The following is a 72089-nucleotide window of genomic DNA, read 5'->3' on the forward strand; positions in this document are numbered from 1 at the left end:
AGCCTGCCGGGTTAAACAAAAAAATAAATAAACTTCTAGTGTGTGCCAGACTTAAAAGTAGCCATTATATATGCATTGCCAACATAGTCGTTTTTGTGCCGGTGCATTGCCATGAAATGCGATTTGCCATGAAATGTGATGGTCCGCCTCCATCACATCCTATTGGCTTACTCCTGTCACGTGACATATTTAAACGTCATCAGTCTCAGCTAGGCTATCATAGGGAGAGGATCTCCTCTCCCTGTGATAGCTGAAGCTGCACGGAGCTGTTAGCGTAGACCTGTATGCGCAGTAGTAAATTTAGCTTACTCGCGCACCCAGGGAGGTCAGTCCCCGTGCTCTTCAAAGGGCCAAGAGAGAGGAGAGGGGGGCAGGCAGATGGGAGGCTGCTCCATTATACAGGCTGCCCATGGTGTGTGTGTGTGTGTGTGTGTGTGTGTGTGTGTGTGTGCTGCTGGCCACACAGCCTGAGAGCAGGAGGAGGGGAGAGGCAGCCTATAGATGTGTGTGAGATCATTGTTTCTATACATTGTTACACCAGCAATGCACTCACTGCACACAGGCTGCTCCTCACAGAGCTGTGCATATCACACTGGCTTCTCCTTCCTAACAGTATATGTAATATGTTACACCACAAGCCCAACACTACTGCACTGCCTGCTCCCAGTTACAGGCTGTGCATGATGTATATACCTCGACACACAGCCTGAGGGGCTTTCTCCTGCCTCATATAGCACCAGCTCCGTGCAGCTTCAGCTATCACAGGGAGAGGAGATCCTCTCCCTATGATAGCCTAGCTGAGACTGATGACGTTTAAATATGTCACGTGACAGGAGTGAGCCAATAGGATGTGATGGAGGCGGACCATCACATTTCATGGCAAATCGCAATTCATGGCAATGCACCGGGGCTTAAATGGCACAAGCAAACTCTGCAAGTGCTCCTTATCTTGAGGACGAACAATAGCGACTGTGACAGATTTTCTAAAGCTGCCTATTAGAGCTGCACCATTAATCGTCAAGAATTGTTATCGCAATTTATTTTTATTTTTTTTTCTTGACAAAGTATTTCCCGATCTTTCTATGCAGAGAATTCTCTCTGCTGAAGCCACATCCAAAAAAAACAGGCAGTCTGTCAAGTATCGCAACATTCTTTTAAGGCCCCTTTCACACTGAGGAGTTTTTCTGGCGGTTTAGCGCTAAAAATAGTGCCTAAATACCGCCTGAAAAACTCCTGCCCAGCATTCTCAATGTGAAAGCCTGAGGGAATGGTTTTCTCAATGAAATACACGTCTCACATCCGCCCCTTGCGTGTACTATAGAGCGCCGTGTATTACCAAGCGTGTATAATCGGGCATCAGGAGCGAGCTCGTCTACAGCTGACAATCAGCTGTTGAGGCTCGGAGATTTCCGTGGCCTCCTACTGCGCCGCGCCTGCGCAGTCGAGGCAAGAGCCTATCCGATGGAAGAACCAGCTCGACAAGACACTGGCAGCACTCATGCAGCCCCAGACCATGACACCCCCACTACCATGCTTGACTGTAGGCAAGACACACTTGTCTTTGTACACCTGGTTGCTGCCACACACACTTGACACCATCTGAACCAAATAAGTTTATTTTGGTCTCATCAGGCCACAGGACATGGTTCCAGTAATCCATGTCCTTGGTTTGCTTGTCTTGAGAAAACTGCAGACTTTCCTGTGCTTCATCTTTAAAAGCGGCTTCCTTCTGGGATGACAGCCATGCAGACAAATTTGATGCAGTGTGCAGCGTATGGTCTAAGCACTGACAGGCTGACCCCCCACCCCTTCAACCTCTGCAGCAATGCTGGCAGCACTCATACGTCTAATTCCCAAAAACAGCCTCTGGATATGATGCTGAGCATGTGCACTCAACTGCTTTGGTCAACCATGACGAGGCTTGTTCTGAGTGGAACCTGTGCTGTTAAACCGCTGTATGTTCTTGGTCACCATGCTGCAGCTCAGTTTCAGGGTCTTGGCAATCTTCTTATAGCCTAGAGTCTAGACCATCTTTATGTAGAGCAACAATTCTTTTTTTTTTCAGACCCTCAGACGGTTCTTTGCCATGATGTGCCATGTTGAACTTCCAGTGACCAGTATGAGAGAGTTGGAGCGATGCCAAATTTAACACACCTGCTCCCCATTCACACCTGAGACCTTGTAACACTCATACCACGTACACACGATCACTTTTTGTGATGAAAAAAAGTAATTTTTTATCATGGAAAAAAAAATAAAAAGTCCAACTTCATCATTAAAAATGATGTTGCCCCATTTTGAAAAATGATGAACAAAGCGACGGCACTCTAAAGGGGAAGTTCTATTTGCCTTGAGGCTGCTTTTAGCTGGGTACTTTTCATGCTTTTTTGTTTGTTACAGCGTGATGAATGTGCTTACTCCATTATGAATGGTAGTTTTACCTCCCGTCTCAAAACTTGCTTCTGGGCATGTGCAGGTTTAAAACGTTGTTTTTGCCCACACACGATCATTTTTTATGACACAAAAAATGACATTTTAAAAAATGACATAAAAAATCGAAGCATGTTCAAAAAAATGTTTTGCTCGTTTTTCAGAAGACAAAAAATTATGTTTAGCCCACACACGATCATTTTGAATGACGTTTTTAAAAATTTAATTTTTTTTCAATCACAGAAAGTGATCGTGTGTACGGGGCATAACAAGTCACATTAAACCGGGAAGGGAAAATGGGTGATTGTCCCAATTTGGACATTTTCACTTAGGGGTCTACTCACGTTTGCCAGCGGTTTAGACATTAATGACTGTGTGTTGAGTTATTTTGAGGGGACAGTAAATGTACACTGTTATACAAGCTTTTCACGCACTACTTTACATTGTAGCAAAGTGTCATTTCTTCAGTGTTGTCACATGAAAAGATATAATAAAATATTTACAAAAATGTGAGGGATGTACTTACTTTTTAGAGATACTGTAGGTAAGTGTACGTGTTTATATGCATTGTATTCTGTATTATTGCTGTTTTAGTTGCAGGAAGTTTGATATGGCACTTGGCCATGGATACAGAAGTCAATCAGTAGATCAACCTCTGTACCACCACTGTCCCCATACAGAGATTTGGCCGGTCCCTCCGGATCCAGTCACATTTCAATCCATGTATGGCTGACTTTAGAGGCTTTTGTGGTTATTTTTGTGGTGAGTGCATAGACTTGTGATAAAGACTTGCCGTTATCTGTATACATTGAATGTAAATGTCTTCTCTCTTCTGCAGGCACAAAGCCACATCCTTCCTCATTGTGGGGGCGTTGATGTCCACTTTAATGGAGTAGTTGATTGTTTTAGACAAATTGTGAAGATAAAAGGTATTCTGAGCCTTTGGAATGGATTGACTGCGAATTTACTGAAGGTGACTTTGTTTATGTTTGCTTTTAGTTTTTTAAGTGTATGTTTGCTTTTAGTTTTTTTAGTTTTTTAAGTGTATGTAAACGCTGCGGTGAACATCTTATTTGCTCTCATTTGGTCTGGTAAATATCCCATTTAATGCATTTTGTTATATCTGTCCAACAAATGTAAAAACAAAAAAAACCTGTTGATCTTGTCAGAAATTCAGAGCTGTCCTGTTCCTGTGTTATCTCAAGTAATCTAATAAGTCAAAATAAACTTGCTTCTTTTGGGTGCATTCACTCTTGGGAACCCACCCGCTCAGCAATTGGATGCGAAAACTCCAGCGGGGGTTCCCGTGAATAGCTGCACAACGCAGCCCTATTGAAAGCAATGGAATTCTGCCGGCTCCTGCAGCTAAGCGCTCCACTGCTCATGCAGTAATTGCATGCAAGTGATCGGTCCTAGCCCCAGACTGCCTGTGTATAGAACAGATTTACATGTGGGCGCAATTGTCTGTGTGAGCCAACAGCCTTCCAGTGCTTTCAGTGGAGCTTCCTCTCGCAGCTAATCATGGGAACCCCCACTGGGGTTCTTGCATGTGAATGCACTCGCTCGGCAATCAGAAGTGTGAATGCACCCTAAAATTACAACCTCCTTGTCTGCTGTGGAGAGGTGGAGCATACCTATACTTCAGAAAAAGGAAACTGGTCAGGGCTGATTTGCGATTTGGCAAAAAAAAAAAAAAAAAGGCAATGGGGTTGATTTAATAAAACTAAAAAGTGCAAAATCTGGTGCAGCTCTGCATAGAAATAAATCCGCTTTCAGTTTTTCTTGTTTTTTGCCAAAGCTTAAAGCGGAGGTCCGCCTAAAAAAAAAAAAAAAAATTAATATTAAAAGCCAGAAGCTACAAATACTGCAGCTGCTGACTTTTAATAAATGGACACTTACCTCAATCTCTCGGCTGCCCCCACCGCCATCCTCGGCGAGGGAATCGGGAAGTGAAGCATTGTGGCTTCACTTCCCAGTTCCCTACTGCGCATGTGCGAGTCGCGCTGCGCATCCTCACTGGTCCCTGCTGTCTTCTGGGACCTGTGTGTTTCCCAGAAGACAGCGGAGGGACAGGGACAGGAAGTGGCGTAACTCCCGCGGGGGTCTATGCCCAGGAGTGGGTGCAAATACCTGTATTATACAGGTATCTGCACCCCCCTCCCCCTGAAAGGTGCCAAATGTGACACCGGAGGGGGGGAGGGTTCCGAAAAGCAGAGGTTCCATTTTGGTGTGGACCTCTGCTTTAAAGCAGAGGTTTTCCCTCAATTTGAACATTCTATTAATAAGAACCGCAACTTTAATAAATGTAAAATTCACAGGTTTTTTTTTTCTTGGTGTCTACGATTACCTTGATTCAGATGCATTTAGCTTTGCTTCCGGGTCTTGTTCCCGCGGGAGTGGGCGTGTCACTCCCTTTCCCTGACGCCTCAGTGCGTTATGGGAGCTGTCTGCAATGTCTACTGGGAGTGACGTGTAAAGACTCACAGGAGACCATCTGAAATAGCGTGAGAATACACTTATGGCTATGTCGCGAGTCACGTGACTCGCATCACCGATTCCAGGAAGTCTTTGCTTGTGGGCTTCACAATGCCCACAAGCAAGATGGAAAACCCCTGGATTAATTTTTTAAACTTCTTATTTATGACGGAAACCGAACCGATGCTCTTACAAGCGGCTAGCAAGTGAGTGCTACATTGCCATCTCTATTACTAAGCATTGCACATACTTATCTCTATTACTAAGCATTGCACATACTAACAAAAATTCGAGAAACCACGGAACCTCCGCTTTAAGTGAGCAAGCTGAAGTTGTTATCTGGCTACCATGGACAGCTACACCAGATTTTGCACGCGCCAGTTTTAGTAAATCAAACCCAATATATTGTTGGTTCACAATAGGGAATTAGGAGCTGAGTGTATTTCTACAAGGCTTTTTAAGGCCTGGGCTCACAGGACGTAGGCTAAATGACACTGGGTGTCATTCAGCTCAGAAGAGGAATGACACTGAATTAGAAACGGAGTATGTTTTGTGAGGGACAGTGTCAAAAATCAAGTGCATATAGCAGCCGAAACTGCTTTTTCTTTTTAAAGAGCTGCACAGGTAACCATGTTGTGTTTTGGGCCAAGTCGGACCTTGGATTTATATGCCCAGTAAATAATGGTGATGTTTGAGAGTGATCGGAATGTGTGTTGTGTCTGACCGCCCACTGAAATCTATAAGCAAATTAAAGGAGTTGTAAATTCGAGACGTTTTCACCTTAATGCATAGAATGCATTAAGGTGAAAAACCTGAGCTGTAGCAGCCCCCAGATCCCCTCTTTTTCTTACCTGAACCCGATCATTCCATTGACGAGAACGAACCCAGCAGCTCCAGCCTCTGTCTCTGTCCTCATTGGACAGATTGATAGCAGCAGGAGCCATTGGCTCCCACTGCTGTCAATCAAATCCAGTGACACGGGAGCCAGTCCTGAGTTCTGCATAAAAGGGGGGGAGGTTTTGGGACTTTAAATGAGATGCGTTTTTAGCAGTATGCGATTATATATATATATATATATATATATATATATATATATATATATATATATATATATATATATATATATATATATAAAAATATAATATAAAAATTTTTTCCATAATGGCCAGGCTCAAAGTTACCAACAAAAAAGCACTAAACCAAATTGATCTGTCTAGCTGTATGCATTTAAAAACAGAGGTTTAGTTGCAAGCATTTGCAAATACCTGTAGTAAGCTGCAGCGCCATCGTCAAGGCACCCTGTGTGCTGCAGTCCTAACTATGAATTTAAAGTCTCCTAAAAAGGAGCACAGGTGTGCTAATCAATAGATAGGGGGCAGGTGATCTCCTAAGCCCGCCCCTACCTATAGTTTGGCAAAAAAGAGCACTGGAAAAACAAAAGAAATGCAGGAGAGGAACCAAACATGCCTACCAAACCAAAACACCACCAAACTAAAGGCGGACCACATCAAACTGGGTCAGCTAGTCAAAAATGACAATGCAAATTTAACTGCCGGTGGTAGATCTGTGGAGGCACTTTATTCCACTCCTGAAATGCATCTCCATCCCTGCATAGTGTCAAAAAAGGGGGGGGGGGGGGGAGTCCCAAAACCTCCCCCCCTTTTATCCATTTACAGGGATGGAGGCCTGTGGTAGTTCCTATCACTTGCCTCATCTAAAGTCCCACCCTATGCCCCCCCCCTTTTTGAGTTCTGCTGTCTGTGACAATGGACGCAGCAGCAGGACTCGGGAGGGCGCCCACGCGAGTGCCCCCATGGAAAAAAAAAACCTTTACAATCACTTTTAAGTAAGGCCTCATTTCAACAACAATAAAAGTACTCATGATTATGATCTAAAAGATATCAGGTTGAGCTGTGGGTGCACGCACATCTTATGTCTGACCTTGCATATGGGACACTAGCTGTCCGACTGATTTATACAAACCCTTTCCCATTCACTATTGTTGTTTTTTTTTTTTTGTTTTTTTTTTAAGTGTAAGTAAACTGCCATCTTTGCCTCTGTTTAATCTACAACTGCCATGATGCTGCACATCTGATCAGTTATGACACCAGCCATTGGATGGTTCGACAGTTTGGTTGAGAGCACAACCAATGGGAGTGTTAAGCCTCGTACACACGATCAGATTTTCCGACAACAAATGTGTGATACAAAAACATACAATATCCAGGCTCAAACTTACCGACCAATCAGCAACCAACCAAATTCAGCTGTCTAACAGTGTGCGTTAAAAACAGAGGTTTAGTTGCACACATTTGCAAATGCATGTGTAAGCTGCAGGCCCCGTCAAGGCACTCTGTATACTGCAGTCCTAACTATAACATTGCTTTTTAAGTCTCCTCAGTAGGAGCACATGACTGCTGATGGATAGATAAGGGGCAGGTGACTGGGGGTAGCCCAGGCCTCATTAAAGGGGCAGGAGCACACTGCACACTCGGCACATGGAAGCAAAGGTCCCAGTGCGCTGCCTACCAACAATGACATAAATACAACAAACAAAAGTCACTGCCCCTACCTATGACTGGTCTATACAATAAGGAGCGCTGGAAAGGGCGCATATACATACAAAAACATAGAATATCCAGGCTCAAACTTACCGACTTAAAATGCAATGTTATAGTTAGGAGTGCAGTATACAGAGAGCCTTGATGGGGCCTGCAGCTTACACATGCATTTGCAAATGCGTGCAACTAAACCTCTGTTTTTAACGCACGCTGTTAGACAGGTGAATTTGGTTGGTTGCTGATTGGTCGGTAAGTTTGAGCCTGGATATTCTATGTTTTTGTATGTATATGCACCCTTTCCAGCACTCCTTATTGTATAGACCAGTCATAGGTAGGGGCAGTGACTTTTGTTTGTTGTAACAAATGTGTGATGGCAGGGTTTTGTCGCAAAATCTGATCGTTTACGATCCATCGGACAATTGTTGCCGGAATGTCCGACAAATGTTTTATAGCATGCTTTCAAAATTTCCGACAACAAATGTGTCTTGTCGGATTATGTACACAAGCCCGTTGGAAAAAAAATCTAAAGTACAAACACGCGTGCTCAGAACCAATGGCAACCATTAGACAACATTAGCTAAAGAGCTGAAAAACCACGTTGTTTCGTGCATGTCGGCTGAAAAAGTTCTGCCGTCTGTATGCATACCAAGTTCAACGCCCTTCGCACAAAATTCCACCAATTTGTCCGATAGAAATCCAATCATGTGTACGAGGCTTTACATTTCCAGGACGTGCCGTAAATGAAACTGTTTTATGGATGGGTTTACTTCCGCTTTAAGCCATGATAAGCTTGTGCCAGCCTCCCTGCCCTTCCACTCCTCATTCAGTTGAACTTGTAAGACCGGCACTCTGCCTTCATGAATATTCACACTCTCAAGACTGTGAAAGCCTTAAAGTGGTAGTTAAGGCTGGAGGTTTTTTACCTTTTATGCACTCTATGCATGAAGGTAAAAAAAACTTCAGTGTGCAGCTGCCCCTCAGCCCCCCTAAAGCCTCGTACACACGATCAGTCCATCCGATGAGAACGGTCTGATGGACCGTTGTCATAGGTTAACCGATAAAGCTGACTGATGGTCCATCGTGCCTGCACACCATCAAAACCGATTGTGTCCGAACGCGGTGACGTAAAACACAACAACGTGCTGAAAAAAAATAAGTTCAAAGCTTCCAAGCATGCGTCGACTTGATTCTGAGCATGTGTCGATTTTTAACTGATGGTTGTGCCTACTAACGATCATTTTTTTCCCATCGGTTAGGAATTCATAGGTTAAATTTAAAGCAAGTTGGCTTTTTTTTTAACCTATGGTTAAATATCTATGGGGCCTACACACGATCGGTTTGGACCGATGAAAACGGTCAATCAGACCGTGGTCCTCTGGTTAACCTATCGTGTGTACGAGGCCTAAGACTTAAGCCCGATCTCAATCCACCGATGCACAGGAGACCCGAGGCTCTCCCGGGTCTCTCCCTTCTGATTGGCTGAGATGCAGAAGCCATTGGCTTTGGCAGGGGCAGGGCTGAGCCTCGCTCTGTGTCTCATGGACGTGGAGAGCCAGCTCGGGAGCAAGAACCCACGAGTGCCCCCACAGTAAGCGGCTTGCTATGGGGGCACTTGGCAAGGGGGAGGGGCCCAGAGCATCAGCAGGGAACCTGAGAAGAAGAGGGTCAGGGCTGCTCAGTGCAAAACCACTGCACAGAGGAGGTCAGTAAAACCTTTTATAAACATTTTCCTTTTATGATCACTTTAAGCTGGTCAAACATTATACAATGTTCTTATTCAACCTCCTTTAGATTTACCTTCAACTATGTAGTGCAAGGTCCTGTCTGATTGAATACAAATTGAACGTGTGTAGGTTTGACCTCTTATTGTATAGTTTTGATAAATCTAAGGGAAAATGATGGAAGAAAATTGTATAAATAACCATTTTCTCTCTTCCTCAGCATGTTTCTGCCATGGAAAGGTTCTCCTAGAACCATTCTGTATAGTTTTCCTGGATCTTTACCTTTCACATGTTGTAATTGCAATCACAGATATTGATAATAACAGACCACATTTTTTACCCACTAATGTTTCTTTTTTCTTTTTTATTTGTTTTTAGATTTTTCCGTGTTATGGTTTAATGTTCAGCACTTTTGAATGCTGCAAACGGTACTTTCTGTATCAAAATGGTTACCTTGTATCTCCGCTCAGCAACCAGCTGATGCCGGGAGTGGATCAGAGTCTGGGGCCCTGGGAACTGCAAGAACTGCGCAAGTTTCTCTGGCAAAAGAACATCGAAAACAGAAAAACGTCTTTAAAAAGCTAAACCCGGAGGACAGGAGAATACTGTAATGCTACATTTGTACTTGTATACCTTACATGTAGGTGTACTGGGAGATCATAGTATTTATTTTTTGGAAGACTGATCTATGACTGACTAATTGTGATTTTATTCACAGATTTTTAAAGAGGACCTCCCTTTTTGCTTTGCCATGTGTTTAAAGAACACCTCCACCAATAAGAAAACCTCATTCTAAGTATCAGATCGATGTCATCTGATTCTAGGAGACCCTTGTACAGCATTTAATCCTACTTCATGCTTTACTAGTTTCTTACGACAGTTTTGTATTCATATGCTGCAGTTTTGCCATGGGGGGGGGGGGGGGGGGGGCATTGAGTGAATGGCTGATCCAGTCAGAGGAACTAAAGATTTATAAAAAATACTAGTAACACTGCAATATTATATACAGCTATATTCAGAGTAGGGGTGCAGCCTAAAAGCCCTTAAAGTGATACTAAAGTCCAGTTGGTTTTTTTTTGGTAAAAATAACAAACATGTTATACTTACCTGTTCTGTGTAGTGGTTTTGCACAGAGCAGCCCCAATCCTCCTTTTCTGGAGTCCCTCTTTGGCTCTCGTGCCCCCACAGCAAGCGGCTTACTATGGGGCACTAGAACCGAGCCATAGCCCCCCTCTTCCCATTGGCCCACTTACTTTGACAGCAGAAGGAGCCAATGGCGTTCTCAGCCAATGAGGCGAGGAGAGTACCGGGCAGCCGAGTCTCTCCTGCAACATCACTGGATCTAGGGCTCAGGTAAAGTATTGGGGGGGGGGGGGGGGGCTGCTGCACAACAAAGATGGTTTTTCTTACTGCACCTTCTGTCTTTACGACCACTTTAAGGTCACCACACACACGTTACAATCTGCTTTTATATCTATCAAAACTGTAGTTCAAGGGCCTGCCTGAGTGGATACATATTGGTTAGATTAGGTAGGTGCTCCTATTAAATCATTTGGTAACTCCAAAGTTGATTGTATGGTCAGATTGTACTGTGTATGGTAACCTTTAGCTCAAGTGTCACATATCTGTATTGTAGTGAACCTCATGTCAGTACTTTGAACTGCCATTATCTTCAGTGATCGATCAATTCCAAACTTGAATTTGGTGACCTCAAACATTACGGTTTTATTTGAGAGGTAGCAGTAGTGCAGTAGTGCATCGGTTAAAGACATACCAGTAATGGTAATGCATGAGCAATAAAGTGTTCTTTGTTGCTGAAAATTATATTTATTATAGCAAAAAGTAAAAAAATATAGATTTTTTTTTCAAAATTTTAGCTTTTTTTTTTTTTTTTGGCGTAAAAAAAGAAATCGCAGAGGTGATCAAATACCACCAAAAGAAATCTCTGTTTGGCGGAAAAACATGACATCCATTTTGTTTGGGAGCCACGTTGCAAGACTGTGCAATTGTCAGTTAAAGCGACACAGTGCTGAATCGCAAAAAGTAGCCTGGTCTTTGACCACCAAAATGGTCCGTGATTGAAGTGGCATTAGACTCAAAATTTTACTATATTGCAGTTTACCAATTCTTAGATGTGATGGCTGCATTAATGTTCTCTTTTAGGCTATCTTCCCTTTATTTTCATCTGGGGATCTGGCCAGTAAGTCTGTTATTTAACAGAACAAGCTCTTTGGCTGATGTAGCAGTTACAAGATTGAGACAAACCATTTAACACCGACAGGGATACTTACAATTTTCAATCAGCTTTTTTTTATTTATGTAAAACCTTTATTCCAAAGGGGGGGGAAAAACTGTTTGGTGTAACTTCTTATACAGTAGCTGAAGTTTGGCTTCAATTTCTTAGTGTATTTAAATCTGCTAGTACATCAAACACTCCCCTCCCAGAATAACATCACTGCTGTCCAAAGGTGCCCCCTGTGCTCCTTCATCCTGAGTGGGGGCACTCTAATACAGGGGGTGCATTACTGGCCAGATCAGGTGAAAATAGAAAACAAATGCAGTCACCGCATCTAATGATTGGTAAGCTGTAATATATAGCATTTTTGGTTTGGGGTTTATTACTACTTTAATATGTGTGGCCAATGATAAATCATTTCAGGGAGCATATTAAACCACATGTAGTTATAAAAATGAGCGCTCAGGTGCAACAGCTCTTAGGATCACGGAAATATTTCCACATGTTTGAAAATCTCATATTGTTGCAGAACGTTCTGCTATGTTGGCTACATGATGAAATACACCCGTGTTTAAAAATGATCCGTTAGAGGTGGAACAGGTCTCTTCTTATAGATGCGATTGAGACCAGCCAGTGTAGAACCGTCATTTGCTGTTCATGCCCATGCCAGAGGGTAGAACTGTGCTGCCTCTTTGGAACTGTTTAACGTACAAATGGATATTGTGAGGGATTAGCTCGTGGGGGATCACCTTTTCTGAAATCACAGTCTGTAAGCAGGCACTTTCTTTTAAGTCTGGCGGATGCCAGATTTTATTTATAAACGGTTTGCAGATTAAAATAAACAAAACAGTAAATTAAATCCTTGCCGTCCGGCGTTAAACTAAACAAACAGGATCTCCTCTCTATACAGTGTGGGGCTAGTCCCTGACACCCACAAAACATGCAGTAAAGCAAACCTTTTCAATCCAGCACTCAGCGCTCCCCTCACTCAGGTCCCTTCCTGAGTTTCAAGCCAGAGCCCTGTTGTGCTCTCTTCCTGGACATTTAAAGTCCAGCTGATTGTGGACTCCAGTGGACCCAAACATCCGGACCGGAATCCTAGCCAGGCCCAGAGGCTGTAAAACCCGGAATGGATTCCGGTTCAGTCTCTCATAATGGAACGTATGCGAGGTGAAATGTACCTATGATCATGTATCGCACCTCGCATACTGTCACATATCCTCCCCCTCTGCTCAAGCCCCTGCGGCTGAGCACTTGACCCAACCATACAGTGCACACGGGAGAGGGCATCTGCATTATTTTGGAGCTTCCCTGGCCTGTGCTCCACCGCAAATTTAAAAGGCTGTAGAGCCAGGAACCACCTTGTCACACGAGCATTTTTCTCCCTGTTGTCACACATCCACTTCAGGGGAGCATGGTCTGTGACCAGCTTAAATGACCTTCCCAGTAGGTAATACCTCAGGGAGTCTAAGGCCCACTTAATGGCGAGACACTCCTTTTCTACGATGGCATAATTTTTCTCGTGCTTGTTCAGCTTCCTGCTCAGGTATACCACTGGGTGCTCCTCACCATCCCTGATCTGTGACAGTACGGCCCCTAGTCCTACCTCAGAGGCATCCGTCTGTATAACAAACTCCTGGCTAAAATCCGGGGTTACTAGTACGGGTACCATACAAAGAGCCTGTTTTAACTTCTGAAATGCCCCCTCGGCTTCGGGGTTCCATTTGACCATGACCGACCCCTTACCCTTCGTTAGATCGGTCAAGGGGGCGGCAATGGTGGCAAAATTGGGTATAAAACGCCTGTAATGCCCAGGAAGGCCCTCACTTGTTTTTTATTGACTGGTTGGGGCCATTTTTGAATTGCCTCAATCTTATTGGTCTGCGGCTTGACCATCCCCCGGCCAATAATGTACCCAAGGTATTTGGCCTCCTCCAGGCCTATGGCACATTTCTTTGGATTGGCCGTGAGACGTGCTTCCCTAAGGGAATCTACGACCGCTTGTACACGGAGCAGGTGCGATTCCCAATCTGGGCTGTGGATGACCACATCGTCCAAGTACGCCGCTGCATACGAGCGATGTGGTCTCAAAATGTTGTCCATCATTCGCTGGAATGATGCAGGGGCTCCGTGCAGACCAAACGGCATCCGCTTATACTGAAACGAGCCCTCAGGAGTGGAAAAGGCAGTCTTCTCCTTGGCCAATTCAGTAAGCGGTATCTGCCAATAACCTTTCGTTAGGTCTAGGGTCGTTATGTAGCGAGCCTGTCCCAACCTGTCCACAAGTTCGTCGACCCGGGGCATCGGGTAGGCGTCAAATTTGGACACACTGTTAAGTTTTCTAAAATCATTACAAAACCTAATACTGCCATCAGGTTTTGGGACCAGCACTATGGGACTTGACTACTCACTGTGAGACTCCTCGATCACATCCAACTCTAACATATTTTTTATTTCTTCCGCAACTGCCTCTCGCCGGGCCTCTGGAATTCTATATGGTTTTACATTTACCCGAACCCCTGGTTCCGTCACTATGTCATGTTGGATTGTGTTGGTCAGTCCGGGTAAGGGGGAGAAAAAGTCTCTTTTTCTGCACGAATGCCCTAACGTCACTTTGTTGTGCTACGGACAGGGAATCCGTGATGGGAACGTCAGGTATCACGGGTATCCGGTCTGTTGGAAGTGGGGACGTGGCCAGTAAAGTCTCTCGGTCCTTCCAGGGCTTTAAGAGATTTACATGGTAAATTTGGTGTGGTTTCCTTTTCCCTGGCTGGTAGACTTTGTAGTTTACCTCCCCCACCCTTTGGACAACCTCAAAGGGACCCTGCCACTTGGCTAAAAACTTGCTTTCTACCGTGGGAACCAGTACCAACACTCTGTCCCCCGGGTTGAAAGTACGGACCTTGGCACCCCGGTTATAGACCCTCCTTTGGGCCTCCTGGGCTCGCTCCATATGTTCCCGTACTAGGGGCAGAACGGCTGCGATTCGGTCCTGCATCAAGGAGACATGCTCTATGATGCTCCTATATGGACTGACCTCTCCTTCCCACGTTTCTTTAGCAATATCTAGCAGGCCCCTGGGATGCCTACCATACAAGAGCTCAAAGGGGGAATAGCCTGTGGAGGCCTGTGGAACCTCTCGTATGGCAAACATGAGATATGGTAGCAAAAAATCCCAGTCTCTCCCATCCTTGTCGACCACCTTTTTCAACATACTCTTCAATGTTTTATTAAACCTTTCGACCAGACCATCTGTCTGGGGGTGGTAGACAGAAGTACGGAGATGGGAGATTTTGTACAATCTACACAATTCCTTGGTAACCCTTGACATAAAAGGGGTGCCTTGATCGGTCAAGATCTCTTTTGGGATCCCCACCCGACTAAACACCTGGACTAATTCCTTGGCAATAACCTTGGCGGAGGTGTTACGCAAGGGTATGGCCTCAGGATAGCGAGTCGCATAGTCCAGGATCACCAGAATATGCTGGTGACCTCGGGCAGATTTCACGACCGGCCCCACCAGGTCCATGCCAATCCTTTCAAAGGGGACCTCAATTATTGGTAGAGGAACAAGGGGGCTGCGAAAATGGGGCGATGGTGCTGACATTTGGCACTCGGGGCACGATTCACAGTACTCCTTGACCTCTGCATGCAAACCGGGCCAGAAGAATCTTTGGGTGATTCTCTCCCTGTTTTTTTCGACCCCGAGATGTCTCCCCATTACGTGACCATGAGCCAGGTCTAGCACCACCCTGCGAAAGGGTTTGGGAACCAGTAGCTGTTCTACCTCTTCCTCTCTATGTTTTATCACCCGATATAACAAATTGTTTTTAATTGCCATGTAGGGAAAGGACACCACCCAATTAGGATCCACCGGTTCCCCATCCAACACCTTAACATTTTCCCTGGCATTCATGAGGGTGGGCTCTCGCAGCTGCTCGGTACAGAAATCCTCCCTCCTGACCTCCAAGTCGGGTACCACATTTTGGCTACTCTCCATGTCAGGGTCAGGCGAGGTTTCCTGTTCGTTACCCTCAGGCTGGGTGCTAGCTTCTAAGTCCTCCGGTTCCCCAGCCATGGCAAGGAATGGTGGAGGATCTCCGGCCTCCTCGATCCCACCAACAGCCTGCCCTTCCCTTTGGCAAAACGGGTCTGGTGAGAGTTCCCGTGTTTCCCCAGTAGGGGGAGCGCTATCTACGGGCCTCCCTTCACTCTCCCATAACTTCCAAAAATGAGGAAAGTCTCTCCCCACTAAGGCTTCATGGAGCAGTGAAGGTACCACCCCCACTGAATGTGTTACACAGCCCCAGGGGGTATCAACCTCAACCACCGCTGTCTGGTAGTCCCGAGTGTCCCCATGGATGCATATTACCCCAATACAACTGGGGTGTAGTTTTGCGGGGTCTACACACGCACTCCTGACTAAGGTCACCACACTACCAGAGTCTAGCAGGGCTGTAAGAGGCTTGCCATCTATTGAAATAACGCACATTTGTTTTTCAAGGCGACTCTGACTTGTCGCAACACATGCGACCTGTGCAAACAGAGAAATGCGTCTTACCCTATCAACATAATCACACTGCATAGGTTCATCATTTAGAGGGCAATCTGCAGCAATATGGCCTAATGCATGGCAACGAAAACACCGTATTTGCCCTACCCCCAGTCCTTTTAACGGTCCCAAAAACCTTCCTGGCTTCTTTGGCCAGTCTCCAGGTCTAGGACCTACAGTCTCATCTGCTGTAACAACAGTCTTATCCACTCTCCCCAAACTCTTGAACCCCGGAACAGTCTTACCCGAACCGTTGGGAGATCTTGCACCCCGAGACACACCGAAGTGGGGCGTAGGTGGGTTTATCAAGTCCTCAGTAGCACTGTACCTCTCCACTAGGTCCACCATTTGGGCTGCAGTGTTGGGGTCCCCCTGTCCGACCCACTTTCTCAGGGTAGCAGGGAGCGCACGCAGGTACCGGTCCATTACCACACGCTCCACAATCTGGGGGCTGGTCAGAGTCTCTGGCTGCAACCACTTCCTGGTGAGGTGGACCAGGTCAAACATTTGTGACCGATGTGGCTTGTTGCTGGAATAGGACCACTGATGCACGCGCCGGGCCCGGACTGCCATGGTGACACCCAAGCGTGCGAGTATTTCTGTCTTTAGAGTCTCATAGTCCTGGGCCTTATCTGGTTCTAGGTCAAAATAGGCCTTTTGGGGTTCTCCTGTTAGGAATGGGGCCAATAGTCCCGCCCACTGCTCTTTTGGCCATCCTTCGCGGTCAGCGACTCTCTCGAAAGTCGCCATGTACGCCTCAACATCATCCGCCGGTGTCATCTTTTGCAGGTGGTAGGAAGCACGTACAATCTTTGGTTCCGCTAACACCGGAGGTGCGGACCCCTTTTTCAGTTCCACCAGAGCTTCGGCGAACTGTCGGTTCATCTCCTGCTGGGCAGCGTGTTGTGCTGCAACGGCCTCTGCGACTTGGCGATGTTGTGCTGCAGCGGCCTCTGCGACTTGGCGGTTTATCTCCTGCTGGGCAGCCTGTTGTGCTGCAGCGGCCTCTGCGACTTGGCGGTTGGTTTCCCGCTGGGCTGCATTGGCCTGTAGCAGGGCCTTTAATATTTCTTCCATTTTCAGAAAAGTGCCCGCTGAATCCACCACGTGTGAGGGATTAGCTCGTGGGGGATCACCTTTTCTGAAATCACAGTCTGTAAGCAGGCACTTTCTTTTAAGTCTGGCGGATGCCAGATTTTATTTATAAACGGTTTGCAGATTAAAATAAACAAAACAGTAAATTAAATCCTTGCCGTCCGGCGTTAAACTAAACAAACAGGATCTCCTCTCTATACAGTGTGGGGCTAGTCCCTGACACCCACAAAACATGCAGTAAAGCAAACCTTTTCAATCCAGCACTCAGCGCTCCCCTCACTCAGGTCCCTTCCTGAGTTTCAAGCCAGAGCCCTGTTGTGCTCTCTTCCTGGACATTTAAAGTCCAGCTGATTGTGGACTCCAGTGGACCCAAACATCCGGACCGGAATCCTAGCCAGGCCCAGAGGCTGTAAAACCCGGAATGGATTCCGGTTCAGTCTCTCATAATGGAACGTATGCGAGGTGAAATGTACCTATGATCATGTATCGCACCTCGCATACTGTCACAATATGCACAGTGTGTGTACCTTTGAAACGGTTGCTGTGTATTTGTTACAGCATCTGTTGTCATATTAAAGTCCTGATCATGTTTGGTAAATTTTTTGCAGTGAAACAAAATTCAAATGGGGAAAAAAAAAAAAAAATATATATATATATATATATATATATATATATATATATATATATATATATATATATATATATATATATATATATATATATATATAGCGGAACTTCACCCCCTCCTCCTTGTACATTTGGCAGTGTTTGGACTGGGAGAGAGGGTACCTGATTTTGACAGGTACCCGCTCCCCTCTGGCTGGATCGCCATGACGATCATCTGAAACATCCTCTGGTTCCTTCACATACCTTGCAGGGTCTTCTTGAGCTCCCCAAAATGCAGTTGTTACTATCTTTGGCTAAAAGTGTGCCAGTTTCTGTGGGTGCTGAAAAGGTGTCCCCTAAACATGTGGCAGGGGGATGAGACAGTTTCTGACTCTGCATCCCAAAGTCAGTATTTACATATCGGAGAGCCCCAGATTTTTAATACAGTTTTTTTATCAGTGAAAATGATCACTTTAGATTCAAAATAACTAGAGATAGTTTTACTACTGTATATTAAAGTACTGACTGAGGCTGAGTAGGTTAATGGGGCTAAGATCAAGGGTGGTCACTAGGGTTGTCCTGATGCCGCTTCTTTAAGATCGAGGATTTGACGATACCATTTTTTTTTTTTTTTTTTTTGTAATGCCATGTGACAGTTTTTAAAGCACAATACAGACCAATGATATCTTTTGTATTATGTATTTAGGTTTTGTGCTGCCCTAGGCCTGACGAAACTTTTTGCACGCCCTGAAATTTTCAAGTGGGAACACTAGTTCTGAGAGGCGGGGGGGGGGGGGGGGCGCTGCAATGAATTCCCTTAGTTTGCATAGATTTCCTCTCACTTCCTGTTTGGCTATGGGGCAGGAAGTGAAGGGAAATCTCTACAATGGGACAGGGATGGTAAAAAATAAACTGTGGAGCCATAACCCTCCCTTACTCTATCCAAAATGGGAAAAAAAAAAAGTCTGTAGGCACTCTTTCCGTGCTGCCCCCCTGCAAAGTGCTGCTCTAGGCCTGGGCTTTGTTGGCCTAGGCCAGGATACAGCATTGCACACGCCTCTAAAGACTATGGTTAAGCACAATTATTTATTTTAAAAATTCCTCTGTATGGTACATAACCTATTAAATAGGTGAAAGGCTGCTATAACAATTGCACAAATGAGTTAACCAATATTCTATTTTAAATGTTCTTTTTATTTTTCAAAATGTGGTAATGTTTTTTGTAAAAATGGAATATGGTAAAATATACTGTAGAAGTTGTTGTTGTTGTTGTTGTTGTTGTTCAGCCCATTTGACATAAATATTGTAATTCTTGTTTCTTTTGGTATATAAACCCTAAAAAAAAAAAACACCATGTAAAAAAGTAAGGCTAGGACTACAAAGTAGGGCTAAAAAGTAGGGTTGGGTCAACACTAAGCATTTTCCAATGCTCCAATACCTGAAACTGATACCTTTTGTGGTGCGTTCTAAGACCATACAAAATCGCTCAAATCGCACTGCAAAGAATCACATGTGATTTGAACAGAAATGCGGTGCAATTCTTGTACTAATCACATTCCCTACCCCCACCGCTCCTGTGTGAACCCAGGCTTGTCATAGTGATTTCACCCTGGGTTCAAACAGGAACAGTGTGGCAAACCACATGTGATTCAGACAGGAACCGCACCACATTTCTGTTCAAATTGCATGCGATTCTTTGCAGTGTGATTTGAGCCCATTCATCTTGTATGGGCTCAAACCGCACCGCAAAGGTACCAGTGCTCAGTATCGGCGAATGCTTGGTTAAAAAACAACGTATCAGTGCAATCCTATTAAAAAGTAAGGCTAGGGTGGTTACAAACAGACTTTTTATTGCAGAAGAGACATGCAAAGTCCCTTCTGCAATAAAATACCCCTACCTGCCTACTTGCTGTCTTCTCCAGTGCTGCAAACTGAGCTGTGTATGCTTAGCTCAGCTTACAGCGTCGGGCCAGTTTTGAGTGCTAGGATGATGGGCTGGCATGTACATGAGGAGGCCCTAAGGCCAGCCATACACAGAGCAAATTTATTTTCCTGCAGCCACAAGTTGCAGGAAAGAAATTTGCTTGGTTGCCCTATCAACACAGACGGATGCTGATGCAGCAATTCCTCTTGCCAGGCAATTGTCTTCTTCCAGCGGGGTGGGTGGGGAAAGCCATTCCCACTGGGAGAAGACTATGATTATCGCTAGCAGTTATAGCAGCCACTACTGATAATCAAAAGAGAATCAGTCAGGCTGGTTGTACCCAAGTTGATTGATCAACTTGGTACATTCAACCTGCCCAACAACAGTTTGAATCTCAGCTGAACTGGTTGGGATTTGAACCCTGTATGGCTGGCTTAAGACCAGAACCCAGAGGAAGATGCCAGCGCTGGCGAGGGACTGCTGGACAGGTGAGTATTTAACCCTTCATTTTAGCTTGCTCAAGCCACAATTTTGTAAAACTGAACTCTGCATCAATTTACTTCTTATTCTATACATTTTTTTTTAACAAGAAACTTATTGTATTCATTTACTTCTTATTGTGAACTTAGCGCTCAGAGGCGATTCAGTTTGCATGTGCCGCGCGATATAAGTTTTTCATTCATTCATTCAGTACACATGCAGCCACCCCAGGGCCGTCTTTAAGGCAGGGCAAAAGGGGAAGCTGCCCTGGGCCCTGTCATTGCTGCCTCATACTTGCCAACAATACCAGTTTAAATTACTTGTCCCTTGACGTTTTAGTTCTGTGTTGTGTCCTGATATCTCAGTGTGAAGTGCTGGTACTACTGCTGCCCAGCTCTGTCCTATTCTGTACAGAAGACTCACCTGCAGACTCTGTATTTACATGTAAATAACCGTCATTCATATGTAAATAACGTGAGCATTCATATGTAAATTGCAGCGGCATAGCTGAGGCCAGAAGCATTCATATGTATATCGTGCTCCTGCTCGTGAGCAGTATTACTGTACAGTAATCTCTAGCAACCAATTAACCAAGCAGAAATCATGTGCTGTAACCTCTAGCAACTAATCAGTGAGCCATAATGTGTGCCGTAACCTCTAGCAGCCAGTCAGTTAGCAGTAATTATATGCTGGAACCACTGACAACCAATCGCAATTTCTGCCTGATCTGATACAGTAAACTGATTTACTGTAGCTGCTATTTATTGTATGTCTCAGAGCAGGTGGAGAGTGAAATTGCATGGGGGGGCCCAAGAAAATGTTTGCCTAGGGTCCAATCAATATTAAAGTTGGCTCTGAGTTACCCATTCAAGCAGTTGGTTTCCAACAATCCCATAATTTTGGGGTATATGTATTGGGTGGTAAATGACATTCACAAAACCACTGCAGGTGAATCAATGACTATAATTCAAACACATGCACTAGGCAAATGTTCCTACAGTGAACATCCGGTGAATGCCACATTCACTGCTTTATAAATATATGCAGCAGCAAGGATTAATCTCCTCTGCTCACTAGATGTGAATGGGAGAAACAGATCATCAAAATTGGCCATAAGTTGTTGGTTTTTTTTCATGCAGCCAGTGGGTTGAATGAAAAGAAACTAACAGATTCCTCCAGCTACAAATTGGGTGGATGGAGAAATCCCTACTGCCAAGACATTGTACCCTGACAGTGCCAGTTGCAGCCATTGATAGCTTAACTCAGTCTTTTAGCAGATTTTCTCATGAACCTACACTATACTCCCACAAGACTCCTCTCATAATGCTGATCTCTAAACAATCGCCCAATAATTTCCTGCAGTGGCACTTACTGCACATTTGCTGCTCAAAGAGACTTCTTATGACTCAGGAAAATACCAATAAATGCCAACTGTATAAAAGAGGAGAGTAAACTTAGTTTGTGACCCAATTAATATCTTTTTCCATGAAGTCTATGGGCCAGATGCAGCAAAAACTGTGGCGGCGTAACGTATCGTCTTTACGTTACACCGCCGCAAGTTTTCAGCGCAAGTGCCTGATTCACCAAGCACTTGCGTGTAAACTTAGGCGGGGTATCGTAAAGACGTCCGGCGCAAGCCCGCCTAATTCAAATGGGGCGTGTACCATTTAAATTGGGCGCACTCCCGCGCTGAACGTTCTGCGCATGCTCCGTTTGGAAATTTCCCGCCGTGCTTTGCGCGAAATTACGGCGCCCCGACGTGTTTGCGAATGGCGACGTGCGTAACGTACTTACGCCAAAAAAAAAATTTAAAATTCGACGCGGGAACGACGGCCATACTTTAACATGGCTGGTCTAAAGTTAAGGCATGAAAAAGCAGCCTTAACTTTGCGGCGGGAAAAAACGACTTGCGACAACGTAACGCACGCGAGTACCTTCGTGGATCACCGCAAAAGCTAATTTGCATACCCGACGCTGGAAAACGACGCGAACTCCACCCAGCGGCGGCCGAAGTATTGCAGCCTAAGATCCGAAGGCGTACGAAGCCGTAAGCCTGTCGGATCTTAGCCAAATGCTGTCGTATCTTGTTTGTGAATCACAAATTAAGATACAACGCAGCAAATTTGAAAATACGCCGGAGTATCAGTAGATACTCCGGCGTATTTCTTCTGTGAATCTGGCCCTATCTGTTTACTAATGACCTCACTACAGACTTTTATTTTTTCTTGCAATGCTAGTGTGGGAGTTGAAATGGGTAGTGCTGCTAAAGCTTTGAAAGATGATGACCTTCTAATCCAGAATTGGTAGAATGCAATATTGTGCACCTTGTAAACCCATTGCCAAAAATAGGAAGTATTCTACTTTTCTAACAATTAATATGTAAACCCAACAATTCATATTGCCGATCTATGCCCGCTGTACTATGTACTTGTATGAAAAACTATCCTGTTCTCTTTGTATTGCTTCATTTGTGTGAAATCCCTGGAGTTCCTGCCAGTCCCTGTTTTCACAGCGTGGTCAGTTCTCTAGCTATGCTGGGAACTCGGCCTGCTCTGCTCCAATGATCGGACTTGTGCTGACATCCGAGATGTAGAGCTAAAAATAATAAACAGTAACAGTGTGTGACAAAAAAAAACTCAAATATAAGACAATCTGAATCCCATCTGTATATAAATAGAAGAACACAACAAGCCCAAGGGGTGTCTTAATCCTTGAAAAGGACAGAGTCCATCACATAATTGATCTCATGTGGAATCGGATGATAAGAAAGGTGCATAAAATATCCAAGGAAATTAGTTTGTTTACTCTTACCAAAACTGGTGGATCCGAAGGTCAGCGACAACAGGTCAGTAAGGCATAGACATCCAGGTCGGCAGGTCAGCCCCAACAATTCAAAGGATCTGGGGGAACTCCAGAATCCACTCAATGGAATCTCAGTGATGGCGACAGCAACTGGAGAGCAGATGACCAGATTGGGTAGCCACAAAAAACTCACATGCAGGGAGGTATGTAAAGAAGAAAGGAGGTTTCCAATGGTGCAGGTCAAAAAGGCAGGTTTTTGTTGATATAAACCCACAAACATAAAATAAAATGTGATCACAAGCAAAAGCAATATGGAGAGCGGTGTACCAAGCCAACGCGTTTCCTCCTAGGACTTCTTCTGCCGCACGAAATGACGTAGGATGAAACGCGTTGGCCCACTCCCCATATTGCTTTTACTCGTGATCACAGGAAGAAATTTCTGTTTTTGTATTTTTATTGTCCTCCTATTGATTGATTGCTTGAAACATACTCAGTTTTGTGAACTATTACTTTGCTCTATTTAGTCACTAAATGAGAATGCATGTGTTTTTATTGGCCAATGAGTTGGCTCTGTCGGCTGTATCAGAGTGCCATATTATGACTGCCATCATTCAGTGCAAGCAATGCATATAGTTTGGAGTTTAAGTGATAGGTTAACTTAAAGTGGATGTAAACCCCATTTCTGAAATTTGACCTGGACACATATACAGTATGCAGTGTTTTGCTTATCTCTCTCCAAAACCCTAAATCCCATGTCTTTCTGCTGCTCCGTTCCTCTGTTAGGCCCCTTCCACACTGGGGCGGGAGGTGCGCTGACGGTATAGCGTCGATATTTTTAGCACTGCTATACCGTCGGAATTCGGCTGCTAGCGGTGCGGTATTAAACCCCGCTAATGGCCGAAAAAGGGTTAATACCGCCGGCAATGCGCCTCTGCAGAGGCGTATTACCGCGGTTTCCCATTGCTTTCAATGGGAAGGCGCGGTAAACACACCGCTCCTCTCACCGCTCCAAAGATGCTGCTGGCAGGACTTTTGCAACGGTCCTGCCAGCGCATCGCCTCAGTGTGAAAGCCCTCAGGCTTTCACATTGAGACTGCGGGCAGAAGTTTTTCAGGCGGTATTTAGGCACTATTTTTATCGCTAAACCGCCTGAAAAACTCTGCAGTGTGAAAGGGGCCTTATCGGCACAAGCTCTCCAACACACGAGATAAAAGCAGCTAATAATTTGTGTGGGGGGTAACTTGGAGACATATAAGCAGAGAGCTGGTCTATTCACAGCACAGCTCTGCAAGTTTCTTTATTCCTCTGGCTATGTGGAGGGGGGGGGGGTGTGCTTTCCCTCCAATCAGCTGTCGCACACTGTATGCCCAGACTCTCCTCCCACTGCTGAAACAGGAAGAAAAATTTCTAACAATGTGAACTTTCTAAAGAATATAGCAAGCTGAAGACCGCATATAAATATGTAAAACTTATGTAGGGAGATTTGTATCACATCTGTGTATCATCTGAGGCTGTTCACTTCACTGGATATATGTGAGGGTTTACATCTTCTTTTTAAAAAGCATCTCTAGTTATTCTCTTATTTAGCCTTTTTAACTATTCAACCTTCTTCACGTGAGCCCAGGCGCACAAAACAATACTGGATTGAGCTGCACTGACCAGTGTATGGGGGGGGGGGGGGGTGCCAAACAAGGATGGAAGGAGAATGGCAATTAAGGATGCGGATGTAATTTCAGTTTAAGTTTTAAAAGATGCTCGCTTTCATAACAAGATCTGTTAGACCTTTTTCTCTTGAATATGAATAACACCTTTTTATTATCCCAATCCAATGTTCACAATTTTTTTCTCATTGTGTCAGTGATTGGAGGGGATGCATAGCATTTGAGATCTCACTGTGTCCTAATGGCAGAGTGTCTTGCTGAGCTGGGATTATGTTTGTTACTTTGCGGTTCAGAAATAAAGCAATAGCATCTGTTTCAAAACTGTGTGCAATGTCTGTACAGGATTATCGTAATTCAATGTTATTCTACCACTTTGTTCATTCAAATTTTTATATATTTTTAAATTATATATGTAAAACTGCATACACCATGCATTAAAGTCAATGACACTGAGCCAACTGTTTGGTGTGTGTGTTTGTTTTTTTTATACACACAGCCATTTTAATACAGCTATTAAAGTTTGTCAATATATAGTAAACATTTTATCTGCCCTAAAGAATGAAACTGTACAGACAAATTGCAATACATGTTTTCACAAAATAAGGCGCCCCTTTTATAAGGGGATACAAAACATCTGCAGGGGGTCCCAGAGTTACGAACGACGCCTACTTAAGAACGGGTGTTAGTGAGGAGCTCCAAGAATGCTGCACTCCATCCTTAGCCATCCGTGCACATCAATGCTGAAAAACAACCTAATTATCTGCCTGTTCCTCTACATAACCTGTAGAAATTTTTAAACGTCGCCTACGGAAATTCTTAATGGTCGAAGTTTGGTGCCATTCCACGAGCGGGCACAATTTTGAAGCATGACATGTTGGTTATCAATTTACTTGGCATAACATTATCTTTATAGAAAAAGGGGCATAAATAAAGGCCTGCAATGCACTTCCCGGCGCCAAGGAACAATGTATCAACTATTCCTAAAATAGAATAAAGGATGTATATCTCAAAACCAGAGAAAAAAAAAATCACAAGGGAAATACCTACAGATTAAGTTGGTATTAGCCTAACAGCAGCTATTTAAAATTAAGTGGAAAAAAACATTTAAAAGCAGATATAAAACAAAGTATCAAAATCAAAGAACTGGGGTTCAGATGATAAAACAGCGCTATATGGCTGGATGCAGTCCAGCTCCAGAATTAAACCCAAAAGTAAGATGAAATGTTGTGACAGGTGATCCTAGGAAAGATGTTAGTGCACCCTACACCAGTCCATTGATTTCACCAAAAAGTGGGTCCCACTTCCCCTTCGGGGTTCAGACTTACCTCAAATAAGGTAAAATAAAGCTTTAAATAGCTTCTCCTATGTCACATCATCATCTTTCTTCCAAATGGTCGTGGGGGTTAATCTCAATGGAGGCACATATAAAAAAACAAAAGGTACTGCAATAGTATAATTCTGTTTTGACAAAGTGCCCCCCAAACAGTAAAAAGCCCCACTTAGAGTGCCCATACAGGGAAATCACTTGTAAATGAACATAGTACGGAAAGGGTTTACCGCTGTCACCGCCGTCCTCCAAGCGTAGGGGCCGCATGCGTGCTGAGAAGCGTTGTGTTGATACGTCCTGGCTGGTCAGCAGTCTCCTTCCTTGTTGCGCCGTTGCAGCCATGCCCTGATGCGTTTCGTCACTTCCTCTGTCGAAGTCGGAAGTGACGAAACGCGTCAGAGCGTGGCTACAACGGCGCAACAAGGAAGGAGACTGCGTTCCACCGCTGACCAGCCAGGACGTATCAACACAACGCTTCTCAGCACGCGCGCGGCCCCTACGCTTGGAGGACGGCGGTGACAGCAGTGAACCCTTTCCGTACTATGTTCATTTACAAGTGATTTCCCTGTACGGGCACTCTAAGTGGGGCTTTTTACTGTTTGGGGGGCACTTTGTCAAAACAGAATTATACTATTGCAGTACCTTTTTGTTTTTTTATATGTGCCTCCATTGAGATTAACCCCCCACGACCATTTGGAAGAAAGATGATGATGTGACATAGGAGAAGCTATTTAAAGCTTTATCTTACCTTATTTGTGGTAAGTCTGAACCCCGGAGGGGAAGTGGGACCCACTTTTTGGTGAAATCAATGGACTGGTGTAGGGTGCACTAACATCTTTCCTAGGATCACCTATCACAACATTTAATCTCTTCTTACTTTTGGGTTTAATTCTGGAGCTGGACTGCATCCAGCCATATAGCGCTATTTTATCATCTGAACCCCAGATCTTTGATGATGTTGATACTTTGTTTTATATAACATTATCTTTCACAATATAAAAACATTTGGGCTAACTTTACTGTTGTCTTATTTTTTCTTATTTAAAAAGTGTATTTTTTTCCCAAAAAATTGCGCTTGTTAGACCGCTGCACAAATACAGTGTGACATGAAGTATTGCAACGAGCACCATTTTTTTCTCTAGGGTGTCTGACAAAAAAAACCATATATAATGTTCGGGGGTTCTAAGTAATTTTCTAGCAAAAAATAAATGATTTTAACTTGAAAACAACAAGTTTGAGAAAGATTTCCTGGTCCTTAAGTGGTTAATACCTGGTATGAGGAGTGTTACCTGAAGTGGTGGAGGAAATTGACACCAGTGGTTTCTTAAGCCTTGTACACACAGTACGAAAATCAAAAGGGGATTGTCATTTGACAGGCTGTTGTCCGAAATTCTTTTCGGCTGACAAATGTTGGATGACAGGCTAGTACATTTTTGCCGACCGACGGCTCCACGTCTGATTTTCGGATGGTCAGTACACAAATTCATCACACAAAAGTCTAAAGTACAAACATGCATGCGCGGAATCAAGGAAGAGTTTGGTCTTGTAAACTACCGTTCGTAATCTAGAATTAACATTCCGGACGTGGCAATTTATGAAATGTCAAAATTCTCATCTTCCTTAACCACTTAAGACCTGGACCATCATGCAGGTTAAGGACCTTGCCCCTTTTTGTGATTCGGCACTGTGCCGCTTAAACTGACAATTGCGCGGTCGTGCGACATGGCTCCCAAACAAAATCGGCCTCCTTTTTTTCCCATAAATAGAGCGTTCTTTTGGTGGCATTTGATCACCTCTGGGTTTTTCTTTTTTGCGCTATAAACAAAAATATAGCAACAATTTTGAAAAAAAAATCTATATTTTTTACTTTTTGCTATAATAAATATCCCCAAAAAATATATAAAAAACATTTTTTTCCTCAGTTTAGGTCGATACATATTCTTCTACTTCTTTTTGGTAAAAAAATCGCAATAAGCGTTTATTGATTGGTTTGCGCAAAAGTTATAGCGTTTACAATATAGGGGATAGTTTTATGGCATTTTTATTAATATATATTTTTTTTTTTACTAGTAATGGCGGCGATCAGCGATTTTTTTTCATGACTGCGACATTATGGCAGACACATCGGACACTTTTGACACATTTTTGGGACCATTGTCATTTCACAGCGAAAAGTGCTATAAAAATGCACTGATTTACTGTGAAAATTACAATGGCAGTGAATGGGTTAACCACTAGGTGGCGCTAAGGGGTTAAGTGTGCCCTAAGGGAGTGATTCTTACTGCAGGGGGCGTGGCTATAGGCGTGACATCACTGATCGTCGTTCCCTATATCAGGGAACAGACGATTAGTGTCACTGCCACACAGAAGAACAGGGAAGGTGTGTTTACACAATCTCTCCCCGTTCTTCAGCTCCTGTGACCCGATCACAGAGTTCCGGCAGTGATCGGGTCCACGGGTGCGGTCACAGAGCTTCGGACCCGGTCGTGCGCAACCCACGGCTGGGCTCTTAAAGGCGACGTACAGGTACGTGCCTGTGCCATTCTGCCGACGTATATCGCGTTAGGCAGTCCTTAAGTGGTTAATGGGATAATAATGAAGCTGCTTTGCATGTAGTTATGGCAAACGTATTTTAAAAGGCATTTGTTTTGTACGATCTGAAAATCGCCAATCAACGTTCACCAGACTTCCATTAACACAAAATTATCAGAAGGGGCTCAAAGGGTGGTGCTTGAGAAATGAACGTCCTGTTTTGACAAAAATCAGAAGCTCGGTCATCCAACAATCGTACCGTGTGTATGAGGCTTTACATTTGGCTTGCTGTACCCAGAAAGTAAATATCTCTACTCCAATAAATATTTATGGAAGTTTAATATGAACTTTACACTATCACATTTTTCTTTAGTGTTAATTTGCACATTTATTATGGACTGCTGTAACTTTATTTTATGAAATGTTTGTACTGATTATTATAATTCCCATTGTATATTATTTGTTTTGGGCTCTTTAAAAGGAGCTATTCAGTTTATAATTTGTATTCAATATCTGGTTTTGGGTTTATTTATGCTGCTGTGTTTTTTTGTTACAAGTGACTTTAGTTAATACATAATGTAGTTTGAATCTCTGATTTGGAAAAATTGTACACAAGCATTATGTTGCCAGAAAGGGAATTGTTTTTTTTTAATATTTAAATACAAAAAATACTCGAATTGTTTGAGAGATAAATTAATATACACATTTTACATTGCAAAACAAGAAAACTTTTATAAAAAATGTTTTAGTAATGTGCTAAAAAAAACAAAAAAACTAAAAAAAAACAAAGGATTAAGCCCAGGTTCACACTGGGCTGCGGAAGTGAAATCGTGTGAGTTCAGCTGAACTCGCACGATTTCACTCCCGCTGGCAATCCCGATTTCGCCCGCGATTTCAGAGACATCTGTGCAGGTTTCTGCACAGATGTCAATGTAAATCGTGGCCCGAAATTGCAAAAAGTAGTACAGGAACTACTAAATGCGGCGTCGCACCGATTAGGACGGTGCCATTGCCGGCAAATGCCGCCGATTTGAGATGCGATTTGACATCTCAAATCGCATCTCAAATCGTACCAGTGTGAACCAGGCCTTAATGAAAATCTTTTGTAATAAAGAAAATGTACAATCTTATCATATGCATCTGGGCTCATTCACACCAGGCTGCATGTGTTATGCTCTGTATAATGTGCATGTGCCCTTGTGTGCATTGTTAAGAGGCAGTGTGATGCACTGTTACAAAGCATCATGCTGTTTCCTTATTAAAATGTCACAAAGGGGTTTATTTACTAAAGCTAAAGAGGGTAAAACTAGTCACATCTCTGCATAGAATACAATCGGCTTCTAACCTCAGCTTTTTCAATTAAGCCTTGACAATAAAACCTGGAAGCTGATTGGTTACTATGCAGAATTGTGACAAATTTTGCCCTCTCTGCCTTTAGTAAATAAACCCCGAAATGAGAATTCATTCAAATACAAGTTCACAAGTGTTGCACTGAGCTTGTACTACATGCAGAGTTATGGAAATAGGGCACATAGAACATAATTGTTGATCAACACAGATCATCAGGCATGGTGTGGACGAGCCACTGAAGCTGAACTTCAAGCAAACAGCTAAATACACATATTTTACTTGCCAAGGATTTGTATCTCTGTCTTTCCAGTCCTGAGATTTACACAGCACAGACCTTTGTAGCAGGGAAGGGGATCTGATTTTTTTTTCTGCAACAGTTTGGCTTTAAAGCGGATCTTCACTGCACCTGAGCACCACAAACCCAAAAGACTATTTAATTCATGTTTAATATTGAAAGCAAACTCCCATTCATCCATGTCTCCATGCTTGATTTTGTTGAAAAACACCCCCCTAGCATTTCTGGCCATTTTGAGTAAGGGTAAATGATTCATGTAGAATGGGAGAATTCCCCCAAGTAGTAAAAATTAATAGATTCGTAGAATTAAAATTAATTCTTTATTGAAAATTTGTCATGTCACAAGCATGTGACAGTTAAAATATGGGCTCTAGTAAGGGGATACCATTCCAAAATGCAAGAGATTGCAAACACAAAGTTATACGCAGCATCACATATCAAATGTTTGTTGTATCGGTTTAGATCAGGGGGAACCGATACAACAGACATTTGATATGTGATGCTGCGTATAACTTTGCGTTTGCAATTTCTTGCATTTTGGAATTGTATTATACCCTTTACATGCTTGTGAAATGACAAATTTTCAATAAAGAATTAATTTTAATTCTTTGAATCTATTTATTTTTGCAGCTTAAAACTCCCCTGGAGAATTCTCCCATGTTGATGCCAAATCAATCAAACTCATTTAACAATGTAGTAATGATTGCAGAGCTACATTAATGTTCCTCTTTTAAATAAGGAAAAGACACACATAACAGAGACGAAAGAGCTGCACACCCCGGAAGTTATACAAAAATGGAAAGTTTCCCCAGTGGGGCTTTGGACAGCAATGTAACAAGATCAAAAATTAGAATAAAAATAATTATTTATTGGAAGAATAATCCAGTAGCATGAATAGAATACAGTAGAATTAATCTGGTCCAATGATACAGTATATGTACAGTACAAATACAATTTAATGCAATAAAAGAACAAAATTGTGCACATCGTTACATAGCATAGGCTATGGGGTGTGCGAGCCCCGCCGCGTTTCGACCTCTGCTCGGTCTCCTCAGGGGGACAATTGGCTCTAAAAAATATATACATTTTAAAAGTTTAGAAAAACGTCATACATGTTGTTGAATAAATCATAATGGTATATTTACCACTCAGCGGTAAAATAACTATTCATGTGACCAGAGATAATACTGTTGATGAATCCAGGGGGCTGGATTGCCACCCACATCCCCCCCGAAGCACCACCAAAGGGAAAAGGGGGACCGCCCCAAGGGGCTTGCAAGGAGCCACACAAAAAAAAAAACGTCCACTGAAAAGGGAGGAGTCGGCACCTGTGAAGACCACCCAGATATTATTCCTCTTTTAATGTTCCTCTTTTAAATCTACCTGGAGTTAAGCTTTAGGAACACATGATGTTTCATTGCTATATTCTATTGTATTTAGGATTATAAAAAGTAGTAACACAAGAGCAATGATGTACATACAGTACATGGTACAGGTAACATAGCCACTTATCCAACATTAGTTCAAACATGTTTCATAGTTAAGAACAGTTATCAGTAATGAAATTGCAGAAGGTTCACATATTTCTAAGTCTTTCCTGAGTTAGGGAACGGTGGGGATATATGGTAAGGAAAGCGGTATTCACAAACTCAAGGAAGAAAAAGGGAAGCAAAAGATGGTGAAGAGCAACTTGACAAATTGTCTACAAAGAGGTGGGCATGTTGCCGTTGCATGTCATTTATAGGCTTCAATAATAAGAAACAAGTAGTTCCAATATCTCTTCTCATGGATAGGTGGTTATGCCCTCCTGGAACCTCTACGTATTAAGATTTCGATTAGATCAGTTTCTTGCAGCCAATGCCAAGACATCCAAGAGTATGGTTTTCAAAAAACCCTGGCTAGAGGGCTCATAATTTTTCTCTGCCATCCAAGATTTTGTTTCCTTACTGGTAAGGTGATGTGGTGTGCCATCTTTTGCATTGACTTTTGCCTGGACTCGCTTAATATTGTGATTGTGGTCCAGTGCGGCTAGCTGAGTGCGTGCCACCATTCCACCCATGCAGTAATGTTTGTGTTTTGACCGATACTTCATTGTGGTGTTGTGGAGCACCTCTATTTCACCAGTGTGGCAAAAGGAAAGTTGCTTGAGATCTTTAATTAGCTTTTTGTTCAAAACAATGTTTTTGTAAACTCCATATGCTGTTGAACCTACTTCTAGCCAATCTGTCCCTCGGTCTTCCTTCTCCATGATCCCTGCATGGTGACATTCCTTGTATAAATCACCCATTTGCCAACAGTGTTGGTTTGCAATGTGATAAACAATGGAGGACCACTGCTCCACAAGCAAAGCAGGGTTATGTCCACATGCACTTGCTGCCCACCGCAAGTGCTTTTTAGTTGCTGTAACCCATTTTGACAATTGAGCACACCTAGACTTCCGACTTGCTGCAGCAATTTTTTTTCCGATCGATTTGGCCACATGCCATATGTCAAATCGGTGTATGAGGAAACTGTAGTGGTCATGCAATAATTTCCTGATTGATGTGTGCCGATCTGTAAATACTATTTGGATACGAATGCCTTCATTAAGTAATCGATCAAGCGCAATTTTAAAAGCCTTGTGCTCTAATGCAACAGCACTACTACTGGACTCAACTTGTTCTATCTGGAAATCAATTATTTTTTTTGAGTTGACATCCATAAAACTGTACATGCAATAATTTGCAGAGTGATAAGGTAAATCAAACTGTCCATCACCAACAATGGCTACTGGTTGGTGACCTAATGACGCCAAGGTATCCCTCTGATTTAGCTGCCAGTGGTGGTTAATTGTAGGGAAAACCAATAAGTCTTGATTTTTGTAATGACTTGACTTGCTTATGCCAAAAATATTTATCAAATTAAAAAATCTTTCAAAGTTTACAAAATTAGATCCGCTACAGACTATTCCTGCGGATATCAGCAGATTGCCAACAGGTTTGCGTCCAATCATGGGCTGACTCCGCCACAGCTGAAAATGATGCTTGTTAGAGCAATAAGCAGTAACAGACATTGCTGATCCAACACGGTATTTTATGATATCGGTTATATTACCCTGGCAAGATTGATTAGCTTGACATCTGCAGCACTTCAATAGTTTGTCTAAACATGATTCAAAGACAAACAGCTTCCTTTCAGTTAAAAAATTGGTGGGAAGAGATTCATTTGCTAAAAGAATGAAGGAGCTGTCCAGATCATCAGGATCAATGTAAAGTTCCTTGTTTCCCTGCATGTCATGAAAGACCTGTTCCTCTTCTCTGGCTTTTGGCTGGTAGCTCTTATCAAGGACAACTCTTTTTGGACTACGCATCTCATCAAATTCAGAATGTGACTTTTCAGTTTCTTCCTGCACATAGTCAGAGGGAACTGGAAAATCTATTTTTTTTATAGGATTTACAAAAAACTGTCCCATAGAACTTGTTTGAGTTTCATTCATATCGATGTTTTTATGCTGGTGAAAAGATGGGCCTTCTGATAACCTAGGTAAGCTTACAAGATTGCATTGAATGCCAATGGACCGATGTGGGGGTCTCCTGACGACTTGGAGATTTTTATCTTTCATGCCCATCCTTTTATCAAACTGTGTGTGCTTGTGAGTTTGTCCAGGGAAATATTCAGTTGAAACATGTATGCTGCGAGTTAATTTTGCTTTATGTGGTTTTTCAACTTTTTCATTTTTGCGGGCAAATGAGGCTGAACTGTCCACATCAGGTGTGGACCAGGTTTTGATTTCTTCTACTGCTTGTACCCCAATTAGTTCAATGCAGTTTACATACTCATAGCTTAATGGAAGAAATAGATCAGGCCCTGTACAAGGTTCTTGCAACTGTTCAGAGGGTTTTGAAACAGCATTGGCCACTGAAGCTGCAGAAGGTGTTGTTGTTTGGGAAGAAGAGGTGATTTCCGGGCTGTCCTCCTCTAGTCTTCTTTTCTTTGCATAAGTGTGCTCTGATTCACTTTCTGCATCCAAAAACAGAGAAGGAAGGGCATCCTTTTTCAAAAAATAGCTAGATCCTCTCAGCTCATATGAATCCTGAGTGAAATGTTTAGAGCATATTCTATAAGCTCCGGTTCTGTTAGCCAAAATCACTCCAGAAAGACTATACACCGAATCTCCTTCATGACCTATACGAAATAACCAACGACTGATCATTTCCTGGTCTCGAGGAAAAGAATGCAGTGTATGTTCCTGCTCTTTTTTCTTGCTGCCAGACTGGCATCCCCGTACAAAGCAGGATGGCATGTTAGTGTTGGATTCTGCAAGAAAAATTACCAAAAAATGTTTAATTTCTTCTCGTTTTATTCCCTATTTGACTAGATTGGCAACATACTTGAAAAAATTAATAAAAAAATAAAGTCTCACTAATTTGTTTAAAGGGCCAAACAGACCAGACATCAAAAAAGTGGCAATCCTGAACATGGAGTGGGGTGAATTATTACCTGTTCATAAAGGATGATCCTCACTAAATTCTAGTGATGGCAAGGGTTATTCTCATTTAATACACTTGGATAATAAACGTGTGATGTTTTGAGTGAAAGCTGCAAAAGACAGACAAATGAGAATGGGTGGTTACAAAGGCTGAGGAAGGTTAAACCATGATTTGCTCGCCGTTGTAGTATCACATAATAAGCATTATTTGTGGAATCGCATTACAGTTTATTACCATTAAGTCTCTGTATTCATGTTTTCTATGAAACATAGGAAAAAGTAACAGGTTAATGTATTATTTTATAAAGGTGTTCCCAACAAAAATAGCATTGAGACAAATATCTTGACCTAAATATAATATTGACTTCTTACAGAAAATGAAACAATTGAAGGTTTTACTGTCAATTGCCATACCAATTAGGGGGTTTGTCATCCAACTTAGTGTCTATGGCCTTGTACACACGACCGAGAATCTCGTCAGGAAAAACCCGTTGTTTTCCCTGACGAGATTCTTGGCAAGAAACTCTTGCCGGCCGAGTGTACTGACTTTCATTTCAAAAGAACCGCGGTTCTCTTGAAAGGAAAGAACACGGTGACGGCATCTTGCTTCACCCTACCTATGTCGTGGAAACTAGCGCTCATGCGTCAAAGTCATTTCGAGCATGCGCCGGTTTCCACAGCGACAGGTAAGTATACACACTCTCGGGTTTCTCATCTGGAAACAGGCAATCAAGAATCTCAACGAGAAAAAAGAGAGCAGTTTCTCTTTTTTTTCTCGTCGAGATTCTGGCCAGATTTCCAGATGAGAAACCTGAATGCCTCGTACACACGAACGGGAATCTCGGCAAGAAGCACTTTTCTTGCCGTTTTTTGCCGAGGAACCCGGTCGTGTGTACAAAGCCTGTGTAACAGACAGTGACAACAAAGAAGGACATCAGGAGAGAGATTTTTATTAGGAAAGTAGAACACACTCATTATTAGAAATCAATGTTCAAGAGCAGTGGTTTCCAACTTTCTAGATATTGGAGACCTCTGCTATGGCCCCTGACATTACCAAGGGGCACAGACAATATTTGGTAAATGTAATGCTATATTAGGTTGCCAGAGACTGCAGACATACGTGGTCAAAGACTGTAAACATGCTTCAGATGCAATGGACATGTTAAATAGGACTGCTGAAAAAAATGACTGTTGTAATTAATAGAAATGACTTTGTAATGAATACCAAATGCATACATCCCTCCAGACACAGGTTAAGCATCAAAGTACTAAAGGCAGCTTGTAAACAATGGGCTAGATTTAGAAAGACTTACGACGTATCAGTAGATACGCCGTCGTAAGCCCGAATCCGCGCCGTCGTATATTTAAGCGTATGCTCAAATTGAGATACGCTTAAATGTTGCTAAGATACGACCGGCATAAGTCTCCTACGCCGTCGTATCTTAGCTGTCTATTTACGCTGGCCGCTAGGGGCGTGTACGCTGATTTACGCCTAGAATATGTAAATCAGCAAGATACGCCTATTCACGAACGTACGCACAGCCGTCGCAGTAAAGATACGCCGTTTACGTAAGGCGTTTTCAGGCGTAAAGTATGTTAAGTATGGACGTCAGACAGCCGTCAAATTTTTCACGTTTTACTTTGTTTGCGTAACTCGTCCGTGAATGGGGCTGGGCGTAAGTTACGTTCACGTCCAAAGCATTGACTATTTGCGGCGTGATTTCGAGCATGCGCACTGGGATACTTTCATGAACGGCGCATGCGCCGTTCATTAGAAGCGTCAAATACGTGGGGTCACTAGTAATTTGCATCCAACGTGCCCCCTACCAGCCTATTTTGAATTAGGCGGGCTTACGCCGGCCCATATACGCTACGCCGCCGTAACTTCGGGCGGAAAATCTTTCTGAATACGGGACTTGTCTGTCAAAGTTTCGGCGGCGTAGCGTATATGCGATACGCTACGCCCGCCTAAAGATAGGCAAATCTCTCTGAATCTAGCTAAATGTTTGCTGTTGGTTTACACAGACACAGTCTTGGGGCCCATTTACAACACAACGCAGTGCAATGCCACACAAACACTTTTGTGCATTAAGGTGCATCACACTAATAAGCCCATTTATCTTACAATGGTCTCAGCAAATGTAAAAAATATGGGTTCTCCACAATTTTTTGGCAATGCAACACATATACATTGTATTGCCATAAGGTGCTTTATAACATGAGGCCTTAGCCAACGGACATGGTGAGAAAGCAAACACAGACCACACGCAGGCAGCATACTCAGTCACAGCAAACAAACTGCCACACACACTGTATTACTAGGGCACACAGGCCACTAACTGACAACTTTCCTTCTCACAAAAAGATCATTAATGCCCCGTACACACGATCGGAAATTCCAACAGCAAAAGTCAGATGTGACCTTTAGAACGGAAATTCCGACCATGTATGCTCCATTGGACTTTTGCTTTCGGAATTTCCGCCAACAAAAGATTGAGAGCTGGTTCTCGAATTTTCCAACGGAAAAAGATTCCTATTGGAAAATCCGATCGTCTGTAGCAATTCCGACACATGCTCGGAAACAATTAGATGCATGCTCGGAAGCATTGAACTTCAATTTCTCGGCTCGTCGTAGTGTTGTGCTTCACCGCGTTCTTGACAGTCGAAGGTTCAGAGAACTTTTGTGTGACTGTGTGTATGCAAGCCAAGCTTGAGCGGTATTCCATCGGAAAAACTATCCAAGGTTTTTCTGATGGAAAATCTGATCGTGTGTAAGCGGCATTACTCATCTTTGGCTCTAAGTAGGTCTATGCCACCGATGAGGTGAACTGAGGTGGTTTCCCCAGGCAGCACCCATGGAGGCAGGGTGTGGGAGGCACAGAGACTGAAGTATTCATACTGCACACACTAACTTCAGTGCAGCTCAGTAATGCTGAAGCTGCTAAATCACAGGCTGAGCATTACTGAACTCCCTGCCCTGTCGCTGCACCTGTCACACAGGCAAGCACTGCAGTCAAGCCCCTTCAGTATGCAGATCATGGTAAAAAGTGAAGGTTCCGTCCACTGTGCCTGCCTGTGTGACAGGCACAGCACTCAGGTGGGAAACTCTAGTCACCGAGGCTGAGCCTGCACTTTTAACCGGCTCAGTGTCACTAGGGTGTGTTGGGGTGACAATGTTTGGTGGGGGGTGGGGTATTTTTTTCATATCTGTACCGTAAGCAGGAATACCCACAGTGAACCCTGGTAAAATGATTACATCTGTGGTCTGGAGGACTAGAGGAGGTGTGCCCATGACTGTCAGGGCTGACAGAAGAGGCTGGGTGATGCTCAACATTCAACCAGGAATTGGGCGCCACCTAAAGGGGAAGCAAGACTCAAAGAGTAGCTACATGGTCATGATAAGTTTAGGGGTCTATTCACAATTAGTTATTGCAATAAATGTGTTATGGTGAATCATTCATTATGAATGGGCTGCCAACCCATCACAATGATTGTAAAAACATACATACCCTTTATTGGCAACATCATAGCACATCACAACACATGGTTTGTGTATTGTAGTGCACTGTGCTTTCCTGTGCAATTAGTTAGGGTGCAATTCACAACGAGTGACACCTCCTTGCACTGTAGGACACATATAGCAGGTGTGTTGCCATTGTTGCAAAGCCATAGGTTCACAGAACTTTTGTGTGACCGTGTGTATGCAAGCCAAGCTTGAGCGGAATTCCGTTGGAAAAACCATCCAAGGTTTTTCCGACGGAAAATCCGATCGTGTGTACGCAGCATAAGCCTCAACTCTAAAAACGCCCAACAAGACAAATCCCATTCATTTTCAATGGCCCCTGTTTACATCTGAGTGTTCTGTTGCCTGAAGCAGTACATGAGATTATTTTCTGGCAGATTACAGGAGTTTTACGGATTTTACATTGGTAACCTGTTAACCTTGAAAGCGGCGGTACAAAAATGCTGCAAAACCCAAAAAAATCCTAAAAAAAACCTTGTAAAATAGCAACGCCTATTTGTGAACAGAGCCTTACTTTGAGCATCACTATAAAGCCTGGTACAAGATTTCCGAGGACAAAGCGTAGGACTTTTATCCGAAGGGCGTTGGCCAGGAACTTGTCTTGAATACAAACAGCAAAGAATTGTCGGCCAATAAACATGAAACTACGTGATTTTTTGGCTTTTTAGCGCCACCTTTTGGCCAACTTATGCTAATGTTGTGTTATGGTGAGCATTGCTCTGAGCATGCGTCTTTGTACTTTGGAGTTTTGTCCAACGGACTTGTGTACACACGATCGGAAAATCCACACAATTATTGCTAGACAATTTTAAGGCACGCTATCCCACATTTGTCCGTGGAAAATCTGACAATTGTCCGATGGAGCATACAAACAGGTGTATTTTACGCCAACAGCCTGTCATCACACAATTCTCGTCGGATAATCCGATCGTGTGTATGAGGCTTTAGTGCCTATAGTAAACTAGTTATAGAGGAGGACATTGCACCGATCACTTTTGACTACATAACACTGTTTATGTCCTTTACCCATGGATGATGAATTGATCCTCACTTGGTTTTTCCCTGTGCATTCCCCAGGTTTTGTTGTTATCTGTGTTAGCCTTCCTATGCCACTTACTGCGATTGCCAGCAATAGATGGGGGCGGTGGACACGTTTCTGTTTCACCTGTGGTGTTTTTATTGGTCCAGCAGTGCACCAACACCTTTGCAGCCATTGCGCTATATGCTGGGTGTTTGGTGTGCTCCTGTCCCTTTAAGGAGGGGTGGCACCCCTCTCAGTCCACCTGCCCCCATCTATCCATTAGAATGCATGTGCCTCCTCTGTGGGGACGCTCATTCTTTAGTGTTAGATTACAGGGTGCCTTGGCGCAGCTCTGTGGCTCACGCATGCGTTAGACAGGTTAATTTGGTTGTTCTGCGAGCTGGTCGGTAAGGAGGCTTGGTATTTCTCTGGGAATTCCCCAGGTTTTGTTGTTATTTGATCCTCACTTACCTGACTAACTAAGCATGCCTAGTCTCAGAGAGACCTTGTGCACAGCTGCATACAGTATATGGAATTCTTTGATGCTTTTCTAGCGCAGCACAAAGTAGGCCACTTAAGCAGTAGTAAATGTAGCCAAGTCCCGGGCCCCTGAGGCCTAATGGTAACCTTCAGAGTTAGGGACAGCTGACATCCTGCTGTGTAGAGTGGGTTACAAGGCATTGTGGGTGTGATGCAAGGTGTATAAATGGGTGCCAGACACTTCTTGAATGCAAAGAGATTTATTGTCTCATGAACAGAACTGTGGGAGAGAGGGTTGGGGCCAGGACACCCTAAGTAGATGCCATGTTAATTGGCAGACGCCAAGAATTCTATAGGCAGACAGCCATGAAGGTAAAGGCATTCAGCTAGACACCACATCTGAAAGAGTAAGACCCCTGTCTCCTATGGCAACAATCTTGAAACAGTTTCTAACAAAGGTTGTAATTAACTCTTTCACTTCTTCTACAATCTTATACAGTAGATCTTCACTCAACTGAACTCCCAGTCCTCAAGTGTCACCCCTGCGTCCCTGCTGGGTCCCTAGCTTGGCACCCACAGATACTCCTCAAACATCACCTCTACTGGCTGGGTCCCTGTCTTGACATCTGCTTAAAGCAGAGTTCCAATTAAAAATGGAACTTCTTCTTTTTGGAATCCTCTCCCCCCCCCCCCCCCCCCCCCCACCGGTGTCACATTTGGCACCTTTCAGGGGGAGCAGATACCTGTATAATCCAGGTATTTTTCTCCCACTTCCAAGCATAGATAGTCGCAGTATCTGCGGATATCTATGCCACGTCCGGCACCTCCTCCATCCCCCCACAGGACACACAGGTCCTAGAAAACAGCAGGGACCACTGGGATCGCGCAGCGCGACTCGCACATGCACAGTAGGGAACCAGTCTGTGAAGCCGCAAGGATTCACTTCCTGATTCCCTTACTGAAGATGGCGGCGGCAGCACCCGAGAGCCGAGGGACAAACCAGCTTCGGGTGGCGACATTGCGGGCGCCCTAGACAGGTAAGTGTCCTTATTTTAAAAGTCAGCAGCTGCTATATTTGTAGCTGCTGACTTAAAAAAAAAAATTGGCGGAACTCCACTTTAAGATTCCCAATTCTTCACTGTTCCCGGTTGGTGAGAATACTGCTCTGGTACTTACTTCAGCTACTCACAATGGTCCCCCGTAACAAGGTGGATGGTCCCTTGGCGTGGCGACAGCTTCCCCTCTACCTCCGACCATGACAGGTTCTCCGGCCAGCAGAACTGTTATTTCTGGTTGGACTCCAAGCCTGAGTCCCTATCCTACACTGCTCTCTTGCTTCTGGATAGTCCCTCAGACAGCCTAGCAGCCAGATGTCCCAGGGATAGGCCTCAGGCCTCTGGCCTAGCAGCCTGGGGCAACATGACACACGTCCACCCAGACAGCCGTCCAGGTGGCACAGAACCCTGATCACCTGACTCCACCCAAATAAATAGGCTCTCCCAGCAGGCCAAGGGACCAAGAAAATCTCTGCCCATTGGCTGAGACACCCCATTCATTCCTAACCTGTCCTTCTAATGCCACCAGATACCCAGCCATCTAGTGACAAAAGAGAAAAGTGCAGCAATTCCAGAATTGGGGCAAAACCAATTGACTTCCTATCAATTGGCCAAGGCAACGATCACTTGGTAAATAAATTTACTAGCAACCTTGCCTAAGCCCAGGTTCACACTGGGCTGCGGGAATGAAGCTGTGCGAGTTTATCTGAAATCGCACAATTTCACTCCTCGCTTGTCAGTCCCGATTTCGGATGCAAATTCAGACATCTGTGCAGGTTTCTACACAGATATCAATGTAAATCACAGCCCCAAAATCGCAAAAAGTAGAAACTACTTTTTGAAATCGGTGCAGCGCCACACCGATTAGGACAGTGTCATTGCCGCCAATTTGACATGTCAAATCGCATGTCAAATCGTACCAATATGAACCAGGGCTGAACATCAGGGTGCTACATCAACACTGCCTGGTGACTTGTACCTATGGGTAAGCCTATAATAAAGCTTACCTGTAGGTACAAGTAATGTCTCCTAAACATGCACCGTTTAGGAGATGTTCACTATTTCTGCAGCCAATGACGTCACTGGTACATGCGCACTGCGTTATGAAGGGATGGCATACCAAGTATGCTGTGCCACAATTGTGGCTCCTGTGCACGTGCATCAGAGTGACGTCATCTTGGCTTAGCCATTCAAATGGCCACAAACCTGGAAAAAAGACCAGGTGAAGATGGAAGCCCTGTCAGCAGTGATGGCGCACCACTGGAGGACTTTGTTTTAAGGTAAGTCTTTCATAATGTATGATGCATACTAGCACATAATGGGGTAGATTCAGAAAGAAGTTACGCTGGCGTATCTATTGATACGCCGCGTAACTTCTAGGATGCTCCGGCGTATCTTTTTTCTGTATTCAGAAAACAAGATACGCCGGAATTTGGCTAAGATCCGACTGGTGTAAGTCTCTTACGCCGTCGTATCTTAGTTGCATATTTACGCTGGCCGCTAGGTGGCGCTTCCGTTGATTTACGCGAGAAATATGCAAATTAGGTAGATACGCCGAATCAGAAACAAACGTCCGCCCGGCGAATTTTTTACGTCGTTTACTTTAGGCTTTTTCCGGCGTAAAGTTACCCCTGCTATATGAGGCATATCCTATGTTAAGTATGGACGTCTGGCCAGCGTCGAATTTTCCGTCGATTACGTTGTTTGCGTAAGTTGTTCGCGAATAGGGCTTTGCGTAATTTACGTTCACGTCGAAAGCATTGGCTTTTTGCGGGTAAATTTGGAGCATGCGCACTGGGTTACGTTCCCGGACGGCGCATGCGCCGTCAGTCAAAAACGTCATTTACGTGGGGTCATGTTTTATTTGAATAAAACACGCCCACCTCTTCACAATTTGAATTAGGCGCGCTTACGCCGGCAGATTTACGCTACGCCGCCGTAACTTAGGGCGCAGGTTCTTGGTGAATACAGAACCTGCCTCACTAAGTTACGGCGGCATAGCGCCCGCACAAAGTTACGGCGGGCTATCTGAATCTAGCCCAATATCTTTAACTTTCAGACTTTATTACTGCTTTAAGTGGCTACAGAACACATTATTGCAGTCCATCTTGGGAGCGCGCAGAGTGGGGTTGCTACACTCCCACAGTGTGACCATGTACCAAACATAGCCACCCTCATAATCTAAGTTTTACATTTTCTATCTGGAAGAGACTCAACGCTGCCTCAGCAAGCACAGCCAACACGCCCACATTTATCCGTCTGGACTTTGAGCGACAGTCACATCTGTTCTGAGATTCTTCCACACGTATAAACATGCAGCAACAAATCTGAAGAGGGAGTATTTGTTCCCCGAAACACATTGGCTTGTCATACTTGTGATTTCTAATAAACGCCTTCAAAGTTACTTCCATCTTCCATTTACTGAACACCAGGCGCTCATTTGTACCTACTCTTCCAAGTCCACATATGGATACCACCATAAGGCCATACCCAGAGGCAGCAGAATATGCCCCGCAAAGGGCCACCTGTCCCCTACTTCCAAGTTGGGCACAAATCATTGAAAGTAAAGTCATCTGTCTCACCCTTTTTCATCACCCGCAACCAGTGACTGTTTTGTCGCGTACACGTGGTTGGAATTTCTGACAACAAATCTTCGATGTGAGCTTGTTGTCTGAAAATCCGACCGTGTGTATGCTCCATCGGACATTTGCTGTCGGAATTTCCGACAACAAATGTTTGAGCGCTGGTTCTCAATTTTTCCGACAACAAAAGTTCTTGTCGGAAATTCCGACCGTGTGTACACAATTCAACACACAAAAATTCTACGCATGCTCAAAATCATCGAACTTCATTTTTCTTGTGTCGTAGTGTTGTACGTCACTGCGTTCTTGACGTTCGCAATTTCCGACATTTGTGTGACCGTGTGTGTATGCAACACAAGTTTGAGCGAACATCCGTCGGAAAAATATCTACGGTTTTGATGTCGGAATGTCCAATCGTGTGTCTGCGACATTTGAGGCAGTCCAGTGCGGTCTCCAACCCTAATGAGCTCTTTTGTATTTGGGGCTGTGCTGGTCAACACTGCTATTACCAGACACTAAGATGTGATCAGAATAATGTACAGAAAATATATATTTTTTATTTGACTTAGTGCTGGTCAAGTAAATGAGCAGCTTGATAGAAGGTGCATACAGCACACACATTACACATCCAGTACTGTGAGTGATGAGAAGTATGTACATACTGGCCCTTGTTTCGCACTCAGCGGGAGAAAAAAGGTCCTGGCGGCAGTGGTTGGCCCTTCAAGGACCACAAGAAAGGTCAATGGTTTATCTGCTTAGCAACTTCCCATTCGCTTCTATGGCAGACAGCTTGGCCCAACTTCTAGAGCAGACGGCTTGGCCTACTGACTTCTACGGGGGACAGCTTGGCCCACCGACTTCTACGGGGGACAGCTTGGCCTACCGACTTCTACGGTGGACAGCTTGGCCCACCGACTTCTACGGGGGACAGCTTGGCCTACCGACTTCTACGGTGGACAGCTTGGCCCACCGACTATGACGGGGGACAGCTTGGCCCACCAACTTCTACGGGGGACAGCTTGGCCCACCGACTTCTACGGGGGACAGCTTGGCCCACCAAACTCTATGGGGGACAGCTTGGCCCACCGACTTCTACGGTGGACAGCTTGGCCCACCGACTTCTACGGGGGACAGCTTGGCCTACCGACTTCTAAGGTGGACAGCTTGGCCCACCGACTTCTACGGGGGACAGCTTGGCCTACCGACTTCTACGGTGGACAGCTTGGCCCACCGACTATGACGGGGGACAGCTTGGCCCACCAACTTCTACGGGGGACAGCTTGGCCCACCGACTTCTACGGGGGACAGCTTGGCCCACCAAACTCTACGGGGGACAGCTTGGCCCACCGACTTCTACGGGGGACAGCTTGGCCCACCGACTTCTACGGGAGACAGCTTGGCCCACCGACTTCTACTGGGGGACAGCTTGGCCCACCAAACTCTACGGGGGACAGCTTGGCCCACCGACTTCTACGGGGGACAGCTTGGCCCACCGACTTCTACGGGGGACAGCTTGGCCCACCGACTTCTATGGGGGACAGCTTGGCCCACCGACTTCTACGGGGGACAGCTTGGCCCACCGACTTCTACGGGGGACAGCTTGGCCCACCGACTTCTACGGGGGACAGCTTGGCCCACCGACTTCTACGGGGAACAGCTTGGCCCACCGACTTCTACGGCAGACAGCTTGGCCCACCGACTTCTATGACGGACAGCTTGGCCCACCGACTCCTGTGGGATGTGGGCTCAATCACATGGACAGAAAACACACTGTGTTTAGATGGGCATGATTCTGTGTATAGTCATCAATGAGCCTATACACAGAGCTGCATGTGACTGAAAAAACATTAGACAACCGTGTGTCCAGCATCATACAGATTTTATGTATGTACGCAGGCCTGCTGTTAGGAACCATGGGGCCCCATACAGCTTAACTGACTGGACCCCATTCCCCCATCCAAAAGTGACTGAGGATTTGTCATCCCCTTTCTCTGTAGCCTTAGCTGCACAGAAGAGTTAATATGAAGCATTGTAAACTGTTTATTATGCTTCATGGTGAATGGACAGTGATTAGTACAGATCACTCACGGTGTTCATTGAAGAAAGTACAAGGCCAATAAATTACATATTTCCATTCCCTGCTTTCCGTCTTGAAACATCCCTGTGTGCCCGCAACAGCTGCTGGCAGGAGAGAAGAGGAGGGCAGCTATGTGGGGGGCAGGGACAGCTGATATGAGGGGCAGCATGTATGTACAGATACGTACCTGAAATGCGCACGCACATAGACGTGTAGACCTCCATTTGAATGTTAGAATTGTACCCATCCACACACGAGTACTTCAGATCAATGTTTTACAACCCCAGTCCTCAAGTACCCCCAACAGGTCATGTTTTCAGGCTTTCCGTGATTTTGCACATGTGATTTGATCAGTTCACTGCCTAACATGACCTGCTGGGGGTACTTGAGGACTGGGGTTGAGAACAGACGATGAGCAGGAAGCTGCATTCCATGCAGACAATGGTGAGGTGAGGCCTACATATTATGGCGGGAGGGAGGTGCACTATCATATCACGGCCCCTCACACTCCTCTGCAGTGAAGGCGGAGAGTGTATTATACAGGGCAGGGCACTCCCGGATCACAATGACCCCACACAGTCACCGTATGAAGGACGCCGGTGATCTGACATGCTGGTTCCAGCTATCGTGGAAGTTCCAGCGCATGCGCGAACTGATGCGCTGAGATGGTTCCAGCCATCGGGAAAGTTCCTTCAAGCACTGCGCAGGTGCAAACTTGCTGACGGAAATCCCCGAACGGCGGCCGGCATCCAGGGCGACGTGGATAGTGAGGTAAGTGGCCAGTCGGCCTCACGTCCTCGCTGCGCTCGGACGGCTCGCTTCGCTCGCTCGGCCTCCTGGCTCTTTTTTTAACATCCTCCAATCCACGGGGATGTTAAAGAATGAGCCTGGATGCCGGGCGAGGTTCGGGGATTTCCGTCGGGAAGTTTGCGCCTGCGCAGTCAGTGGAGGAACTTCCCCCATAGGGGAACATTCAGGACAAGTCACCGGTTGGAGATTCTCCGGACTTCCGTCACCTAGCAACTCCCTCCCTCCTTCTCCCCACGTCACCGCTAACCTTCCTCACCCTTCCCACCGCCTCGGTATGCGCGCGCAGCACCAAATGTGAAATTCCGTTTCGAGTCCCACATTCCATCCCCCCGGCCCGGCCAATCAGAGGGCTCGCCCCGCCCTCCCCACAGCCTGCGCACTATAAAACCGGCCATTTCAGCGGCAGACGTCCCAGCCATCGGAAGCTCAGTGCTGCAGTAAGAGCCACTCTCCTAGAACACCGACCGCCATCATGACCGACGCAGCAATCTCCTTCGCCAAGGACTTCTTGGCCGGCGGTGTGGCCGCTGCTATCTCCAAGACCGCTGTAGCGCCCATTGAACGAGTCAAGCTTCTGCTTCAAGTAAGGAAATGCGGGGAATCGGGATGGGGGGTGTCCGTTTCTTACCGGGCTTGACTACTATAGTTTTCTGTTTCGGTAAAGGAGGGGGAGGGTGTAGTGCGGGAGGCCATTGATTGCCGTGTAATCCGGTGTAGGCCCCGGTAATCCGCAGTGTCCTTGTCCCGATCACCGCCCAGATTAGGGGGGAGGAGGTCACATGATTATCCCTAATTGTATGATTTATTGTAAATAATGACCGGATCGGAGGATTCCGCCTCATCCCGGCCAAGGTCGCCACAAGGAGACGGCCCTGTCCCCGGACCGCAGGCCTTAGAGGATTGTATGGGATTAGGCCTAATGTGTGTAGTATTACTATGTATTGTACCGCGGATACCTGTGAGGGGATCCCGGGGCCTCCCCAGATCTCTGTCCTTCCCGATGGCCGGCCGGTGGTTGTATAATGATTTCCCGGGATTCTACCCGCCGCTCCGCCCCTCCTTGCACCACGTGTCCTTTGCCGGTACAATGAATGGGGCGCTGGGCGGGGCCCTGACCCGGAAACTCGTGTCCTTCCACCGCCTCTATTGTGTCATCGCTGCCGCCTTTCATCCCCGGGGGCGGGAGTGTGCGACGCTCCTCCGATGGTGGCCTACTTCACACCATTGTTCTCTATTGGAGTAAAGAATAGGGCCTATCGCCCGGCGCTGCAGTTCTGGCACAATTTAGGCCTGCTCCCATTGACCTCTATAGATCCGTTCAATGGAGATCAATGGGAGTTTACCTCACGATACAGCACATGTCAGCCTAAAGCCGGGTATAGTTTTTTTTTAATAATCTCACTTCCCTTAAAGAGAAAGTAAAACAAATATTTTTCCTGTAAAAAAAAACAAAAACCTTGCAAGAAAAAGGCATAATCTGGTATGCTTACTAGCTCATTATGTGGCACTTACCTGAGATCGAAGCACTCCTCGTTCCCCTCTGCCGCCATGTCCCCAAGGAGCGTCTTTCTTGTATCGGAGATGCCATCACTCCCGCGTGGGACCGGCATTATCCCATTCAGAAAACCGCCGCACTCAGTGCGCCTGCGCTGTTGTCTACAGAGTGCATTGCGCCGTAGACATCAGTGCAGTGTTTTCTGCAAATATCCCCTTAACCGTGTAGGTCTCGGAGATATTTCTTGCACCTACAGGTAAGCCTTAATCTAGGCGTACCTGTAAGTGCAAGTTGTCTGGTTGGGTTTACAATGAGATGGATGCAGAAATCTCTCCTTATCAGAATACACATGAGGTGTGCAGCAGCTGATCGAATGTGTCTTGCAGCAGCTGATCGAATGACCAGCTTTGTTGGGACAGGACTACACATGTAAGGAAATGGGTTCAGTTGCTGAACCAGCCACATTTTGATGTGTATATCCAACTTAACCACTTAATACCCGGACCAAAATGCAGATACAGGACCTGGCCAGTTTTTGCGATTTGGCACTGCGTCGCTTTAATTGAAAATTGCGCGGTCGTGCGAAGTGGCTCCCAAACAAAATTGGCGTTTCCCCCCCCCCCCCCCTTTCTTTTGGTGGTATTTGATCACCTCTGCGGTTTTTATTTTTTGTCCATTAACAAAAATAGAGCGACAATTTGGAAAAAATGCAATATTTTTGCTATAATTATCTCCCAAAAATATATAAACTTTTTTCCTTAGTTTAGGCCGATACGTATTCATATTTTTGGTTAAAAAAATCGCAATAAGCGTTTATCGATTGGTTTGCGCAACATTTATAGTGTTTACAAAATAGGGGATAGTTTTATTGTTTTTTTTTTTTTTTTTTTTTTTTTACTTACTACTAATGGCGGCGATCAGCGATTTATTTTTTTTCTGACTGACATGGCGGACACATCAGACACTTTTGACACAATTGTCATTTTCACAGCAAAAAAAAATGCTATAAAAATGCATTCATTACTGTGAAAATGACAATTGCAGTTTGGGAGTTAACCACCAGGGGGCGCTGAAGGGGTAAAGTGTGACTTCATATGTGTTTCTAACTGTAGGGGGTGGGGCTGGACGTGTGACATTGATCGTGTTTCCCTATATTAGGGAACACACGATCAATGACAGCGCCACGGGGAAGCTGTGTTTACACACACCTCTCCTTGTTCTTCAGCTCCGGGGACCGATTGCGGAACTCCTAGGTTGCTGACATCGCTGGATTCCTGGACAGGAAAGTGTCCTAATAGTAAAAGTTGTAAAGTCTGTTTTTTTTCCCCCCTAATTCTGGCACATTAAGGTGAAAAACCTGCTTTAGCTGCTCCCCCCCCCCCCTTACCTGAACCCGATCGTACCAACGACAACCAGACCCAGCAGCCCCTGTCTCTGGTTAATTAAATCCAGTGACATGGTGGTGGGCCCAGTCCTGTCATCAATGCAGCGACAGGACTTGGAACATACCCACATAAGTGCCCCATGGGATCACTCGCTGAAGAGCCCAGAGGGCTGCGGGGATCACAGAAAAGGAGGATTGGAGCCGCTCTGTGCAAAACCAACTGCACAGAGCAGTTAAGTGTTTTTTTTTTTTTTTTAATTAAAAGCCTTTACAATCGGTTGGCAGCTATGATTTATAACTGCTGGTATTGCGCTATTTGTAGCTGCTGACTTTTTCTGGAGCTCCTCATTGGCTGCCCTCTGCACTGCAGAGTGATGCTTTTTCAGAGGCATGACAGGCGCTGGAATAAGATCTTCACTGCCTGCTTTTATCCTCTGGAAAGGCCTTAAACCTTGTGCATTGTACAGATCAGTGCCGCTCATGTAATGGGTCGCATTCCTGCCCACTGAATATGACAAGATCATTGGCGTGGCTGCAGAGTACTGCAGTGTTAGTACAACCCTTTCCAACTGTCTTTGTGACTTAAGCAGAGTTGTAAAAAATATGGCTAAACGCCTTGTTTACCATCTGCTGACCAAGTGTAAACGAGTCCTTCAAGCGGCAGGCAGTTACATGCAACTTTAGCCATTCAAGTCTTGTTCTTGTCTGTCCAGGGAGATTCTAGTGCTGTCAGATTCTGATTTGCACTGCATTCTCCATACAATCTTATGCAGAGCTTGTATATAGATTGCAGAATGCATGCTTAGGCCTGATAATGGAGACAGATAAGCAGCACCAAGGAGGCCACATATCAGATTTCCCTGGATTGAAGACTGGGAAGGTTAAATTTGAGATGTCACTTTGCACAGCCTGGTCTGTTTCATTACATTGGATTAAAGTGATATTAAAGGCTTTTTTTTTTTAAACATGCCCTACTTATCTAATCTGTGCAGTGGTTTTGCACAGAGCAGCCACAATCCACTTGAGTGCCCCCACAGCAAGCAGCTTGCTATGGGGGACAGCAAGCCAGTGCTCTGTCTATTGAGTGTGTGGCTTGGCCCTGCTCTCTCCTCATTGGCTCACTGGCTGTGATTAACAGTAGTTGGAGCCAGTGAGATGCTGCTCTCATGCATATCGCTGGATTGAGATGGGGCTCAGGTGTGTGGAGTGTCCCTTTTTATTTATATTGGATGCATTATGTGCACAATGTTTTGCAGCACCACACATGTGTGCAGGGAAGGTGTTTTGGGGGTGCTATTCACTTTACCCCCTTTAAATTTTTGGCTAGGAATAGGATGTGAGCTTTTCCTGTAGTATTGAGTATGTCACTGACATGTGTCCTTCTCTTTTCCAGGTCCAACATGCAAGCAAACAAATCACAGCTGAGATGCAATACAAAGGAATCATGGACTGCGTTGTCCGTATCCCCAAAGAACAAGGTTTCATTTCTTTTTGGCGTGGTAACCTTGCCAATGTGATCAGGTATTTCCCAACCCAGGCCCTCAACTTTGCCTTCAAAGACAAGTACAAGAAGGTCTTCCTTGATAATGTTGACAAGAGGACCCAGTTCTGGCGTTACTTTGCTGGAAACCTGGCATCTGGTGGAGCTGCTGGAGCCACCTCCTTGTGCTTCGTCTACCCACTTGACTTTGCTCGTACCCGTCTAGCTGCTGATGTTGGAAAGGCCGGCGCTGGCAGGGAATTCAGTGGTCTTGGTGATTGCCTTGCCAAGATTTTCAAATCCGATGGGCTTAAAGGTCTCTACCAAGGTTTCAACGTGTCTGTCCAGGGAATCATCATTTACAGAGCTGCTTATTTTGGAATCTATGACACAGCTAAAGGTGGGTGAACGTGTACATTTCTGTTTTGCCAAGTGTATAAACAATTGTGAGCTTGCAACTTACCCATATATTTTTACAGGTATGCTTCCAGATCCCAAGAACACACACATATTCGTCAGCTGGATGATTGCTCAGTCAGTAACAGCAGTGGCAGGCTTTGCCTCTTACCCATTTGACACAGTCCGTCGTCGTATGATGATGCAGTCTGGAAGGAAAGGAGGTAAGCTATGACTAGCTGATAAAAAGCATTATATCTAAAATGGTCATCCTGCGGAATTGTAGACCTGCAATGTAGTAACCAACTAAAATTCGGAGCTACTGCATCATTGGCGCAAGGAACTTGCATGGTTTACAAGCTCGGTGAACATATAGTTGGTACCTTGTAAAATTGTTGGCTTGACACATTTTTTTTTTTGTTTCTTTTGCAGCTGAGATCATGTACAGTGGCACAATTGACTGCTGGAAGAAGATTGCAAAAGATGAGGGTGGCAGAGCTTTCTTCAAGGGTGCCTGGTCCAACGTGCTCAGAGGCATGGGTGGTGCTTTTGTCTTGGTCTTGTACGATGAGCTCAAGAAAGTCATCTAAGTTTATCCTTGTTCAGATGTCTGTGACCTGGCATGCTGTATTATGTAACATACCCTGAATGTTCTGGACTTTCTATATTTTTTTGTCAAGCACACCTTTTATTTATGAAATGTAACTGGTAACTTTACTGGTTGATATTTGGGGAAACAAGTTTATTCCATTTCACCAGCTTTACACATTAACATAAATCATTCCCTTTATACCCACTTACTACCAGTGGGGCCTGCATTTGTAGTGCACATCTGATAGGTGGGCTTACCTGATGGGACTCAATTCAACGTTTTCTTTATTTTTTATTTCGGTCATTCATGTTTTTAAATAACCTAGGTTGGAGGAAATAAAAAATATGGATCTATCTGTGTTTATATTTTTTTTAATTGCTGTTAATAGTGAAGTATGCAAGCGGAGTTCTGTTCTTCACATGTGTCTAAAAGTGTGGTTAGCCATGGTGATGCCCCCACTGCATGGTGCTTGCCTACCTTTTATCAAGATTACGTGGCTGACTTTTCAAACATTTACAGCTGGAGTCAATTTAGAGGGGGCGGGCAAGACAACTTGCCCCATAGGGAGGTTGTTGGCAAAAGGTTGGTGCTAAAATGACTGAAGACTTCTGCAGCTTTGGTATTTTACTATGCCTGCTCAGATGTAGATAGTAGAACATACACTTTAGAACTGCCTTAACAGGAACCTTTTTATAATATAATTGAGCTATGGTTGCAGTATTTGGCAACCAGGTATGCTGGGTCTCTAGGTCAGTGTTTCCCAACTCCAGTCCTCAAGGCACACAAACAGGTCATGATTTCCCTCAGATGAAACGGCAGTGGTAATTACTGAGGCTGGGTTCACACTACTACACTACTTTCATCCTACTTTGCTCTGTGTTCAATGTTTCCCTATGAGAGCGTCTTGTAGTGTCCTACACAAGGCGGTCGGACTTTGAAAATGCTCACTGTACTACTTTTGGTCCTACATTGATCCTACTTCAGGCCCATTGAATATCATTGAAGTCGGACCAAAGTAGTATCCTGTTCATGAAAGTAGGATGGATGTAGGACCAATGTAGCGGAGCAAAGTAGGATGAAAGTAGTGTGAACCCAGCCTAAGGCAGTGAAACTGATCAAATCACCTGTGCAAAATAATGGAAAGCCTGAAAACATGACCTGTTGGTGTGCCTTGAGGACTGGAGTTGGGAAACTGCTCTAGGTTAAGGTATTGACAAATGCGTTGCTAAGGCCAGTTTCCTACTCTTTTATCTTGCCACAGATTCTAAATTTGAAACTATAAAAGTGTTTGTCTAGCCTCAGTAAGTTTGAGTTTTATAGGGGAAAAAGCATGCGGTTATCAAAATTCCTAATGGGCGTGGCTATAAAGGTTTTGCTGGGGATTGATGCCAGCCAAATGTGTACAGTGGGGAAAGGCTAGAACATTCCATATGTTCAGGCTACATTTACACTAGCTATCTGATTTCTGCTGTGGTTATGTGCAGCCACTAGCCCTATTCACTGATTGGTTGCGGCGCTGCAGTTCTCTGCAGTCGGCCGTTACCTGCGGGGATTGCTGTTTGGATGTACTTTGTCTGGCAGCGATCACAGCAAGTAATAGATGGCTGTGCAGAGAGAAACCGTAAGCAGCCCCTCTGAACCACAGCAGGAATCGGAGCATTTCGGACACTGCACTGTGCACCGGCCTAAGTTGTAGCTGAAACCCTTCTTCATAACCTGACCTGGTGCCTACACAGTTGGACAGATTCTACCCCAATATAAACCCTGTAACTCTTTTCCGTTCATAAAATTGGATGTTTGTTTTGAGTATTCTAGAAGGCGTTTATGCAAGAAAATACCTGACTTGTGTAATGGTGCCTAAAGCCCTGGTAAAAACTTAGTTTTTCATTAACCACTTGCTTACTGGGCACTTTAACCCCCTCCTACCCAGACCAATTTTCAGACAATTGCAGTCATACAACACTACCCAAATGACATTTTTATCATTTATACCCCCCACACGGAGCTTTCTTTTGGAGGTATTTGATCACCTCTGCAGGTTTTTATTTTTTAAACAAAATAAGACTATTAAAGTTTTAATAATCTGTTATAAAATTTTGCAAATGGGTAATTTTTCCTCCATTGATGTATGCTGAGGTGGCACTGGTAGATGAAACTCATAGGCAGCACTGACTGGCACCACTGGTGGGCATTGATAGGTGGCACTTTATTTCACTAATGAGGCTGTGCCTCTTCCACTGGGGACCGATGTCCCTTACACAAGACTAAGTGATAGGCTTTGCTTCTTTTTTTTTTTTCTCCTTGCACTGTAAGCTCAAGGAGAAAAAAACAATGACCGAGCTCTGTTTACATCACATGATCAGCTGATCACATGGTAAGGGGCCAGGACCCGGCTCGTTATTCAGATCTGTGATCACCGACATGTGCCCTGCAGGGGGTGTGTTTAAAGGGGAGCATGTCTATTGATGGCCTCCCGGCAATTGGTCTGTGCTGTGGCTGTCATTTGGCTATAGCGTGGATGCCTAGTGGTTAAACGTGGGCTGAATGGGGGGGGCTGTTCACTATGGTTGGCACTGCTGTACTAATCTGATGTTGGTACAGTGGTCATCCCCTGCTGAGCTGTTGTGTTGACAGGGGGATGGCAGAACGTTGCATTCAGTGCTCTCTGCCATTGACAGAGTGCTGATTGGGAGCCAGTCAGCTGCTGGTTTTTCAGCATGCTTATCTGGAAGCTGACCAGAGCACTGCACACATGGACTGAATGTCACTATTTGTCCTAGTGGCAAGAAATTTTAAGGGATAGAATTGTAAGTGTTTATAAGCCAAACTTATAACCACTCCAATATATTAAGATTTGACTGGGGTTGTGCTTTATGGTCCTCTTAATTGATACTACAAGGGGCCTGTGATGCAAACTGCTTCTTCCCCACTATGACAAGTCAGATGCCACTTTTGAATTCTAGTAACAGGCTGTAAAATACAGATGGTCAAATACTACATAAATAGGCTCTAGGTGCAAATCCCCAAAAAAGTCCTGGAATAGACAAGTTGTTTCTGAACGCCGATATCTTTTATACATAGATATATGCCAGCAGTCTATTACACATAAACATGTCAGGTATTTGCAGTTATCGCAAGTGTCAAATCCACTTCCAGGATGTTATTCATGTCTATGGTGTAGATAACAAGTAGTCTGTCCATCTCTGATTTCTGACAAGCATTCAGTGCATACCTTAGTGTCTTGGGCAGTAAAGCTGAGCCAGTGATAAATGCCAAGCATGCAAGACTAATACCCGTGTTAACACTTCCCCCTGCAGACAGGGATGTCAGTCAAAGTATGGAATACTTGCACTGCTGTGCTTACAATTCGAGGAACTCAAATGTTCATCACTGATGCATTCATTTTTTACAACCGTAAAACAAAGAGAACAACGTAAGAAAATGTTTTACTGTCACTCCCCAAAAGGAGATGCAGGCAGTGATACAAATCTGGAAGAGGTTCTAACCCATTCCATACTATAAAACGATTTAAAGAAGTTTGACATTGGAAGCTTCATTTTGTCATCCCAACAAGCTTGCATCTAATGACCTAACTTACTCTCTGACCATGATCTCATTTTGGTAGGCTTTTTGTTTTTCTTGTCAAGCAAGATAAATGAATCTGTTCAGGACTCTTGCCATTTCTGTTTGCCAGGGACTGCTAATCCAGATCTGCAAATCTGCCTAAAACCGTGGATGACGTACTACTCAGTCCTCTTCTGCATCCTGGGTACAGCGTCGCATGACTTTGCAAGTGCTGTATTGCAAAAAAATTGGCCTGGTCATGCAGAGGGGTAAAACCTCCCGGGCTGAAGTGGTTAATCAGCACTGGGATTTGTTTTTGTTTGCTAAACTAAAAAAATACTATTTTTTTTTTTTTCTTCTAAATTTTGGTTAAACATTTTTGCAAACGGGTACAGTATTTGCCGGTGTATAAGACGACCCCCTAATTTTACAGATTTTTTTGCCTGTCCTTACTGTATAAGATAACCCCCCTTCCGACTCTTCATATTTCTTCCGTCTGGAGCCATATTCTTCTTGCTGGAGCCAATCACAGCGAGCGATGCATTCTATTAATGAATACAAAGCCTGCCTGGATTGGCAGAGGCTGTAACATCATCAGCCCACGCCTCTCTGACTCTCAAAACCAATCTGAGCAGGCTACTGTATGTATCCTGCTCGGATTGGCAGAGGTTGTTACTCCAATCCAAGCAGGCTCTGTATTTGAATACATCTCTCCGGGATTTGCTAAGCAGTACATACAGTATTACCGCACATCCAGCAGGCAGCTGACCCTGCGTATAAGACGACCCCTGCTTTTTGGCCAGTTTTTTTTAAGTGTAAAAGGTAGTCTTATACGCCAGCAAATACAGTAAGTAACTTTTCTCCTTCACTAATGTGCGCTGATGAGGCTGCACTGTATATGCATCACTGTTAGGGCTGCACTGATGATTAGTATCCTGTTCATCAGTGCAGATGTCACCTTTCACACTAGCCAGTTGGCGGCTCTCTCACGCTGTAATAGCATGAGGAAAGCCGTGCTGATAACTGGCAAGTGTGTTCACATCATGATCAGCTGTGACTGGACATAGTTGATCACGTGTTAAAGGGCCGCTGATTGGCTTTTTACCACGATCACAGAGCATGCCGCAGCAATCGCTGGACATATGAGGCCCTCCCAGAACTGGCTGACCATGCGGTAGCTGTGATGTTGCTATAGCGCGGTGGGCAAGTGGTTAAAGCGATACTGAACTTTTGGGGGGGGGGTTCTTTAAAAAAATAAACCTGATCTATGCAATGGTTTTGCGCAGAGCAGCCCCCAATCCTGTTTATATTGGGTCTCACGCCAGCCCTGAGTGCCCCCATAACAAGCCACTTGCTATGAGGGCACTCATGCGTGCTTGCTTCTGAGCTCTGCGTGTCCATAGACACACGAGCCGAGCTTGGTCTTGTCCTCTGCTCCCTCATCACTGGCTGTGACTGACAGCAGAGAGCAAACGCTGATGTCTAAGCCAATGAGAAGTGAGAGAACCTGGGCTCTCATGCACATAGATATTTGGCTCGGGTATGAATAAGGGGGGGGAGGGTGCATGCAGAAGGAACACCTGTGCATTTTCAGTTTTGCAGAAATACACTACAGTCCATTTAACATGGTTTCCTATGGATGTAGTTCACATTTGTGCATTTTATGGAGAGGGCCAGGGTTTTTTTTTTTTTTCTGGTCTTTGGTCCCATAGACTTCAATGGATCAAAAGTGTGTATTGAAAAACACAAAATGCGCCTGAAATATGCAAACTGCAACCCGCATAAGTGTAAATCATACCTTAAACACCAAACTTTCTGCATTAGTCAATGGCTAACACGGTACATGGCACAGTTTTTAACCACTTGAAACCCCCGCGCATCACGGCGATCGTTGTTGCGGCATCTCAGTCTGACACACTGCAACTCCAATCTAGGTAAAGATTCTCTGACCAATCACGGCTAATTACGATGTAAACAGGAAGAGCCATTGATCGCCTTTTAATCACTCGCCAGGAGAGCCGATCGGCTGCTCTTCTGACGGGGGGTCTGCGCTGATTGTTTATAAATGAAGCCCCCCCTCAGATGCCCACCCAGGACCACTAGGGAAATGCCAATGAAAAATGCATGCTAGTGCCACCCATAAGTATCCATCAGTGCCGCCTTATCAGTGAAGGAGAAAACTTACTTTTTTACAAAATTTTATAACAAAGGAAACATTTTTTTTTCCAACATTTTTATTCGTATAACAAAAAATAAAAACCGCAGAAATACCACTAAAAGAAAGCTCTATTTGTGGGAACAAAATGATGAAAATTTAGTTTGGGTACAGTGTAGCATGACCGCACAATTGTCATTTAAATAGTGACAGCACTGAAAATTGGCCTGGGCAGGAAGGTGCGAAAGTGCCCTGTATTGAAGTGGTTAATAAGCTTAAGAAACTGCATAGTTGTCAGCCTGCTAAGCATCATGACTGTCCTCATGGTTCAGTTTAGTAGTACAAGCAATGTGTGGTTTGCAGTTAACAGAAGCCAGCAGCTTATATTCAACTGTCACCAGATATTCACCTAGTTCATTAAGGGCCAGTTCACACCAGATGCAGTTTTGTGCGTTTTTTTTTTCTGCACAAAATGCATGCACAGGGTTTTCCATGTATTCCAATGGCTCTAGTTCACGCCACGCATTCAGTTTCTGCATCGGAAACTGACTTTGTGGTGTGAACTAGAGCCATTGGAATGCATGGAAAACACTGTGCATGCATTTTTAGTGCAGGAAAAAATGTGCACGGAACTGAGTCTGGTGTGAACTGGCCCTTAAACTCCAACCAAACTTCCTATGTGGTCACCGGAACAGGAAGTAAGTGGAATCAGGAACAGAGATACAGAAATCTATGATGTCTCTTTTGTTTTAGAATGGGAAAAGTTTTTCAGTGGCGGTTCGTCCATAGAGGGCGCTGGAGCGCCGCCCCCTCTGGCTCTCACCGCCACTGAGTCAAATAACATAGATTCATGCATTGCACGAATCTATGTTATTTTCGCCGCTGCCGCTGTTATTCAGATGGTCGGCGCTCAATGTCCGGCCATCTGAATAACGCCAGCTGGTTGGCTGTAGGGAAATGTCTATCAAAGCCAACGGCTCTGATAGGCTTTCCCAATACAGCCCCCGGGTCCCGGAATCTTATTCTCGGAGCGCACAGACTGTACGCCCCTTGAATAAGATGACAGGCGCCTCAGCCAATCAGGTTGGCCGGTTCTGGCTACCTGTAACCTGATTGGCTGAGACGCCTGTCAGTCATCGAGGGTGGGAGAAGACATCGTGGGACATGGATGCCTGACTCCAGTAAAGGTAAGTGCCGGGCGGGGGGGGGGAGGAAGAACGCAATTTACAGGGCACACGGCACAGTGGGGACAATTGGCACAGCGGCGACCATTAAAGGGCACAGTGGCTGCGTTTAATGGCATGGCACAGTGGTGACAATGGATGGCACAGTGGCTGCGTTTAATGGCATGGCACAGTGGTGACAATGTATGGCACAGGGGCTGCGTTTAATGGCATGGCACAGTGGTGACAATGTATGGCACAGTGGCTGCGTTTAATGGCATGGCACAGTGGTGACAATGGATGGCACAGTGGCTGCTTTTAATGGCATGGCACAGTGGTGACAATGTATGGCACAGTGGTGACAATGGATGGCACAGTGGTGACAATGGATGGCACAGTGGCTGCGTTTAATGGCATGGCACAGTGGTGACAATGTATGGCACAGTGGCTGCGTTTAATGGCATGGCACAGTGGTGACAATGGATGGCACAGTGACTGCGTTTAATGGCATGGCACAGTGGTGACAATGGATGGCACAGTGACTGCGTTTAATGGCATGGCACAGTGGTGCGAATTGATGGCACAGTGACTGCATTTGATGGCATGGCACAGTGACTGCGTTTAATGGCATGGCACAGTGGTGCGAATTGATGGCACAGTGGCTGCATTTTTTGGCATGTAACAGTGGCTGCAATTTTTTTTTTCCTTTGCGCCCCCCCAAAAATTTTGAGCACCAGCCGCCACTGGTGCCCGTATCCTGGTGGAGCATTTTTCCTTCACTTGCAATCAATAAAAACCTGATCGCGCTTTTAACCCTATCATTCTAATCAACGCCAATAAAAAGTAGATTTTGCTGGAGTTGGGCATTACAAACCAAATGCAGGTTTCCTGGGGATATTTGTCCAAAACTGAGCTGTTTTATTCCTGTAGAGATGAGAACAGAAGGTTAAAAGTTGCTGTTTAAGTTTTCAAGCCTAAAAAAAAAATGTCTGAAATCTTTCTATTGCATTATATGAAGGGGAGGTAAGATGCCGCTTGTAGGGAATCTTCTATTGCAGCAGAGCAGTAAATTGAAACTTGCTGACGTCTGCGATTGTTGGAAGCGTAGTGAGGCCTACACCTTGCACACAACGAATGACCTCTAGCAGGCTGCCTGTCAGTGATGTGGATCACATCTGCTTCTTATTGGCTGAGAAGGTAACTGCCCAGGAAGTGAGACGTATCTACTTAACTCTCCATGTGCCAAAGTAAAGTAAGTGGAAATCTCTGATGCATGAAAGCTCTGACCTGATACAACAGCAGGAAACAAATCCAGGATGATGCAGCCAGTTATATATATATATATGTATATATTCCATGTGTACATACAGCTTCCCAAGCAAAAAGAGGCCTATGAACTACTGTTTCTATATTGTATATTTACATGCAAAACACAGCATGGATAGATAAGACGCAAGTATAAATCATGGCTTGTACAAGAGCTGCTTCCACAGTGCAACACAACACGGATAAAGATGCCTGCAATTGCACATTACTGTACATGCATGTTTATGTGTGACAGGACCCAAACATTGGCACAAAATGAAATAAATAAAAGGTGATCATGTCCACTGCCGGATTTTGGTCTGATGTGTGTACACACTATCAGACCAAAATCCCCGCGGACAGCGAACGCGGTGACGTGGCCGCGACGATGACGTGCGCGACCCTGGAAGGTCAATGCTTCCACGCATGCGTCGAATCACTTTGACGCATGCGAGGGCTTTCGGTCGAGCGGACATGTCCGGTGAGTCGTACAGACGACCGAACATGTCCGACGGACAGGCTTCCAGCGGACATGTTTCATAGCCGGGCACTCACTGCGCATGCGCGAGTCGTGCTGCACTTTATGATTGGACAGGCGATCTCCTGGGACCTGTCACATGTCCCTGGAGATCGCCTAAAGGGAGGGGCCGCCTAAGACGAGAAGAGAAGTTGCCGAGGCGGTGGTCCCTGGGCAGAAGGAGGAAGTGGAACAGGAAGTCCCACTCCTATGGGATCCCCCACTCCCCCCCCAAAAAATATTACATGCCAAATGAGTGCTTAAAGCGGAAGTTCCACTTTAAGGGTTGAATTACTAAAACTGGAGAGTGCAAAATCTGGTGCAGCTCTGTATAGAAACCAATCGGCTTCCAGATTTTATTGTCAAAGCTTAATGGAACAAGCTGAAGTTAGAAGCTGATTGGCTGCCATTCACATCTGCATCAGATTCTGAGGGCTCCAGTTTTAGTAAATCTCCCCCTTAGTGTAACTATATCCACAACAGTAAAATGAGTCGGTATATGCAGTAAAGCATGCTTGTTATACTCACTGTGGAACCTAAGGGGTTAATCGTCTGCACTGTGTAAAAAGGCTGCTTGATCCTGTCTACTTTGATCCTCCCCTTCTTCCACTGTCCCCAATCTATCTGCTATTAGAACAGAACCTGGGGGGGGGGGGAGCTGCACATGCTCAGTTTGGTGTGCATTGCTAGAGAGTTTTTTTTTTCTTGGGACAGTTCATGTGATCAGCACAGGGCCAATAAGCACTGTCCAGACAGAGGGCCAGGAGTCATGCAGCCTCATAGGACAATCAGGGGAGAATGAAAACTCCTACAAGCTTTAACCAGACACTGATAGAAGTCACAAGATTGCTCTAACTGCTGATGAATAAAGGTATATAACAGTTTATATTTACTACAATAATTGCATTTTCATGTTCTGTGTGCTGTGGGAGACCAGATAGAGTGAGTGCATGGTCCTGGGTTTAGTAAGACTTTATTTCAAGTCTATGCAGCATGTCTTTGTGCATTGCAATGAGTTTCGCAGCATACTGTGCACTGTACCACACCTCATAGCAGCATTATGGTGTGAATAGGGCACATAGAAAACAATAGTTCTCTATTTGTCCCTGTGCCTATGCAGCTCAGCCTCTCAGTAGATACAGTATGGTGTGAACAAAGCCCTTATAGTGTTTCTAAACTTAGGTCCCTGCATTCACTATATCTGGTCTCACACAGAACATGGAAATGCAATCATTTTAGTAAATATAAACGGCTAAATACCTTTTCTCATCAGGAGTATATAGCAGCCTTGTGACTTCTATCAGTTCCTAGTAAAGCTTGCAGGAGGAGTTTTATACTGCACTGAGCTGTCCTAACAGGATCCAGGACTCCTGACCCTCTGTCTGGACAGTCCTGATTGGCCCTGTGCTGATCACATGCACTCTCTCAAGAAAGAAAAACTCTAGCAATACACACTAGGGGGGGGGGGGGTACAACTGGGGGGATCCGTAGTGGAGGAGGATCTGGGGCTTTTGGTAGATGATAAGCTCAATAATGGCATGCAATGCCAAGCTGCGGTTTCCAAAGCGAGCAAAGTCCTTTCTTGTATTAAGAGAGGTATGGACTCCAGAGACAGAGATATAATTTTGCCCCTGTACAAATCATTAGTAAGACCTCATCTGGAATATGCAGCTCAGTTTTGGGCACCAGATCTCAAAAAGGATATCGGGGAACTGGAGAAAGTGCAGAGAAGAGCAACCAAACTGATAAGAGGCATGGAGGAGCTCAGCTATGAGGAAAGATTAGAGGAACTGAATTTATTCACTCTTGAGAAGAGGAGAATTAGGGGGGATATGATCCACGTGTACAAATATATAAGGGGTCCATACAGTGAACTTGGTGTTGAGTTATTCACTTTACGGTCAACACTGAGGACAAGGGGGCACTCTTTACGTCTAGAGGAAAAGAGATTTTATCTCCAAATACGGAAAGGTTTCTTCACAGTAAGAGCTGTGAAAATGTGGAACAGACTCCCTCCATAGGTGGTTCTGGCCAGCTCAGTAGATTGCTTTAAGAAAGGCCTGGATTCTTTCCTAAATGTACAGAATATAACTGAGTACTAAGATTTGTAGGTAAAGTTGATCCAGGGTAAATCCGATTGCCTCTCGGGGGATCAGGAAGGAATTTTTTCCCCTGCTGTAGCAAATTGGATCATGCTCTGCTGTTTTTTTTTTTTTGCCTTCCTCTGGATCAACTGTGGGTATGAAGTTGGGTGTATGGGATTGTACTGTGTTTTTTATTTTGTTTGTTTATTTTTTGTGGTTGAACTGGATGGACTTGTGTCTTTTTTCAACCTGACTAACTATGTAACTATGTAACTGATCACAGCTCCCTGTAATCAGGAGCGGTGATCAGTATCGTTACACATGTAGCCCCCCTACAGTTAGAACACATCCCTGAGACACACTTAACCCCTTCAGCGCCCCCTCCTGGTTAACCCCTTCACTGCCAGTCACATTTTCACAGTAATCAGTGCATATTTATAGCACTGTTCGCCGTGTAAATGTGAATGGACCCAAAATAGAGCCAAAAGTGTCCGATGTGTCCACCATAATGTCGCAGTCACGATACAAACCTCTGATCTCCGCCATTATTAGTAAAGAATAATTATTAATAAAAATGCCATAAAACTATCCCCTATTTTGTAGACGCTATCAATCAATCTAAAGACCTACAGACAGACGTACAGGACAAGATTTACAGGCTTTCATCTGCTTGTATCCAGATCTACTGATTGTTTTGACATGCACTTCTCTCTTATGGTGATCTCTACTCAAAAGTTTTACTTAAAAGAGAAGTATGTATGGAAAAAAAAGCATCAGTCCCCCGCCAGCTCTAGGTATGAGAACCAAGCAATTAAACACCGCTGATCGATCGGCTGTCAGTCACCGCTGTCTGTTCTGCGCCCCCCCCCCCCCTCCAAATGCACGTAGGCCGTTGTGCAAGCGATCGACACGCAATTTGGAATGGCAGCGATTTTGCACACAATTCCAAATTGCAAAGGGTGACTGGAGCCTTAATGGACACAGTGATACAGTCGTTTTATATCTATTGACTTCTGCAGAAAAGCAGAGTGAAATATGGCCACAAGATAATGTTTGTCCACTCGTATTTCATATAGTTCAGATGATTGCTCTTGATTTTTCTAGCCTGGAAAAGTACCAGAATTCTGACTGGTTGCTATAGACAATGACATCAACGAATCCCTCTTCGGGCTTTTATTAATGGTTCCATTGACGGATGTATTCATTGTACTCTGCTGCAGAAAATCAACACACTGTCACAAACTGCGATTATACACGTTGATAAATGTCATAATGTGGGAGTGTTTAGATAAAAAAAAAAAATGAGTAGCAAGCTGTAGGCAGAACATTACTCCCTGACATATCGAAGCACTGCCCTGTTCATTGCCTTGCAATTCAGGAGTATTTGCGTGAATCACTTTAAGGGTGTGACCACGATTTTAGATGACAAGTGAAAGACAAACTAGGTGTGACTTTCAGTTTTACCAGTAAGGTCAGACTGGGCACTGGCACTGACAGTTCCTGATACTAGAGATGGAAGTGTGTTGGGTTGTGTGGCGGTGCTTATTACTGTTCTCTTGCTGAGTCTGGATTGGAGAGACCTGTTTAACAAGCACCCTCCAGCCAGGGGCAGGTTTAAACCAGATATGTATGTAGATGTCACTTGCCCTTCAAAAAGGCTTTGAGGACACTGGAAGACACAATCTGGGTTAAATAAACTAGTGAGGCTTTTTTTTTTTTTTTTTAAGAAACAAAAGTTTTAAGATCAGAATATATCTTCACTCAAACACACATAATAATACATAAGAAAAAGATGTGTTGTTAGGTTTTGCTTTGTAAGATAAATTTACACTGTTCTAGATCAATGGTCATGGGCTATCAGTAGAATTTGGACTCACATATTTGTGGTGGGTTAATGCAACATTAACCACTTAAGGCAGCTAAAGGACCCGGCCAGGTTTTGCGATTCGGCACTGCGTTGCTTTAACTGACAATTGCGCAGTCGTGCGACGTGGCTCCCAAACAAAATTACCGTCCTTTTTTTCCCACAAATAGAGCTTTATTTTGGTGGTATTTGATTACCTCTGCGGTTTTAATTTTTTGCACTATAAACAAAAATAGAGCGACAATTTAGAAAAAAATGCTATATTTTTTACTTTTTGCTGTAATAAATATCCCCCAAAAATATATATAAAAAAAAAAAAATTCCTCAGTTTAGACCGATACGTATTCTTCTACCTATTTTTGGTAAAAAAATATCGCAATAAGTGTTTATCGGTTAGTTTGCGCAAAATTTATAGCGTTTACAAAATAGGGGATAGTTTTATTGCATTTTTATTCATTTTTTTTTTACTACTAATGGCGGCGATCAGCGATTTTTTTCGTGACTGCGACATTATGGCGGACACTTCGGACAATTTTGACATATTTTTGGGACCATTGTCATTTTCACAGCAAAAAATGCATTTAAAATGCATTGTTTACTGTGAAAATGACAGTTGCAATTTAGGAGTTAACCACAAGGGGGCGCTGAAGGGGTTATGTATGACCTAATATGTGCTTCTAACTGTAGGGGGGTGTGGCTGTAGGTGTGACGTCATCGACTGTGTATCCCTATAAAAGGGATCACACGATCGATGACGGAGCCACAGTGAAGAACCGGGAAGCCGTGTTTACACACAGCTCTCCCCATTCTTCAGCTCTGGGGACCAATGGTGGGACTCCAGCGGCGATCGGGTCCGCGGGTCCTGCAGTCCTGGTCCCGGAGCTTCGGACCGGGTCGCGGGCACGCGCCCGCGACCCACGGCTGGGCACTGGCAGAGGACGTACCTGTACGTGCATGTGCCCAGCCGTGCCATTCTGCCGACGTAAATGTGCAGGAGGCGGTCCTTAAGTGGTTAAAGTGGTTGCAAAAGCAGGATTTTTTTTTTACCTACCCTGTGCAATGATGTTCTGTCTGCTCCTCCTCTCTTCCGAGCAGGTTTTTTTGGGGAGGCAAACAAACCACCCAACACCACCTACCCCCCTCGTTTGGTTGGTCGATCAGTCAGATAGCCCCCACTCCCCCCCCAATCGGCTTGGTAAACCAAAAAACAACCCCCCTCCCGCCGGTCCACCCACCAGCCCCACACTTACCCCTGCATCTCCTCCTCGGCAGCAAATACAGTCTCTTCTCCTCTCGGCCAAGCTTCCTGAGAAGCACCCTGAGCCCACCCTTTTTTAAAGCCAATTAGAGCCTCAAGCTCTAATCTTGCTTAAAAAAAAAAAAGAAAAACCCCATTGAAATCCATGCGTCTGGCACCCTGCATGTAGATTAGGGGCTGGGCAATAGATTAGGGGGGAAGCTCCCCTGCACCCTTAATTGAATAGCTGCCACTGCTTCCAAGTGCACAGAACAGCCCTGATCCTCCACTTCTGGCCCCTCCTCTTCATCGGGTGCCCCCACGGAGAGCCGCTGTCCATGTGGGCACCCGTGTGAGCGCGCTCTCGAGTCCTGCTGTTGCATCTATTGACACAGACAGCAGGACTCTCCCCCCTGCTCACGTGTCACTAGATTTGATCGACAGCAGCGGGAACCAATGGCTCCTGCTGCTATAAATCTATACAGTGAGGACAGCGACTGGAGTCACTGGGCTCGCACACAGCGCTGAAATGGATCGGCTCAGGTAAGAAAAAGGGGGGGCTCTGGGGTCAGCTGCAGCACAGAAGGTTTTTCACCTTAATGCATAGAATGCATTAAGGCGAAAAACCTTGAGACTTTACAACCCCTTTAAGGTAAAAAATGGTTTAGGTTTAGAACCACTTTAATTTGAGCGGGGGGGTCTTGCCGCGGATCAAAGTTGTTAAGCGCGGGGGGGGGGGGGTGCCGCGGATCAAAGTTGTCTGTCACCTGTGCACAGCCTTGTAGCATGTCTCCCCTCAGGCCCCGTGCTCCTCCTTCTTCTTGCACAGTTCCTGTGCTGGAAAATTAACCCGTTCGCGGGACTGCAGGAAGATGCAGTCTGTGCGGGAAGGTCCCGCAGAATCCGTGCGGGTTGGGAGGTATGCAATCGGCTCTTTAAGACGATTTAGCAGGCGCCTGCCAACCCTCAGCGTGTCTCTGGAGCCTATGCACGTGCCTGGCATGTCTGCAGCCAGAAACAGCAGCTGTGTGCATGAGGCCTTAATGTCTAGGATAATGGCTATTGTGCTGGCTATAAAATTTGCAATGACTCAGAAGAGGTGTCTACAAGGTTGCATACAAGTAATACAAAGAAATACATATAAACACTGTGCTGGGGTTAAATGTTGGCACGCTTTCATCATATGGCCATTTGCATTCATCGGTCTGACTAGCAGCAAGGTGGGGGAAGTCTGCCTTGGAAGTTTCTGCAAATACATTGGTAGAGAGAATTCTTGCAGGAATGTGGTTACCTATAAACACGACTCCTGTTTCCAAGGACACAGCTTTATTGACACATCAGCGATCACAACTCTGTCAGCTACCTCAGAAGTACTGTAACCTTTGTGCACTGATACTAAAGTTTGCTTGTGAAATTATTACATTTATAACTAAAAAACTAAAGTTGGAAACTTTCCCACATAACATGGGTTGAATGTCTGATGTTTACTATCAATGTGATTGTATTAGATTAGATCCATTACAAAGGAGTAGGTAGGGATGAGCTCATACAGTGCCTTGAAAAAGTATTCATACCCCTTGAAATTTTCCACATTTTGTCATGTTACAACCAAAAAAACACAAATTGATTTTATTGGGATTTTATGTGATAGACCAACACAAAGTGGCACAGTAGTTGTGAAGTTGAAGGAAAATTATATTTTCAAAAAAGTTTTACAAATAAATATCTAAAAAGTGTGGTGTGCCTTTGTATTCAGCCCTCTTTACTTTGATACCACTAACTAAAATCTAGTGGAACCAATTTCCTTCAGAAGTAACCTAATTAGTAAATAGAGTCCACTTGTGTGTAATTTAATCTCAGTATCAATACAGCTGTTCTGTGAAGCCCTCAGAGGTTTGTTAGAGAACCTTAGTGAACAAACACCATCATGAAAGCCAAGGAGCACACTAGACAGGTCAGGGATAAAGTTGTGGAGAAGTTTTAAACTGGGTTAGGTTATAAAAAAAAAATGATCCTGAGCTTTGAACATCTCACTGAGCACTGTTCAATCCATCATCCGAAAATGGAAAGAGTATGGCACAACTGCAAACTTACCAAGACATGGCTGTCCACCTTAACTGATAGGCTGGGTAAGTAGAGCATTAATCAGAGAAGCAGCCAACAGGCCCATGGTAACTCTGGAGGAGCTCAGAGATCCACAGCTCAGGTGGAAGAATCTATTAGTCATGCTCTCCACAAATCTGGCCCTTATAGAAATGTGGCAAGAAGAAAACCAGTGTTAAAAGAAAGCCATATAAAGTTGAGTTTGCGAGAAGCCATGTGCCCACATCAATTGTCCCCCACTGTGCCCACATCATTTGTCCCCCACATCAATTTTCCCCACTGTTCCCTGTAAAATGCTGCCAGTCAGATTCCCCCGACCCCCCCCCCCCCCCCCCGCCCGGCACTTACCTTTCTGGGGTTCGCCATCCTCCTTCCACGGTCCCTCGATGACGTTTCAACCAATCGCTGGCCACAATAACATACACTCATGCAATGCATGAGTGTATGTTATTTGCGCGGCGCTGCAAAACTAATTTTTAAAAGCCTTAAAGGGCCCGTTTTTTTTTTTATGACGAGGGGGTTCTACAAAGTACTGACTCAGAGGGGCTGAATACAAATGTACACCACACTTTTCACATATTTGTTTGTAGAAATTTTGGAAAACTTTATCATTTTTCTTCCACTTTACAATTATGTGTCATTTTGTGTTGGTCTGACTATCACATAAAATCCCAATAAAATACATTTATAAGTCCTTACATCTCTCCCTCTGTGTGTGAGTCCTCCCCTGGGTCCGGGCATTTGTCCCTCTTTATAGCATACAAGGAAAACCCACCAAGAAAAACCTGGCAACATAATTAAACCTAGCCCTCCCAGCTGGGGCAGCGCTAAACTCTACCTGCCTACAAACTCATCAGTCTATTGCTTCTCTTTTCACTGTCCAATCAAAGGCTGTTGGCAGGGTGAAGCTGTGAGAGAACAGTGGTAGAAAAAAAAAATTGGTGTACTGCCCTGCTAGACGAGGCTGTGCCAGGGCTGTGCCAATCTTGAAAGTGGACTGATAAAAATACAAATCCTTTGGCATGTAAAAAAAAACACTTTAATTTATGCATTTCATTTGTGTATTTAGCTGTTTGCCTGAAGTTAAAAGAGAAGTCCATCCTTCTGACCATGTTTCATGTTACACCCGTATATACTGTATATGGTCACAGTCTGCACACCCCTTTACAGTTTTGTGGCATCACTGAACTCGTAGCCAATTGACTCATAACTGAAGCTCTGTACTGAGTTATAGATCTGTGACTAGAGGAATAATCTGCAAGAGCCAGAGCATTGCACCTACTATCTATCGTTTGGTTGCAGTGCTTTGCAGGCTCCAAAAAAATAATAAATGCACATTTTTGTATTACTTAATAAGGGAGTTATTTTTTTTTTAATGTGGACTATGCCTGTAAGATCTAATTTTCCTGACAATTTACCTTTAGTCTTTCCTCTTCACATCTGCACAGCACCAGCGCAGCAATAATGGAAAATCAATATTAAAAAAAAAAAAGTATTTATACACCAAGGGCTGCCAGGAAAGGTTAGGCCTGAAAATGAATAAAACATCTGGGTGGTTGAGATTATAGCGTGCAATCTTTGAACTGGGCCAAAAAAATGTATTAAAGGTTTTATCACTGCAGATTGGGGAACGTTAACCTCACCGATCTCTCTTTATAACTGAGTAGCAGAAAACAGAATGTTTTATTTATTTTTTTAAACACATTTTTCTCTCATGGCTTCAAAAAGGGACACTGTTTTTTAACAACTGCACTGAAATCATTGTATAACTAGCCAGCTTGTGAAATTTTAAGTTCCAAGGTCTTTCCCAGGCTCCCATAATCCATCACAGTAAGCAAGTGTAGTGCTAAAGTGAAAGTAAGCATACTAACTGCACACAATTAAAAGAGAAGTATGTTTATTTTTTTTCAGATTCATACTTACCTAGGTGGATGCAGCATCTGTCCAATGTTGCATCTGTACCCTGCCGCCTCTAACACTGAGAACCGAGCGATTGAACACCACACATCGCTCTGTTCTCACAGCTCCCTGAGTAGAGAGCTGCTGGTTGCCCCCTTCTCACTCTCCGGAGTGCTGAGCTGTGGAGGGGTTGGAGCGGCTGGCTCAGGCTCTCAGTGGCTCGCTGAGAGCCTGAGCCGGGTGTCAGTCCAGGCACCTGACGAATCCCGACTCCATGGTCATGATGATGCGGAGCCTGGACCGACTCAGTGACTTCATCTGAAAACGGCTCACAGGAGTGCAGAATGAATTAGACTCCTGTGATCATAGGCGTGCGCACAGGGTGTGCCAGGTGTGCCCAGGCACACCCTAATCACTCTGTGCAGCACAGATTCCCCCTACTGCCCTGGCTCCCATCTTTTCCCCCTCAGCGCTGCCAGCTTCCCGCCTCTCCTATCGGCTGTTGTTGCTGGGATGTTTTAGGAGTGGGGAAGGGGCCAGTAAATATGTAATTTACCGGCCCCTTCCCTTTCTGAATGAACATCGTGAGTGATCGGTAGTGTGTGTTTGGGCTTTGGGGTGCACACCCTAATGCAATAGGCTGCGCACACCTATGCCTGTGATCCATAGAAGTATAGCCAAACAAGCTTTGGCTGTACTTCTCCTTTAACACTTTGGGGTTGATTTACTAAAGGCAAATAGACTGTGCATTTTGCAAAGTGGTGCTCATTGAAAGAGCAGTTGCTCCAGACCTTAGTAAATGAGTAGAAGTTCTGCTGACTTTTTGATCACCTTGATTTAGAGAGTGTCGCGCTGATCTGACTGCGTCTGGGTAGCGTACGGCATGCCGCACATTGGAGGGCTCTCTCTGCTATGTGAGTGGCACCTCATATGCACTTTCCCTATACCATCCATGGGGCTTACATTACTATATATGATTTGCCTGCATCTGTCATCCGTTTGATGAAGTTCTGATACCCTTTTCTTTCCCATGCAGAATCCCTTTGCCTGCTGTCAATGGAAATAGGTCCTGAAGAAGCGACAGTGAAACGTTGACCTTATTTGACTCAGCAGTAATAGGGAATATATACATACCTTATATATAATGTGGTTATACAAATGAGAGCTCAAGTTTCTCTTACTTTATTCTATATATTTGTATTCATTTTGTAACATTAAATAAATCTATTTATTTTTGTAAAACTATACAGTGTTCCTTTCTGGTACCGGTAACGTCTGCTCAAATGTCCAAACTGTTTCTAACAGTTTTTATTGGATGTGGTACCCCCTTAGCTATCTTTCGTTAAACAGCTCTGCTGACTTGCATCATTCAATCACGCGCAAGTAAAAACATTTTTTTTTTTCGTTTTTCTTCTTTTCCTTGCATGTGATTGGATATTCTTTGCAAAGTGAAGCTTTACCTCATTTACTAAGCTCTGGAGCAACTGTACTTGCAGAGTGCAACTTGCAAAGTGCATGGTCTTTTTGCCTTTAGGAAGTCAACCCATTTATCTCAACCTGCTAATTGGTAAAAGAGACCCCTCTTTGTTATCAGGGGGAAGATATAGGAAAAGGTGTAATATTATAATCTGTGAAGATGTGGGGGGGCCATAAGGCTAAACATGCAAGCAAAAGCTATACGGATTTACAGGTTGCGCCTCCGATTTAGATACTACTACAATTGAAATACTACTTGGAACGGACGACAATTTAACAAGGTCACATAGAAGTTGCAGACAGAGTTGAAACACGTTGTTCCATTCACACTCCGTACTAACCCTTGGACTGCCAGGCGAGCTTTTTCCAAGCATTACCATTCTGTGTCAGCTTGTGTCTCTATGCTGTACATATATCATAGGACTTTAGACCAACGGGATGAGCAATCATTACAACATGCTGCAGCTTCACTAGAACTTGGCACATCAGGAAATCTACCCTTTAATCATTCACTGTATTGTCACAGAAGGCAAATATTGTACATGCCCTAAAAGGCAATGACCAGTTTAATGGCCACTATTAGGTTTATTCCACACATTATTCATAGTACAATATTTACATGCTGCACAAGAATAGTCAGTACACAAGGATTTGTGTAAGAGGTTGATTTGATCGTACCTTTTTGTTTCATGAAACCATCAATGTTATTGTCTGTTCAAATTTAGATAAAATCTCATGGGAAAATAGTCTTGCCTATTGTTCACTAATAGCCTTTATCAGCAATCTGTAGAAAAAGGGATACCCTCATGGCTGCTATACAGAGGAGTGTCAGACAGGATCTACTTCTGGAGTAAAGGAACTACACTGCATCTGAGCACTACAAACACAAAAACACCATTTAACCTCCCTGGCCGTATGATTCTCAGTGACTCGGTGATCACAGCGCACGCCGCGAGCACCCTGCAGGTGGCGCGCAGGGAGCATGCAAAGGGAAGGATGTCTATTGACGTCTTCCTGGAAATTGAGGTTGGCTCTTTAGCTGTTATTCGGGTATAGCGCGGGCCCCTAGTGGTTAACCACTTAAGCCCCGGACCAATATGCTGGCTAAAGACCCAAGGGGTTTTTACAGTTCGGGACTGCGTCGCTTTAACAGACAATTGCGCGGTCGTGCGACGTGGCTCCCAAACAAAATTGGCGTCCTTTTTTCCCCACAAATAGAGCTTTCTTTTGGTGGTATTTGATCACCTCTGCGGTTTTTATTTTTTGCGCTATAAACAAGAATAGAGCGACAATTTAAAAAAAATGCTATATT

General features: G+C 44.5%; 3 protein-coding genes across 4 annotated transcripts in view; 2 read left to right on the plus strand and 1 right to left on the minus strand.

Annotated features, from left to right (window-relative positions):
- SLC25A43 (solute carrier family 25 member 43) overlaps window positions 1-10095 on the plus strand; it is a 64017-nt gene extending 53922 nt beyond the window's left edge. The window contains exons 5-6 of the mRNA XM_040323832.1: window positions 3269-3403; window positions 9566-10095. Of these exons, the coding sequence (XP_040179766.1) occupies window positions 3269-3403; window positions 9566-9772 (342 nt within the window). The 3' untranslated portion in view covers window positions 9773-10095. The remainder of the gene's footprint in view (window positions 1-3268; window positions 3404-9565) is intronic.
- Window positions 10096-30894: 20799 nt separating this feature from the next.
- LOC120913692 lies at window positions 30895-47146 on the minus strand. Of its 2 annotated transcripts, none has more exons than XM_040323837.1 (3): window positions 47020-47146; window positions 34527-34625; window positions 30895-34343 (listed from the first exon to the last, which is right to left on the minus strand). In XM_040323837.1, the coding sequence occupies exon 3, from the start codon at window positions 34327-34329 to the stop codon at window positions 31888-31890; it is 2442 nt and encodes an 813-aa protein (XP_040179771.1). In that variant the 5' UTR covers window positions 34330-34343; window positions 34527-34625; window positions 47020-47146; the 3' UTR covers window positions 30895-31887. The 2 variants fall into 2 exon arrangements, with proteins under 2 accessions (XP_040179771.1, XP_040179772.1); XM_040323838.1 differs by lacking the exon at window positions 47020-47146 and adding an exon at window positions 45441-45848.
- On the plus strand, window positions 46458-51763 carry SLC25A5 (solute carrier family 25 member 5). The gene is made up of 4 exons (XM_040323839.1): window positions 46458-46646; window positions 50336-50822; window positions 50902-51042; window positions 51251-51763. Exons 1-4 carry the CDS (start codon window positions 46536-46538, stop codon window positions 51406-51408), a joined length of 897 nt encoding a protein of 298 aa, XP_040179773.1. The 5' UTR covers window positions 46458-46535; the 3' UTR covers window positions 51409-51763.
- Window positions 51764-72089: the final 20326 nt, after the last annotated feature.

This window comes from Rana temporaria, chromosome 9 (genome assembly GCF_905171775.1).
Source record: "Rana temporaria chromosome 9, aRanTem1.1, whole genome shotgun sequence".
Lineage (NCBI taxonomy): Eukaryota > Metazoa > Chordata > Amphibia > Anura > Ranidae > Rana > Rana temporaria.

Excerpts from the sequence above, each read along its gene's own strand:
- LOC120913692 (XM_040323837.1), bottom strand. The coding sequence starts at position 34,329 with ATGCCATCCTGCTTTGTACGGGGATGCCAGTCTGGCAGCAAGAAAAAA.
- SLC25A5 (XM_040323839.1), top strand. The coding sequence starts at position 46,536 with ATGACCGACGCAGCAATCTCCTTCGCCAAGGACTTCTTGGCCGGCGGT. Across the intron at positions 46,647-50,335 it reads GAGTCAAGCTTCTGCTTCAA|GTCCAACATGCAAGCAAACA; the intron begins GTAAGGAAATGC and ends TCTCTTTTCCAG. Across the intron at positions 50,823-50,901 it reads AATCTATGACACAGCTAAAG|GTATGCTTCCAGATCCCAAG; the intron begins GTGGGTGAACGT and ends ATATTTTTACAG.